Source organism: Amphiura filiformis, chromosome 2, assembly GCF_039555335.1.
Source record: "Amphiura filiformis chromosome 2, Afil_fr2py, whole genome shotgun sequence".
Taxonomy (NCBI): Eukaryota; Metazoa; Echinodermata; class Ophiuroidea; order Amphilepidida; family Amphiuridae; genus Amphiura; species Amphiura filiformis.
Genome location: NC_092629.1, coordinates 67,955,667 through 68,027,755, shown reverse-complemented (window position 1 = coordinate 68,027,755; position 72,089 = coordinate 67,955,667). Strand labels below are relative to the sequence as shown.

Below are 72,089 nucleotides of genomic sequence, written 5' to 3'. Positions count from 1 at the left end.
CCTACAACAGGGGGTCACGTGTGTGGGGGTCCATTTAGTAATTTTTGCTCAAAGTATATTGTATTTGGTGTCAAATGAAAGGAAATTTAATTTCAAACACTGGAAGTGGTGTTGGTTTTGTCAATTTATCATCCTGCAAAGAGTTACACTTAATTTAAGGTGTACGTGTAGGCCTATACTATATATTGACGAATGATAGAAACGTTAATGATTCTATATTGTGTACCGTATATTATTACTGTCCCTATCTAGAATACTAGACAATGCTAAAGGTGCCTTAAGACTTCTAGCTATTTCAGTGGAATGTTTCATTTCATTCTTATAGGAACTATTTTCTGCAATGGTACCTCTAATACCCCATTGGATATCTTCTTCAGATCCACTTTCTTTTTCATCACTTGACTCCATTTCACCTGCCAGTTCCCTTTCCGAGTCTTCTTGCAGCTTTGCTCGACTACAGGTATCAGGATGTCCTCTGTAGATACAGCCGATATTGCAGCGTCTGGATGCTTTTGAACACTTGCAGTTTCTTTGGTACCCTTTCCTGCAGGAGCAGTTGGTTCCTTTTGATACATTTGGTGGCCATGGTGGATTTCTCATTACTTGTGGAACTACGATGTCCCCCTCTAAAGTCCATCCGCATTCCTTGGGATCTGGGAGGAAGGGCTTAGCGATGTGTGCTGTTTTGTCTATGATGCATGCATATGCTGCTCTCTCCAGGTGAAGGCGAAATGCATCCTTGGTTGGCGGTAATCTCTTTAAGTTAGTAGTATCACTTATCAGAAATTCGTGAGCCCTGAGCTCTGTAAGACTATTACACTGGGCGATGCCATTGCTAGAATAAGACTGAAATGAACAACTGCCTGATCTATGTCGTCATATGTCAGGTTGTGGTCAGCCTCTGCAAAACTAGCAAGATGATCCAGTGGAACAATCTTGCTATTCTCTAACCATGTAGGTTTTCCGATGAAGAAAGGGTAGCTGGTAATGCCTCGTCCACTGATAAAGTCCAAGGATGTTTTATGAGTACCAGGAAAGGGGTCATGTGTACTAAAGACAGGGTAAAGGGTAACAAGGGTCACGGGGACAATAGTTTATGGGTCCAGGTGAAGGGTTAAGGGATTCAGGTATGGGATTATGGGATCAGCAATGGGGTTTGGGGTACCAAGGTTAGGGGTTCAGTGGACGGAGTTAGGGGTTCCAGGAATGGGGATAGTCCCATAGTTGATGTTAGGGGGGTTAGGGGACCCAGGGATAAGGTTAGTGGTACTAAGGATGGAGTTAGACGTCCCATGGTTGGGTAATGGGTACCGGGACAGAGTTAGGTGGACTGAGGATGGAGTTGGGAATACGAAAGGCATGTTTAGGGGTACCGGAGATGGGGCTTAGGGGACACTAGTGCAAAGGTACAACAGGGACATGGTTAGGGGACCCGGCAGTTATGGGTTCCAGGAATAAGGTTAGAAGTCGCAATCATGTTAAAGGTCCCGTGGATAGGGTAAGGGGTCCTGGGAACGTATTGCTCCCATGGTCGGGGTAAGGGGTACCGGGCATTTGGTAAGGGAAACCGGATTTGGGGTTACAGGTACCGAAGATGGGCTTAGGGTCCCAGGGACGTGCCATGGGTCTCGGGGACGTAGTTGGGGGTTTCAGGAATGGAGGTAAAGGTCCCATAGTTGGTGTTATAGGTCCCAGGAATATATAGGGTAAGGGGTACAGGGGATGGAGTTAGGGGTCCCAGGGTTGGTGTAATGGGTACCAGGAATGGGGTAAGGGGTATCGGGCATTGGGAAAGGGGAACCGGATATGTGCTTACATGTTCTGAAGATGGGGTTATGATACCAGGGACGGTTACTCAGCTACCAAAGATGGGCTTCGGGTCCCAGGGACATGTCATGGGTCTCGTGGAAGTAGTTAGGGGTTCAGGAATGGAGTTAAAGGTCCCATAGTTGGTGTTACAGGTGCCAGATATATATTGTAAAGGTTTAGAGGGGTACTAGGAATGGTGTAAGGGGTACCGACATTGGATAAGAGGAACTGGGTATGGGGTTACAGGTAATGAAGATGGGGTTAGGGTCCCAGGAATGGGTTGTGGGTATCAGGGACGGAATTAGGGATTCCTGAAATGGAGTTAAAGTTCCAGTAGTTGGTGTTAGAGGTCCCAGGGAATAGGTAAGGAGTTGGGGATGGAGTTACGGGTCCCAGGATTGGGTACCAGGAACAGGGTAAGGGGTACCGTGGGAATTGGGTAGGGGGGAACCGGATATGGGTTTACAGGTACTGAAGATGACCGCAGGGACGGTCATGGGTCTTGGGAATGGAGTTAGAGGTTCCAGGAATGCAGTTACAGGTCTTTCTGTTAGAGGTATGATATGATTAGGAGTCAGGGAGTCCCAGGGGGGCATTAGGGGTACCGTACTGAGGACTGAGTAAGGACTCAAACTCAGGGTCCATGTGCTTACTTGTGGTCAGAGAGAGAGAGAAGGTGAGCAATACTAAGAAACGCAGATATGATGCTGCATTGCTACATTAGGCTCTATAATGGCTATGGCTGGGTCATGGACTGGTTTTGATAAGTCGGGTCTCTGTTACTAGGCATAGGGTATTCAGGATAGAAAGGTGGTCAATTCTATAAGTAGGATTAAGAGGATCTAGCTACTTGTTATATCTATCCAGAAACATGGAAAGAATGTGAAACAGCACATCAGAGTAGTGCATTGACTGCAAAATTTAACGAAATATGATACCACACATGCCATATATGCGCAGCTCTACTTAATCTGATCCCCCCCATTGTCCAGCCCCCCCCCCCACACACACACACCAACATGGTGGCCCAGTCCATTCAAATGTATGGCATAATTTTAATAACCTTTGTGTAAAATAAAGGTGATTTTGTCACATTTAGTGTATTACATTAAGTATTACGCTGCAAAAATGGGTTTTCGGGGGGCAAACTTTGCCCCCCCCCCCCCATAACACCCCCTGTGCAGCTGATTTCAAAACGTGTCCACCCTAGGGATGTGGCCTATAGTCCATAGAATCCATCTATATAGGACACATCCCTAGGGTGGACACGTTTTTATATCTTGCCAAGTCAGTTTGCATCAAAATATGGGGGTTTGCTCCCTGGGTATAAAGAGAATGAGACGGGAATAATGGAAAAGGAGGGTTCTGTGCATGATGAAATGGAGGTTAGAGGCGCAGAGTCGGGTGCAGTGGATAGTAAGGCCTCTGAGACCGTTGCGCACAATGACTCTGAAGGAGTGAGTTCTAAAGAGAGTGATTCGGAGAGAAAGAGATCAAAGGAGAGATTTAGTCGTTATAACCTGAGGTCAACTAGAAGTAGAGAAGAGACATATACGGTGGCTGATATGTGACATATTTAATTTTTTTTAGATTCATCAAAAAAATAAAATAATAATATTAACAAAGTAACGAATTTAATGTTTTATTCACGAATTAAACTATTTTATTCGCGAATTAAATGTTTTTTTCGCGAATTAAATGTTTTATTCGCGAATTAAACTATTTTATTCGCGAATTAAATGTTTTATTCGCGAATTAAATGTTTTATTCGCGAATTAAATGTTTTATTCGCGAATTAAATGTTTTATTCGCGAATTAAACTATTTAATTCGCGAATTAAACTATTTTATTCGCGAATTAAACTATTTAATTCGCGAATTAAATGTTTTATTCGCGAATTAAATGTTTTATTCGCGAATTAAATGTTTTATTCGCGAATTAAACTATTTAATTCGCGAATTAAATGTTTTATTCGCGAATTAAACTATTTAATTCGCGAATTAAATGTTTTATTCGCGAATTAAATGTTTTATTCGCGAATTAAATGTTTTATTCGCGAATTAAATGTTTTATTCGCGAATTAAACTATTTAATTCGCGAATTAAATGTTTTATTCGCGAATTAAATGTTTTATTCGCGAATTAAATGTTTTATTCGCGAATTAAATGTTTTATTCGCGAATTAAATGTTTTGTTCGCGAATTAAATGTTTTATTCGCGAATTAAACTATTTTATTCGCGAATTAAATGTTTTATTCGCGAATTAAATGTTTTATTCGCGAATTAAATGTTTTATTCGCGAATTAAATGTTTTATTCGCGAATTAAACTATTTAATTCGCGAATTAAACTATTTTATTCGCGAATTAAACTATTTAATTCGCGAATTAAATGTTTTATTCGCGAATTAAATGTTTTATTCGCGAATTAAATGTTTTATTCGCGAATTAAACTATTTAATTCGCGAATTAAATGTTTTATTCGCGAATTAAACTATTTAATTCGCGAATTAAATGTTTTATTCGCGAATTAAATGTTTTATTCGCGAATTAAATGTTTTATTCGCGAATTAAATGTTTTATTCGCGAATTAAATGTTTTATTCGCGAATTAAACTATTTAATTCGCGAATTAAATGTTTTATTCGCGAATTAAATGTTTTATTCGCGAATTAAACTATTTAATTCGCGAATTAAATGTTTTATTCGCGAATTAAATGTTTTATTCGCGAATTAAATGTTTTATTCGCGAATTAAATGTTTTATTCGCGAATTAAATGTTTTATTCGCGAATTAAATGTTTTATTCGCGAATTAAATTATTTTATTCGCGAATTAAATGTTTTATTTTCTAATCTACTTAAATTCTTTAAGTACTAAAATGATCTTGCTCGGCGATTTCAACGTCCATGTTAACACTCCTGATGATTATGATGCCAAGCACTTCATAACATCCTTTGAAAGTGCTGGTTTTTGCCAACATGTGACTGGTCCCACCCACAAGTATGGTAATACATTGGATTTGATTTTTCGCATCCTGAAGATGGCTTGTTTAGGGATACGTGTACTGGCACTCGCCTATCAGACCATCATGTTATTTTTTGTACACTTAACCTGGACAAGCCAACTGATGTGAAAGAAGTCAGGAACTGTCGTAATTTTCGGAACATGGACCAGACATCGCTGAACAATGATCTTGTATGCAAATTTAAAATGCTTGTTTCTGAATCTAATAATAGTGACCTAGTCACTAGCAAATACAATGAGATCATTACAGATGCTCTTGATACACATGCTCCCAATACTAGGAAAGTTTGTAGAGCCAGAGTCAGACAACCGTGGTATACCCAAGACATTCACAAAGCTCGTCGTGAAAGACGAAGGCTTGAAAGAAGATGGAGAAAAAGCAAGTCTGAGGCTCACCACGAGTTGTATATTGCTCAAAACAATGTTGTTAACTCAATGATTGAAAATGCCAAAATAACCTACTACAAATCTGAGTTTGAAAACGCAGATAGCAAATATGTTTTTAAGCTTGTAAAAGGTCTCCTAAATAGCAGTAAAAAGGTTCTGCCAGACCATAGCTCCGCAAAGGAGCTCTCTGACGAGTTTGCCAATTTTTTCTCTGAAAAAGTTGCTAATATCCATAGAGAATTGAAGATTGAACAGAGTAGAATTAAGAATGTTGTTGATGTATCATATGATAATAAGTCTGCTAACAAAAGTAGTCTTTTGGATCCAATACCCACTTGGTATATCAAGCAAAATATGTCTGTTTTTGTACCTGTAATCCACCGTATTATTAATGTTTCTCTTACCACAGGGGTATTTCCAGACGCACTCAAGCAAGCTATTATTAACCCATTGATAAAGAAGCAATCCCTGGATCCAAATGTTATGAAAAACTATCGTCCTGTCGCAAATATTCCGTTCATTTCAAAACTGATCGAGAAATATGTTTTCAGATGCATCAATGCTCATATTGATAAGTACAATCTTGGTGAAGAATACCAGTCGGCCTATCGCTCTCTGCATAGTACAGAGACAGCGCTTCTCCACGTCAAGACTAACATCATGCAGTACCTTTACAACCAGCAAGCTGTGTTTTTGGTTTTACACACTTAAAACTACGGGGTCAAAAAATGACCCAAACGGGGTCATTTTTGACCCCAGCATAGTTATCAACTAAACACCATACCACTAACGGGGTCATTTTGACCCCATTGGTCGGGGTCATTGCAATGACTACGTATTTGGGTCAAATAGTAACCCCATTGGGGTCAAAATATTACCACATTTCGGGGTCAAATGAAATGACCCCTTCAAAAGGGTTGCCTTATTGGGTTACTTAATGACCTCATTTCGGGGTCAAATGAAATGACCCATTTGAAAGGGTTGTTTTATAGGGTTACTCAATAACCACATTTAGGGGTTGTTTGGATTTTTTTAGTAGGACTATGGTCATGCTGGTCCCACCAGGACATAAGTGTGTTTCTGCACAGAGAAAGCATTACATAAACAGCAAACTGCAAAATGCATCTGTGTATCACACTCACACACAGTCAGTCATCGCCTATGACAGTTCACGTATTATAAGCTTACATGATATAAGCTTATAACAACTGCAGCCAAGACACCAGCCACGACAGCATGAAATTGAATGAATCTGCGTGCATAGACAAGGGTCTATGCATCCTTGCAGTCTCACTGTTCAACTAACTTTTCATATTCCATCATGCAGACAAGCATACACGACAATCCGCTGAGCTGCACAATCAGAACAAATATGGCGCTGATGTGACCACGTGAGCCGATGCACACCGTGTGTGCAAATAGTTCCGAAATGCAAGTCATTATAAAGTTGACAAATTGGGTAACTTCGGTCAAAAAATTAGTTTTATTTATTAATCAACAAACATTAATTGCAGCTTATGTTTAAACTCATTAATGAATTGAGATTTTCAAAGCGGAAGATTGAAACTGATATCAATGCGCGACGGTATCGGCAAAATGACCACTAAGTTTTTGACCACGTTCGTCGTGGCTAAAATGACCTCGTGAATGTGGTCAAATTAAAACAGTACAACCCCTTGCAGGGTCAAAACAACCCCAAACGTGGTCAATTCAAAATGACCACGGAAAATATAACCCCGTAGTTTTTAGTGTGTACTAGATCTGTCAGCTGCATTTGACATGGTAGAGCATAGTGTTTTGGTTCATCGTATGGCTAATGAAATCGGCCTAAGCGGAACTGCACTAGACTGGTACAAGTCATATTTTACCAACAGAACCACCAAAATTTGTATCAATGGTACTTTTTCTGATTCTCATCAGATGTACTATGGCCTTCCACAGGGTTCCATCGTTGGTCCAGCATCATTCAGAATTTACATCATCCCGGTTGGTCGTATTATCAGGAAGCATCAAATCCATTACCATATGTATACCGACGACATTCAGCTCTTTTTAAATTTCAATCCTTCTGATCCGATTTCCATTCAATGTGCTCTGTCAAGACTCTCAAACTGCATTAGCGAGATAAAACTGTGGATGACTAACAACATGTTGATGCTGAACGATAACAAAACGGAGTTTTTTATCGCTGCTTCACCACACAATAGGCGCAAGTTACCATCAAATATTCATCTTCAAATTGATAATAATGTTATCATTCCCTCTGACACTGTTCGTAATCTGGGTGTCCTCTTTGATGGTCAGCTTTCCATGTCAACCCACATTACAAGCTTGTGTAGTAATGTCACTTACCATCTTCGTAACATAACACGTATACGCCGGTTCTTAGACAGAGACACATGCCACCACATCGTTAGGTCGTTAATTCTTTCTCGTCTCGACTATGCAAATGCAGTTCTACTTGGAGCAAATGCAACTGACATCGCGAGACTTCAGAGACTGCAAAATTGGGCGGCAAAACTAATTTTCTGTGCAAAGAAGCGTGATCATGCAACACCGTTCATCAAAGAGCTCCACTGGCTTACTATCAAGAACAGAGTAACATTCAAAATCCTTGTCATTGTTTTCAAGTGCCTAAATGGCTTTGCTCCATCATACCTTGCCTGCAACTTGTCTCTGTACTCACCTGCACGAACTGGCTTACGATCTTCAACTGACACTACCAGACTCACTGAACAAACTTACACACCTCGCACTCTTCAATCTGCTGCCGACAGATCATTCGCATATGTTGCTCCTCGGTTGTGGAACACTTTACCAACTGCTCTGCGTTCTGTGCCATCACTTCAAATGTTTAAGAAAGGACTTAAAACACACCTTTTCACACAATAATTTTTCTTTTGTTCCATATTATTTGCTTGCTTTTATTTTTGTTTTGTTATTTATTATATAGTGTATCATCACACACGCTGTGATATCTATGAAACAGTGTGTCATAAATAATTTGTATGTATGTATACTTCTTGAATAATCAGGGTTGGCGATTTTTTTTTTAAATAAACGGGATTTATTTGATTTAAATCAGATTTTTTATTTAGATTTTTTTAAATCAACTGCTAAACCCCATGATAAAGCCCAAAGAGTTCAGTGGAATGATAGACATATGTACAATCCTATCAGGTATTTACAAAAAATCAAAACGTGTTTTAACATAATTATGAAAATTTCAAACAAAAAATTTGGTAAAATCATGGGAAAAAACCTGTTGAATTCTGCACCTTCAAGTTGAATTTTTTTGCAATAGATATGCTGACATTATAGAAGTATTTAATTGCATCCAAAAGTTCAAGAAGCATTAGGAATGAAGTAAAACAGTTAATTTAAGAATGAAATTAACTTACATTTATCAAAAATTGTAAAATATGAAATACTTGATTTAATCAGTGATTTAAAAAAACATCATTTAAGATTTAAATCGCGCCAACCCTGTTGAATATGAATGCTGTAAAATTTATGTTTTGGCATCGAAACATAATTCATTGGTGATTATGAAAAATAATTGGTGGTTATTTGTATTTTAATTTAAAGTCTAACCAAACGCAAAAAAAGTGCGTATGTAGGCCTACATCAGGGTGCATTAACACATGCAAGATCTTTGCAGTGCACATCTTATGAGCTACCGTACATGTAGCACTGAATGAGAGTTTAAATTTTAATATTCAAGATCACTTAGCTGGTAGTTGGTAACAAAAATGTTGATATTACTAACGTATTCTATTACTAAAATACTAGAAGTCTTTATGTAATAAGATTTAAGATAATGATTATCAGAGTTTGTGGTTATTGTTTCAAAACTCATGGTACTAGCTAGTGTAAGATCTGGTATGTTGTTTTCTTTGATAAAAATGGTTATTGATCATTCTTGAAGTTCTTTATTATGATTGAATGGTCTTATAAATTACTCCAATACCCTGTAAAAACAGTGTTTAGCGATTAAACGCTTTTCTAAACACAATTTTGCCACCACTTTGTAAACATGTTTAAAAGCTAAACATCATGTATCAAATTTCTTAACATTTGTCAGTGATGGTGTTTAATTTCTAAACATCTGACATCCATATTCTAAACATAACGTTTCTAAACACATTCTTGCCACCACTTTCTAAACACTGTTTTTACAGTGTAATCTACACAGTGATTCCCCTGTTGAAACTTTGATTTTTAGATTTGAATGAAAATTCCCGAAAATTCCTGAACATTTCCAAAATACCCGAAAATTCCCATTAATTCCCGTTCATTCCCAAAATTTCCGGTGGAAACTTTCCACTCTGAAAATTCCCGGGATTTCTAAAGACCCTTTTTCAGCGTCGCTGTCACCCAAGGACCCCATATTTTTTTTTGAACACATGTTTTATCACCCAAAGACCCCCTATTTTTTCATTTGATCTGTCACCCAAAGACCCTTACTTGTTCAATTTTAACAGCAACTTTCATTTATCACTGATTTTGTTACTTATTTTGAAAAAACAAAGAAATTTGAAGCCATTTAGAACTAGAAATTCTGGAAAAAAAAAAAATGTGTTAAAAACGTGGAATGGTTGAAGAAAGTAATGTGTTTTCTGAAATTTGGTTAATTAATTAAATGACAAAGAAAATGTAAGTTTTTTGTATGTTTGTATACAACAATTGTGGCACTAGGCAGTGCATCAATGACATGATCATATTTTACAAAAATGGTGTAGGAATGAGAAACTATCATGTTTTGGTTGAAATCACATTAAACATATCACAAAATTAGGTATGTGATTGAAAATCCTAAACACTTCTTGGCTAAACACATTGTCCTAAACATAGCATGTGTTGATTGTGTTCAGTTTGAACAGTCAACACCATGATTGTTTAGAAACTAAACACTATAATGTCCAGGTCCACTAAACATTATATTGTTTAGTTTCTAAACATGGTGTTGATTGATGTAAAAACTAAATGTGTCACATCAGTGTCTAATAAGTGTTACAGGTAATTAAACATGTCACATTGTTTAGTTTCTAAATGCTGTGACATGTTTAGTTTCTACAGCAGTCAACACCATGTTTAGAAACTAAACACTATAGTGTTTAGTTGAGCTGGACACTATAGTGTTTAGTTTCTAAACACGGTGTTGACTGTTCTAGAAACTAAACACTGTGACATGTTTAGAAAATAAATACTGTGACACTTTTCATAAGTGTTACAAAAAGGTGTTTAGAATCTAACACTTGAAATTTGCAGTGTGTACAGTGGGAAACGAGTGAGGAAGAATCTTGAGCTTGCTATGAAACAAATGAACTATGCAGTCACCAGGCATTGATAATGTACCGGTAGGGGAGAGGGGGAAGTGTTCGCCCTAGGGTAGGTTCGGCGCGGCGATGGCAAAATTAGGTGACATAGGTCATTATCAACTTCTCACTTAGCTACGCGACATTATAGGGACGTGTTCATCGAACTGCAGCCAAAAAATTACACCAAAACGTATTTTTTCTTGCATTAATAATGTTGTATTATCATTGATACATAAATACAGATGGTTTTAATGGAAATCTGTATTGGGAACATATGGAATTTTGTCAAAGATTTAATGCAGTTATAAACTCCTTATTGGATTTGTAGTTTGCATACCCTGAAGAAAATACAAAAATGTGCACAAGGGGCACGTTCGCCCTTTTGAGGATGGGGCATGTTCGCCCTATATATCTTCCCCGGGCGGACTTACCCTAAACTGGAGGGCGAACCTGCCCCATCAGCGTATTATGCAAAATATTGATAATCATACCATTAAACAAGGTAAAACTACTGAAAAGCATGTAAGTTATGTGGTATCAGTATTACTCATACCACCGTTTATGTCCTAATCCATAACCCCCCCCCCCAAGTTGTAAACACGTTTAAGCTCACTTTGGACCCCTACATTTTACCCTGACCCGACCCCTGCAACAAATTTAGTGACTCCCCAGAAGAGAATGAATGCCCTGTATACTTTTGCGAAATGTTTACATTGAATATGTTATTGTTATGCAATGTTTAAACCTTTTTTGTGATTAGGGTAACTTACCCCACCATATGGGCGAACCTGCCCCAATATGGGGCAAGTTCGCCACTTTGTAAAACTTTTTTGTTTGCTCTATCCTGTTGCTAAATTGTAAGGCATATAGTTCTGGGATTGTGGTCGTATATAACTAAGACAAAGGGCTTTCACATGGGTTAATCAGGTCATCCCTAACCTTAAAATTGACATCGCTAGGCTGGTCAGAAAAAATAGGGCGAACACTCCCCGCTCTCCCCTACTGGATATGAGTTGTGAAAGGCAACTGGGAAAGAAGGGATATACCTAATGTGGCGTCTATGTTGTACAGTGGCTCCGGAACCGTGGCCCCCTCAATAATTTTGGTGAGGGGCCCAAGTACCCTAGCCCCCCCCCCAATAATCTGAGGTACAAATTAAATTTTAGGGTAAAATTCAAAAATTTAGGATACAATTCATAATTTTAAGGTAAGGGCCTATTTAGGTGTAATTCAAAATATAAGGTAGAATTCATGTAAAAATGTATCCATTTCAGAGGCTTCCGCGAAACACCCCTCCCGCACCCACCCCCTTCGGCGTTTCGCGTTCCTCAGTAGGCCCAAAAATTCCCCCCCAATATTAAAAATCTTCTGGAGCCTCTCTTGTATCATCTGGAAAAAGAATAAATGGCCGAGAGACTGGTGTAATGCAGTATTTATTCCACTGCAGAAGAAGGGCAATTTGAAAGAGTGTGCCAATCACCGGACCATCAGCCTGATTTGTCATGCAAGTAAAGTGCTTCTAAAATCTGAAGATCATCATCAAGAGAATAAAGAACAAAATGGTGCAAGCAATATCTGATGAGCAGGCAGGATTTTATGAAGTATGGGGAACTATGGGACATTGTCAATATCAGGAATGTGATTGAGAAATGCAGAGATCAAAGATAGCTTTTATACATCTTCCTACTGAGGATAGCCTCATACGTAGGCCTACTTCGTGCTATCTACTATATATGGTTTGAAATTAATGACTTGCTATCTACTGAAAATAGCTTCTGTGTGTCTTGTTATCTACTAACATAACATAACAGAAAACTTTTGGTGCGCTGTTCCTTATGACAAGCTCGTAGCGCTTACAAAGTAAAAATAAAAACAAAGCAAAAACCCTTAAATAAATAATATTAACCTTAAATTTACATAATACAAGTCATAAAAAATCTACTGATGATTGCTTCATGGATATGTCTTGCTCTCTCCTGAAGACAGCTTCATGTGTGTCGTATACGTGCTATATATCATCGCAGATTGGTTTGGCAGCCCTGAGGATCTTCGAAAAATTTTATACGGGGATATGCCACTTTTGGATTTTTGGATGCTGACTTTCTCTATATCTACTTTTTTGCTGTTGTTGCTAACCATCAGTATACCAATATGTATAACAAAAAGCATCCAAAATTTGCCCTAATCGGAAAACCCACCAATCTATAAACCAATGTCGCTCACAGTGAAAACTACCGGTACCCCTTAAGCGAGGCACATCCCCGTATGCCTTCAACCAATGAGACCCCCCCGATCTGGAGCAGATATACGGTAGCCTATTTCTAGTTATACCTATTGAGGATAGATTAATGCTTCTCTTACTACCAACACTGAAGATAGCTTTTGTTTCTGTCTACTGAAGATAAGTCAGTGGACCATATTGGGGAGGTAAGGGGGAGGACCGATCATGATGGGGGGGGCATCGGGTATGAGGTGGGCACAAGCCGTTTTTGGAAATTTTCCTATGGAATTTTCTAAATTTTTCAATCGATTGGGGCAGGTACCCTCTCCCCGTGCCCCTATGACGCTACGCCAATGAGATAAGTTAAAATGTATGTCATTATATTTGTTCAAAATGACTTTGTATATATTATACTTCTTGCTATAGCCCCTACTATTTTAGTTTTTGAATTATCGTCTGGCTATCTGCCTTTTAGATACCCGGTATGTGTTGCTATCTACTCGAAATAGCTTCTGTATGCATTGCTATCTCCTGATAATTTCTTCTTGGGTATGTCTTGCTATCTGCTGAAGATAGTTCTTGTCGTACCACCTGATAGCTGTAAGTGTACGTTAGATAGACAGCTTTAAATGTACTGCTATCTACTGAAGATAACTCTTTATTATATTTCTTTCTGTCTGCTGAAGATAATTTTACATGTATGCTATTCTGTCTTTTGATGACAACTTTATATGTACTTCTTAATTGCTTTTTAATCGATGGCTTTATGTAAATCCTTAGGAACATTATTAGATACCAACGAAGATTTAAAAAGGAGAAAATGTTTAGCAATAGCATCATAATCAACTCAAACAATTCCTGCAAAGCAAAAGAGCAAAAAGAGCAAACATTACAACAAAAATGAGAATTGCTAATGGCCACTAAGGGTTAACATTTTGTCTTGCTACTTTTTGAAGAAATCTTTAAATTGATGTATTGCTATTTACTGAAGATATACAATTTATGTATAATAGTCATGATGTCTACTGATGACGATAGCTTTACGTGTACTTCTTGCTATTTAGTGTAGTTAGTTTTAGATTAATGTCTTGCTATCTACTGACGATAGCCTTTTAGGCATGTGTTGCTTTATACTGAAAATAGTTTCTGTATGGTTTGACATCTATTGATGATTGCTTTCTACTGAAGACATACTGTTTGGTATTGTTTGTCTGCTATGTGCACAGTGATTTCTGTTTGGTTTTGTTTGTCTGCTATGTGCACAGTGATTTTCATCACTCCGTGTACTTTTGTACTGTTTTCCTGACACTTCTATGGGCTCTGGAATTGGCCATTTTTGGCCATAGAACTTTGCCTGTTTTTGAGCCTACATTGGTTGTTTGGTTCATTGTGTCTGTTTATGTGCAGTGATTTTCATCACTTGTTCTTTGCTGTTTTTGCCCCCCCATCTGCATACTGTCTATAGTCTGTATTTTACATGCTTCTTCATGTCAAGTTGGTGCACCTTGCTCTTTTTCTTTCCAGTGATAAGGTTCTACAAATAACCTTAAAGATTTAAATATACCTAGGGACGTTCTAATTAATTAATTCAGGGATTCATCACAAAGTTAAGAAAAGTGAAAAGTAGTGTTAACCCTTTTTGGTACTAAAAATCATTTTCTTGGATAAAGAAGCTTTTTTCTGTTCTACTTAAAACCCTTTGAGGGTTCTTTCTTAATGGTTCCTTAAATGTTCTTCAAGCTTAACGTTCTATAAGGAACCATTTTCTTGGCTAGAGAATTTTTTGGTTCTACAAAGAACCCCATTGGTTTTCATTCCTAGGCATCCAACACTTTTCCAATGATTGTTTTAAAATAAAACTCTACCATTTATGGGTTTACAAGACACATCATACCAGCAAAAATAAATAAATAAATAAATAAAAATAAAAGTAAATTATTCGACCTTGACATTGGGGTAAATAATTGTTTTCAAAAGCCAACTGTCGGTCCCTACCCCAAATGTAGGCCTACTTTAGACATCGACAACAGACCGTTTTTGCTATGTGCACAGCGATTTCTGTTTGATTTTGTTTGTCGGCTATATATGCACAGTGATTTTCATCACTCCGGTGTACTTTTGTACTGTTTTCCTTTCAGGGGTGGTGCAATAATTATGTGTACCCCCGGGGTGGTGAATTCTCAAAATGGTCTGCCAAAATCGCTTGCCCCCCCCTTTCGACGTGCCAAAAACCTTTGCCCCCCTTTGACGTGCCAAAAAGCTTTGCCCCCCCCTTACACATGCAAGATTTTGGGGAACCCGAATTTAAAACCTTAAATTGTCTTATCATTTAATGCGAGCGCAGCGAGCAGGAAATTTTGCATATTTGAACGTGTTCCTAACGTTTTCTTACGCCTTTTAGGGCGTAATATAAAATGGTACCCAAAATATCTGTGCCAAAATCGCTTGACCCCCCTTTGACCTGCCAAAAATGCTTCCCCCCCTTTTTTGGTCTGCCAAAAATCTTTGCCCCCCTATAATTCACCACCCCGGGGGTACACATAATTATTGCACCACCCCTTATGGGCCATAGAACTTTGCCTGTTTTGTGCCTGCATTGGTTGTTTGGTTCATCGTGTCTATTTATGTGCAGTGATTTTCATTGCTTGTTCTAGTGTACATTTGTACTCCAATTGATGCTGGTTGTTTTTGCAGGTTTTCATGGTTTAGCACTTCTGTCTGTCATCTCTCTGTGGGTCTTGGAACTGGTACATTTTGGCTAACGAACTTTACCTACTTTTAATGCCCATACATTTGCTGTTTTGCCCCCCCCCATCTGCATACTGTCTTGTCTGTACTGTACATGCTTCTTCACGTCAAGTTGGTCTTTTTTCTTTCCAGTGATAAGGTTCTATAAAGATGGGCCTAGGGACGTTCTAATTAATTCATTAGGGTGAGGCGCCGCCGCAGTGTTAGCTTTGGATATTTAATGATTTTTGGTGAAAATAAAGATAATAATTAAATATCCAAAGCTAACGCTAAATAGCCTACGGCGCCTCCGCCTAATGAATTCAGGGACTCTTCACAAAGTTAAGAAAAGTGAAAAGTAGGCCTATAGTGTTAACCCTTTTTGGTACTAAAAAAATTTATTTTCTTGGATATAAAACTTTTTACTTTGAACGCTTCGAGGGTTCTTCAAAGGTTCTTCAAGCTTAAGGTTCTTTAAGGGGACACACCACTAAATAATCGTCCCATTGAAATACACGTGAAAATGCAAGAAAGTAAATTCCTTTTTCCGAGTCTACCCTTACTTAGTTCCGAAAATGAGAAAATGTCTTATACATTTTTAAAGTATAAAGTCTGACATATAATAAAAATTTATTTTTTGTGACCAAACTTGTCAAACTTTTGAGCTACGGGCACCTGTGAACAGCGCCCTCACGAATTTCAGCCGACAATAATCGCCTCCTTACCAGATCCGGCCTTGATATTATTCCGACAGCCTGTCACTAATTCACAATAATGTTGAGGTCCAAGGGTGAAAATAAGAGAGCTTGAACCAGGAGCCACTTTGGCCAAAAAGTGGCCCCTGGTTTACCAAAATTTGGATTCCCAATTACCAAGGGGCCAATAAAAATAAAATAAAGATGTGTTGGATAAGTTAAATAAGCACTATTTGCTTGTAATTTGATACTTTAGGTTCACTATCCAGGGGGCCAGTTTTGTGAGAAAAATGTCCCCTGGTCAACTAAAATTGAGATGGAACCAGGGGCCATTTCAGAGTTTCTGGGGGCCAAACGGCTCCTGCCTATTTGTATAAAATGATGCTCTAAAAAGGGGTCACAGGGTATAACAAAATGAAAAATGAGTAATTTGGTATAACATTTTGAAAAAAAATGGGTCATTTGGTAGAACATTTCCAAAAAATGGAGAAAAATTTGAGATTTTGCTGAAATAAAGAGAATTTGAAAATTTCCTCTTTATATTTTATGGCATTTTTATGAAAAAATTATGGAAAGATAGCCGACCTAAAAGTAAAGGGGTCATCCAGGGTATGACTTTGAAAAAGGGGGTCATCAAGTGTATTTGTTTTGTTTTTAAATGGAGCCTATTGACAGACTCATAGCACCTGTCACTTGTAAAGTTGAGTGCCCTGCCAAATCCATATGTTATAATTTCATAGCAAAGATTCCAATAGAGAATTTTGAACCAATTCCATAAACATGTATAGTCATTTTTGTAAACAATAGAGAATTCAGATTAATCAAGCTGCTGCACAGTAATGCTGTGATCAGACTCTCCTCCGTTCTTTTACAATGAGACAACTACATGTACACTACCCCACACCAATTCCCCTATTCACACCCACTGTCAAACCCCACCCCACACAGGTGTCATTTTCATACCCTAGGTAACTCCGAAGGTAAAAACTACATGTATCACATGTCAACAGTCCGCTGCGGGGTATTTGTGTGTGGGGGGGTGTGTGTGACACACTACACATGTATCTGAGTTGTGGCCGATGACTAGAGAAGTGTTACTAGGTTGCATGTGCCAGCATTAGGGTGGGGCGAAAAACACCTTTTTTCTCGGATCAACTTGGAACTCTCAGAGAATTTTACTAGGGTACATACTACTATCGATCCGAGAAAAAAAGTGTTTTTTGGCCCACCCTAGCCAGCATACATCATTTGTCATCATCATCATCATCATCATCATCATCTTCATAATAATATTAATACTAATAGAAATTCACCCTTTCAGATTATGATTGTGTGATATTAATACATTATTCTAAACATCTTTTTTTAAAATTGGATAAATGTCCCGGACAAATGTTCAGTGACTGCCAGTAAGTAGTGAACACAACACATACAAACCACAGACACCCTAGCCCTATGGATGGGGGTGTACATGTCTGTGTGCATGTTTTCTCTCTTTCAAGAGTTTAGAAAGCTTCATGAAACAAGTTTTATACAGTCAAAATATTTATTAAATTATGAATATTTATCAATTATTTCATTAAAGATAACAGTATTGATTCTGGGAAGTGACAGATAAATCTAAATAATTTGGTGGATATAGGATATTATGACAGATCACAGATTTGCAGCTCCCCAATTAATAAGTAAATGGGCAAAAGTGAAGTCAACAATTTTGAATCAAATTTGAGATCTATTTTGACATTTTTTTCACATTTTACATGGGACCTTTTGTGTCCAAGTCTGAGCTGAGCCGAGTCTGTTTGTGTCCGAGTCCAACAAAAAGTGAACTTGAGTCCGGACTTGAGTCCGAGTCCGGACTCCAACAATACATCACTGATTTATGGTAAGATGTCACAACCTACTTTTTATTCCTTTTAATATTGATGAAGTAGATTTCGCAACTCATTCATTTTACACCAAAGGGCTATCCAACATGCAAGCTACATTATGTTGAGAACTGGCATTAACTTCACTGTGTACCCGGGCTATGTGTTTCACCCAGTATCAACAGGTACATTGAGAAGTTGATGGATATTTACATTTAAGAGACTGAAAATTAATAAATCAGCCACTTGATAGCTTGATAAATGAAGAAATTAAACTTATTTGACTTTTTACATTCTGTATATATGATTCAAGTTGTTTAAATTACAACCTCTTTACAAAAGAAATTTTGAAGTCAATGATTTAAATTCATTGAAAGTAGCATTTCATCCAACCCTAAATTGTCAATCAATTTACAGCCGTTTTAGCCTAATTATATACAAAAAAATATTGAATTTTAATAATTTTGACCCCAAGTTTCCAAACCTGACACTTGAAAGATTTTTCTTGGTGCAAAAAATTTTAACTTCAATCAATATCATGTGTGGTTTGTTTTAGGACCTGTGGTATTGAAGTACACATACAAATGTACTAGCTGGAGCATCAGAGCTGGAGCACAGGGTGGCAGTTTGAACCAAAATTTGTGTACATGCATGTGAAACAAATAATATTGTAAAACAAATTTAAAATACCCCGCGTGGGGTTCTACATGGGGACGTGCCATGATTTTGGGGTCCTTTTGGAGACCATTATTTGGGGAAAAGTGCCAAACTAGGGTAAATTTGGGTGCTTTTTGTGAAAAATTGGTATACAGCAAGAAGTAGGCATAATTTTTCAGCCTGATGTGGCAGTGACGTAGGCAGCTGATCCATGCGCGCATCTATTGCACGTTTTTAATCACGGCTATCACGCATGCACGGTTGTTTGATGTGTATAGAATTGGCTTCATTATTAACTAAATGCAACCTAAAGATGGCGCTATTTATCCTAAATCAAGTTTCTTAATTTGCAAGGTGTAGGTGATCAATACTGCATTTAAAACAGATGGAATAGGGGAAACAAGCAGCAAAGAAATTTTAAACATATTTCATCAAAAAATAAAAGAAATTGTTTGTATTAAAGCTTAAAAGAGTAATTTTAGTAACTAAATAGCGCCACCAATTTTGTCATAAATAATACCTTTTATATCCACAAAGCTTTAAAATGTGCTGTAAAAGTGAATAATTTTGTAAAAGAGGGGAAATTTAAAGTTGATAATGACTCAAATACATCTGTATACATTAGCATGATATCGCTTTTAGCTGTTTAAGCCTAAAATTGGGTTGTACATGATGTTTTGTTTGAAAAACTAATAAATGATCACATCAAACAGCCGTGCATGTGTATGCCAGCGCTTTAAACATCCACCAGCTACTTGAAGCTCTGTAAATGAAATGCACACTGCTACATCAGGGTGAAAAAATGGTATATCGAAAGAGCTTTTAAAGGTCTGTGTGGCACATCCCTAGCCCTGTAATCAAAATTACACCCCCTCCTCCGCGGGAATATCTTTTCTTGTTTGGTTGGCGTTTGTGTGTGTGTGTGTGGGGGGGTCATATGATTTTCATGTAGCTCGGAGGGGGGGGTCATATGGTTTTTATTATCGGAGAAGGGGGGTCATATAGTTTTCGGCAGCGACTTTCTTTCTGCTCCCCCCCCCCTCCGGTAGAAATAATGAACAGTCCCTTAGCCTGGTCCAGGGCCCTGAAAAAGATAAATCCAGCTGGCTACACAAAATGAACATGATGAATGCTTCACACATGTATCTACAATAATGTAACAACCTGTACTGTGCACACTACCAGTCTGCCACCCATGACAATTGACATGTAGCCTATGCTACATGTCTCATTCACACAATGACTGATCAATATAGAAAAAGACCCAGAAAACTGGGAAAACATTTCAAGATTTTTTCTTTTGTGGTGAAAATATCATTATTTTAGCTTTTATTAATCATTTTGATATTCCCCATCCAAATACACTCCACTACTTGTATGCTGCACACATGTTGAATTAATGATAATGTGCTGGAGAGAGATTGTCTGCCAGCCACATGAGCTCACAGTGTACTTCTTGTGCCAGGCTTGGGCTAGTGCATCTGAGTCATATGAGTATAGAGGTCCTTACCATACAGACATTTTGAATTTTATAAGAGATTTAAAGGATTTTTAAAATATTAATAAACATGAATATAATTATGCAGATGTGCATGATTAATGATAATAATTATATGATTAAGCTAATCTGTTAGATGTGTATTGTGTATATGTGCATGAATGTACTTGGAAAATTGACAATTAATTTAATTCCAACTGATATTTTAAGATAAATAATTTTTCCACATAATTTTGTACATGGATTGATTGGACTGGAATCGGACTGGGGTCGACTTTGAGCCCGCATTTTTTTGACCAAGCTGGGCTGAGCCTTTTAATGTTCAATTCCGAGTCAAGTCCAGCAAAAAGTGGACTTGAGTCCGAGTCCAGACTCGAAAGCTACATCACTGCTAAATATACTAAAGTATGTTGAAATTAGAATTGCACAGTCTGGGTGTCTAGACATAGACATAGTTTTTTCACTTGCATCCCAAAATATGCCACCTTTAGCCTAGATTCACCATGACCACCAATATTTAATCTCTTTTTGTACTTGTTTAATTAATTTGTTTATACTCGTACCCATAATTGGACCCATACAAGTCCCACTTTCCATACCCGTACTCTCTAAACAAAAGAGTGAAAAACTCACTCCCCAAAAGAGTGATTCACTTATAAGACCACTCAAAAAAGAGTGAAATGTGTTTTTTAACTTTAAAACCACTCAAAATAGAGTGAAAACCACTCTAAAAGAGTGAATTTCAACTTGTTCAAGGAGTTAAATGAAGGACAACACATTTTTCAAGTTGTCCTTCATTTAACTCCTTGAAAGAGTTAAAATTCACTCTTTTAGAGTGGGTTTCACTCTATTTTGAGTGGTTTTAAAGTTAAAAAACACATTTTACTCTTTTTTGAGTGGTCTCATAGGTGAATCACTCTTTTGCGAAGTGAATTTTTCACTTTTTTACATTTAGAGAGTACCCATGGCCCGTACCCATACTGGGCCCCGTACCCGTACTCGAGTCCCAATTTCGGTGCCCGTACCCGTACTTGTAGGCCCTACCTGTGGCTTCGGACCGGACCCGTACTCATGCCCTATTGACTTTGGACCCGTACCTGTACTCATGGACTGGGACCCGTACCCGTACCCATGACCTGGCACTCGTACCCGTACAAATGGCTTGGGACCAGTACCCGTACCCGTACTCAAGGTCCGGGACCCGTACCCGTACACATGGCAGGTCCCAATACCCGATACTACAAGTCTGTAATAAAATGAGTACCCTCGAGAGGCTGATACAGTTCACTATTTTTAACCAGAACTATACAGGATTAAGTGGTGTGCCCCCATAAAGAACTTGACGAACGTAACCCGGCTGTAGCCAGAAGAAGAAGAACAGGGTTGCCAACAAACTTCTGCCCGAATAGCAGGTCAAATAATCGAATAGTCGCCCAATATTTCTTTTAACCATAACTATTGGTTTGGGGCAGGAAACAATCATAAGTCACGGGAGCTAATGTTGAAAAATCGCAATTTGTTTTTCTTAAAACCATTGCTTTCTATATGGGACAGTAAATTGTCAAAAGTCGAGGGAATGGGAACTTAAATCTTCACTTGAAAAGTCGCCGAATTGGGCTAATAATCACGGAATCAGTAACTCTAATCCGCGAATTAAATTATGTCACATTTTATGTCACAGCTCGTCGTATTTAATTCGCGTTTTACTGTTTTACACTTAATCGCTTTTACTCTAAGCGAATCGCTGGCATGTTCTTTGCGCAAAAACAAAGCATTAATTTTCAACAATAGGCATGCGCACGATTTGCTTCTCTTCAAAAGCGATCGAGTATGAACTCAGCTTAAATTGCAGCCCGTCGTATTTAATTCGCGTTTTGTGACTGATATTTAATTTTTTTTATCGTTGAAACGAAAAAAGAAATATTATGTTAACAAAACGACGAATTAAATGTTTAATTCGCGAATTAAATGTTTAATTCGAGATTTAAATATTAAATTCGCGAATTAAATATTAAATTCACGAATTAAATAATTTAATTCGCGAATAAAACATTTAATTCGCGAATAAAATAGTTTAATTCGCGAATAAAACATTTAATTCGCGAATTAAATTATTTAATTCGCGAATTAAATATTAAATTCGCGAATTAAATTATTTAATTCGCGAATTAAATATTAAATTCACGAAATAAATGTTTAATTCGCGAATTAAATGTTAAATTCGCGAATTAAATTATTTAATTCGCGAATTAAATTATTTAATTCGCGAATTAAATATTAAATTCACGAATTAAATGTTTAATTCGCGAATAAAATAGTTTAATTCGCGAATAAAACATTTAATTCGCGAATAAAACATTTAATTCGCGAATAAAACATTTAATTCGCGAATAAAACATTTAATTCGCGAATAAAACATTTAACTCGCGAATTAAATTATTTAATTCGCCAATAAAATAATTTAATTCGCGAATAAAACATTTAATTCGCGAATAAAGCATTAAATTCGCGAATAAAATAGTTTAATTCGCGAATAAAACATTTAATTCGCGAATAAAACATTAAATTCGCGAATAAAACATTAAATTCGCGAATAAAATAGTTTAATTCGCGAATAAAACATTTAATTCGCGAATAAAACATTTAATTCGCGAATAAAACATTTAATTCGCGAATAAAACATTAAATTCGCGAATAAAATAGTTTAATTCGCGAATAAAACATTTAATTCGCGAATAAAACATTAAATTCGCGAATAAAATAGTTTAATTCGCGAATAAAACATTTAATTCGCGAATAAAACATTAAATTCGCGAATAAAATAGTTTAATTCGCGAATAAAACATTTAATTCGCGAATAAAACATTTAATTCGCGAATAAAACATTAAATTCACGAATAAAGTAGTTTAATTCGCGAATAAAACATTTAATTCGCGAATAAAACATTAAATTTGCTAATAAAATAATTTAATTCGCGAATAAAACATTTAATTCGCGAATAAAACATTTAATTCGCGAATAAAACATTTAATTCGCGAATAAAACATTTAATTCGCGAATAAAACATTTAATTCATGAATAAAACATTTAATTCGCGAATAAAACATTTAATTCGCGAATAAAACATTTAATTCGCGAATAAAACATTTAATTCGCGAATAAAACATTTAATTCGCGAATAAAACATTTAATTCGCGAATAAAACATTTAATTCGCGAATTAAATAGTTTAATTCGCGAATAAATCATTTAATTCGCGAATTAAACATTAAATTCGCGAATAAAATAGTTTAATTCGCGAATAAAACATTTAATTCGCGAATTAAACATTTAATTCGCGAATAAAACATTTAATTCGCGAATAAAACATTAAATTTGCAAATAAAATAATTTAATTCGCGAATAAAACATTTAATTCGCGAATAAAATAATTTAATTCGCGAATAAAACATTTAATTCGCGAATAAAACATTTAATTCGCGAATAAAACATTTAATTCGCGAATAAAATAATTTAATTCGCGAATAAAACATTTAATTCGCGAATTAAATAGTTTAATTCGCGAATAAAACATTTAATTCGCGAATAAAACATTTAATTCGCGAATAAAACATTTAATTCGCGAATAAAACATTTAATTCGCGAATAAAACATTTAATTCGCGAATTAAATAGTTTAATTCGCGTTTAATTCGCGAATAAAACATTTAATTCGCGAATAAAATAATTTAATTCGCGAATAAAACATTTAATTCGCGAATAAAACATTTAATTCGCGAATAAAACATTTAATTCGCAAATAAAACATTTAATTCGCGAATTAAATAGTTTAATTTGCGAATAAAACATTTAATTCGCGAATAAAATAATTTAATTCGCGAATAAAACATTTAATTCACACAATGACTGATCAATATAGAAAAAGACCCAGAAAACTGGGAAAACATTTCAAGATTTTTTTCTTTTGTGGTGAAAATATCATTATTTTAGCTTTTATTAATCATTTTGATATTCCCCAACCAAATACACTCCACTACTTGTATGCTGCACACATGTTGAATTAATGATAATGTGCTGGAGAGAGATTGTCTGCCAGCCACATGAGCTCACAGTGTACTTCTTGTGCCAGGCTTGGGCTAGTGCATCTGAGTCATATGAGTATAGAGGTCCTTACCATACAGACATTTTGAATTTTATAAGAGATTTAAAGGATTTTTAAAATATTAATAAACATGAATATAATTATGCAGATGTGCATGATTAATGATAATAATTATATGATTAAGCTAATCTGTTAGATGTGTATTGTGTATATGTGCATGAATGTACTTGGAAAATTGACAATTAATTTAATTCCAACTGATATTTTAAGATAAATAATTTTTCCACATAATTTTGTACATGGATTGATTGGACTGGAATCGGACTGGGGTCGACTTTGAGCCCGCATTTTTTTGACCAAGCTGGGCTGAGCCTTTTAATGTTCAATTCCGAGTCAAGTCCAGCAAAAAGTGGACTTGAGTCCGAGTCCAGACTCGAAAGCTACATCACTGCTAAATATACTAAAGTATGTTGAAATTAGTATTGCACAGTCTGAGTGTCCATACATAGACATAGTTTTTTTCACTTGCATCCCAAAATATGCCACCTTTAGCCTAGATTCACCATGACCACCAATATTTAATCTCTTTTTGTACTTGTTTAATTAATTTGTTTATACTCGTACCCATAATTGGACCCATACAAGTCCCACTTTCCATACCCGTACTCTCTAAATGTAAAAGAGTGAAAACTCACTCCCCAAAAAGAGTGATTCACTTTATAAGACCACTCAAAAAAGAGTGAAATGTGTTTTTTAACTTTAAAACCACTCAAAAAAGAGTGAAAACCACTCTAAAAGAGTGAATTTCAACTTGTTCAAGGAGTTAAATGAAGGACAACACATTTTTCAAGTTGTCCTTCATTTAACTCCTTGAAAGAGTTAAAATTCACTCTTTTAGAGTGGGTTTCACTCTATTTTGAGTGGTTTTAAAGTTAAAAACACATTTTACTCTTTTTGAGTGGTCTCATAGGTGAATCACTCTTTATGAAGACAATTTTCACTTTTTTACATTTAGAGAGTACCCATGGCCCGTACCCATACTGGGCCCCGTACCCGTACTCGAGTCCCAATTTCGGTGCCCGTACCCGTACTTGTAGGCCCTACCTGTGGCTTCGGACCGGACCCGTACTCATGCCCTATTGACTTTGGACCCGTACCTGTACTCATGGAATGGGACCCGTACCCGTACCCATGACCTGGCACTCGTACCCGTACAAATGGCTTGGGACCAGTACCCGTACCCGTACTCAAGGTCCGGGACCCGTACCCGTACACATGGCAGGTCCCAATACCCGATACTACAAGTCTGTAATAAAATGAGTACCCTCGAGAGGCTGATACAGTTCACTATTTTTAACCAGAACTATACAGGATTAAGTGGTGTGCCCCCATAAAGAACTTGACGAACGTAACCCGGCTGTAGCCAGAAGAAGAAGAACAGGGTTGCCAACAAACTTCTGCCCGAATAGCAGGTCAAATAATCGAAAAGTCGCCCAATATTTCTTTTAACCATAACCATTGGTTTGGGGCAGGAAACAATCATAAGTCACGGGAGCTAATGTTGAAAAATCGCAATTTGTTTTTCTTAAAACCATTGCTTTCTATATGGGACAGTAAATTGTCAAAAGTCGAGGGAATGGGAACTTAAATCTTCACTTGAAAAGTCGCCGAATTGGGCTAATAATCACGGAATCAGTAACTCTAATCCGCGAATTAAATTATGTCACATTTTATGTCACAGCTCGTCGTATTTAATTCGCGTTTTACTGTTTTACACTTAATCGCTTTTACTCTAAGCGAATCGCTGGCATGTTCTTTGCGCAAAAACAAAGCATTAATTTTCAACAATAGGCATGCGCACGAATTCGCGAATAAAACATTTAATTCGCGAATAAAACATTTAATTCGCGAATAAAACATTTAATTCGCGAATAAAACATTTAATTCGCGAATAAAACATTTAATTCGCGAATAAAACATTTAATTCGCGAATTAAATAGTTTAATTCGCGAATAAATCATTTAATTCGCGAATTAAACATTTAATTCGCGAATAAAACATTTAATTGGCGAATAAAATATTTAATTCGCGAATAAAATAATTTAATTCGCGAATAAAACATTTAATTCGCGAATAAAACATTTAATTCGCGAATAAAACATTTAATTCGCGAATAAAACATTTAATTCGCGAATAAAACATTTAATTCGCGAATAAAACATTTAATTCGCGAATAAAACATTTAATTCGCGAATTAAATCGTTTAATTCGCGAATAAAACATTTAATTCGCGAATTAAATAGTTTAATTCGCGAATAAAACATTTAATTCTCGAATAAAATAATTTAATTCGCGAATAAAAGATTTAATTCGCGAATAAAATAATTTAATTCGCGAATAAAACATTTAATTTGCGAATAAAACATTTAATTCGCGAATAAAACATTTAATTTGCGAATAAAATAGTTTAATTCGCGAATAAAACATTTAATTCGCGAATTAAACATTAAATTCGCGAATAAAATAGTTTAATTCGCGAATAAAACATTAAATTCGTTACTTTGTTAATATTATTATTTTATTTTTTTGATGAATCTAAAAAAAATTAAATATGTCACATATCAGCCACCGTAGACATATGTAAGAAAGTCTAAATCAAATAGTGACAGTGATGGAGAAGAAAGCGTGATAGATAGAGAAAGGCATGAGTTGCGTGCAAGTAAACAATCAAGACAAAGACTTGTGAGTGAGAGAGATGTTGGAAAGACAAAGTGAAGAACTTGAAAAGGAGAAGAGAGACCTGAGAAGATTAAATGATGTGCTGGAAGAGGAAGCTATGAGACTTGCTAGGGAGGCTAGAGCTAAGACGTCAGAGATAGAAGAACAAAATGCATTGGTTAGACATATTCATAGTACTGTAGAAGAGTTGAGGTCTGTTGTTAGAGAAGTGGAACAGGAAAGAGTACAGTTGTTGGGAAGAGTGAAGGGAATGAAGGCGGAATTGAAAGATGTCCAAACAGAGAAGCAAACAGTTGAATGGGAGTTGGAAGAGTGCATCCATAGTATAAAAAAGACTCAACAAGAGCGAAGAGAATATGAAAGTAAGGAAGAGGGGGAGACAAAAAAATGGGAGAAGGCAATGCAAAGAAAGGCAAAGTTGAGGTTTAGAGAGTTTCGTCAGAGAGAGGAACTTGCAAGGAAAGAGAGAATGAGACAATTTGAGAAAGAAGACAGTGACTTTGACTCAAATCTTGCATTGCTTGAGAAGCGGTTACAAGAAAAACGGGGAAGTAGTACAATTAGTGAATATTGCAGTGGAGCAAGTGAAAAGACTTATAGTGGCCTGAAAAGATCAGAATCTCGATTGAGTGAGGGAAAACTGTGTGAGCGAGATGTTCAGACAAAGAAATCTGACAAGTATACTAGTACGAGTGAAAGTGAGGTAGACGGTAAAGGTAAAGGTGTCGGAAAGAAATCGAGTCCCCGAAAGAAACAAATGAAAGGGCGTAAGAAGCGGGAAGTTCAAATGAAACAATCTGACTGTACTAGTATGAGTGAAAGTGAAAGTGAGAAAGTGAGTAGGCCTACAAGTGCTCGAATGAGGCCTCAGAAATATGATGGCAAGGGTGTGTTGGCAGATTTTCTGTCCCAATTTGAAGCATGCCGCGAGTACAATAGATGGTCTGATAAAGAGGCTGCATTTCAGTTGTTTTCATGCTGTCAGGATGATGCACTGAACAGGTTAACAACTGATGATGTGACACCCCGTACTTGTACATATGTAGATCTTGTGGAGGTGCTAGAAAGAGAGTTTGGTCCGAGAGAGTGTAAGAGTAGTTACATAATGGAGTTGAATCAAGTGAAGCAAAAACCGGGGGAAAGTGCACGTGAGTTAGGCAATAGAATCAAGAAGTTGGCATCGTTAGCCTTTAGAGGCAAAGCTACAAATAGTAAGGCGACGAGAGAAGAAATGAGCTTGAATAGCTTTACGTTAGCCTTACATCATAAAGATATCAGAGATGTTGTGTTTGGTGCAGAGTTTGCCAGTCTAAAACAGGCTATTGATAAGGCATAGTTTTTAGAGTCATATCATAAGAGGGATGAAGAAAATGAACATGCGCCTGTGAGAAGACGTGAAAAACATGTGTCGTTTGTAAGGGAATCTGGAGTTGAACATGTAGACGAAAAGCTGTGTGAAACTGAATGTGAGGAGTTGGAAGAAAGAATTGTACAAAAAGTGCTTAGTGATATTAAGGTGCGCACGCTGATTGAGTCAGCCAGAGATGTGTATGAAATTCCAGCTGTAGCGAGTAGGCCTACAGGCTCTTATGTTAGCCCTCACAGTTTCATGTAAATGCAAATAGAATACCCTAGACTGGGTCAGTGACATGCTATCACTGTGGCGAACCTGCAGGGCATGTGAGGCCAAATTGTCCTTTTAGATCAGGAGGTGGAAATGAAAATAGAAAACCTCAGACTGGGCAAGTGGTGTGTTATCAGTGTGGTGAACCTGGGCATGTGAGACCGAATTGTCCGTATAAATCAGGAAAAGATAGTAGGCCTAAGATGCTATGTATGAACTGTAATAGCCCTGGTCACGGATGGCGAGAATGTGGGTATCCGCCATTGTGTTTCGTATGCCATCAAGAGGGGCACCGTTCACGAAACTGTCCCAAGTCGGGAAACGGGGGGAGGCTAAACCACTGGCCCAAGGGGAGGCCCCAGACAATGAGAGAGGGCCAGAGACAGCCAATCAATCAGTATCAGGCACCACTGACGCAGTAAATAGAGAAACAGAGAGTGTGAATAATGTAGAGGATGAGAGTGACGATTTTGTCAGATTAATTGGGTCTGAGTATTTTGATACAAAAGATGAGATTGAGGAGTATTCTGAAATTAATGAATTGTGGGTCTCGGCTAATGTGCAGGGTGAGAAAATAATGTTTTGTTTGGACAGTGGTGCGTCACGAGTGATTTTGAAATCCGAACAGTACTTGTGTATTCCGGAAAGTAGACGGCCCAAATTAATGTTAAAGAATGTTGTATTAAAGCAGGCTGATGGTACAAAGGTACAAATTGATGGCGTGGCTAATATGAATATACAGGTGGGAAGTTGTAGATTGCAAATTCCAGTATATATGTAGCACCTATGAGTGACAGATGAGTATGTTATTAAAGCATGCAGGTATGGTGTTGGCCAGAATGTATTATGTACATGATAATGGTGTTCAAGTTATGCATGCAGCAGAGGAACATGCTAATGATATAAAAAGTGACTTGCCAGAATATCTGTGTGATATGATAGAGCGGTGTACTAAAGACTTAAATGAGAAAGAGATTAGTGAAGTGGTGAAATTGGTCATTGAAAATCAAGATGTGTTCTCTAGTGGTGAGTTTGATATTGGTCGTACTAGTCTAATCATGACCAGGTAATCTAGACCTGGAGAATAAGGTACTTTTCAATACCCATTAGTCTGGCCTCCCAGTTGTGACGATGTGTGTGTGCCGAGGACGTCACACTCTGGGAGGGGGGCTGTGTAATAGGATATTGAAAGGTATCTCTTTAATGCATAAAATAAAAACCACTGTCTACAAATTATTAGAAACACCCCAATTATACTGCCCCCAATTATGCAAATTAGGCCCTGTTAAAAACCCAGTGCACAGTCCAAGAAGTCATTCTGTGTGAGCTCTGTGTGGGCAAAAAGTTATTTATACTGTGTGGACTCTATGTGAGCGGAAAGTTACTTATACTGTGTGGACTCTATGTGAGCGGAAAGTTACTTATACTGTGTGGACTCTGTGTGCGTAAAAAGTTATAATTTGGAACTGTGGGGGGGGGGGCTGTGTGCTGGAAAGGAGATATTATATATTTGTGCCCTTGGACAATACTGGGGAGTCTTTTAAATTCTGTATTATAATATTATAGATCTCCAAAATTAGGCCATGTTATGAAACTTTTGCCTAAAAGCATGAGTGCAGTAGTTTCAATGTATGGTCTTAGTGCACAATTTCATTGCCATTGAGATGATGATTTAAAACTTCCAAAATTGCTTCTTTTTCATTTTTTGTCATTAAAATTCATGGCTACCATGCCAATCTATGATAGTTTCAGAGAAGTTTGGTGCAATTCCAGCACTTACACGAATTAATTTGGCTGAAATCAAGCGTGTTTAAGTTATACTTTTTCTTGTATTTTGCTGTGTGATGAAAGTTTTGCTGTGACGCAACAGATCTGTGTGTGTTGACATAAGCCATGAGTCATGCATGTCAATTCCTTTGTTCTTCAGCCTAATTGCCAAAAGCATACATTGTATTGATTGCACAGCTGGAGTTCTGTTTATCTAAAATGTGTTTTTATAAAAACAACTTGTGGATTTTTGGTATTTGGTAACAAAATTCTTTTCGGCCTTTGTGATTTTACTTAGTTGATTTCATCTCATGTTTAGACTTTCAAATATTGTGCCTTAGTCAGATGAAACTTACATGTACCAGGCTTTGGTGTTTATTCAAAGTGGTTTATGAGCTTTTATTCTTCAGGTCTAGTATCTTAGTATGATTGGAGTTCAATTATAAATTTATTCGGTATATTTAGCATTGGTTATGCATGGGAGGGAATGAATGATTTTTTGCTGTTAAATTAATAGGGAGGTGATCGTGTCAAATTGGGCTGTCTTTCATTGGATTTGTTTCTTCATTAATATTTTTTGGGATGATTGGGAACTCTTCTCATGCTAAGATATTTTAACGTTTTATCATATTTAAATGTCTAAAAACACTTATGTGTTTTTACAACTTTTGTGATTCACAAATTAAACACACTTAGAGGCTTTGCATTTGTATTCAGGGACATTACAAACTTAGGTTTTGCAAGGTCTATCAGAGTTTTTAATAGTACAGAGTTTTTATATTTATTTCCATATTTGATATTTTTTTTGTATTCATACATGAGGCATTCCATTTGATAAGCAAAAGCAGTATTATTTTTGTCAATTTATTTGAACCAAAGTGAAATCTTGGTCAAGTTTGGATAGGATCTTTTGACATCATAAATTGTTTGATTTATGACAAAATTCAGTATTATTGATCTTGTTGACCAAGCAGATATTCGTGCAGCTCAGAAACGTGTGCTTTCACATGCCAAATTGTGCCTTTTTATAGAAACTATTTTTTTGTATTCTGGACATATCTTTTATACTTTTATATTACAACAAACTGCCTCAGTATTCATTCCTGCCAAAGATTAGTGTGTATATTCCAAACACTCAGTACTTGCCGCCTAGTATCTAGGATTTGTGTTTATTTATTATGGATGATTGGTATTGGTAAGTGTATGTTATTATGTGTTTTTATGTCTTTTTCTGCCGAAAGCAGTATGTATTCGAATTGGAACATGAAACACGACTATTGGGCGAAATAATGGCCGGATTGCCATGACAAATCATTCTGTCAAGTACATTTGGGCTACGTTTTCCATGTTGCCACGAAGTTCTTACAGTACAAAATGCTCAATGAGTCTGCATTTCGGGCTAATGAATTATGCATTAGAAAATAAAAAGAAAGGGACGGTCATAAATTCTTTATACGGGGTTGTAGTAAAATGTTTGCCTTGAAGAGTGATTATAAAAATGTTTGACTTGATTCTGGACTTTGAAAAGAATATAAAGCTTTGAATGTGTAAAGTTTTTATTGTTTTAAAGAGGTTAATCTGAAATAAGGTATCTGTGAAGGATTTTAGGGATATTTAAAGGGCCTGCACCCCCCGTCTTACAAAAATGTCGATTTTTTTGTGAACGGTAGCTAAATAGTTCAGCCTGAGACGAATATTTAGGGGAGATCGGGGCAAAGTGGAACACGGGGCAAAGCGGAATCATCAGTCGGCTGCGGAGCAGGTGACTACAAGCTCCTATCTTTGGCTGCATCCTTTTTTGTACTTTGTGTACTTAACCCTCTATCTTTTTAACCAAATATCCCACAGAGTCGTGCGATATGTCAAACTTTTCCTCTGGTCATAAAGAACAAAAAGTCAGTGGTCACATCTCTGTAGGATCATTGGTTGATGAGATATAGTCACTTTTTTCTACTTTGTGCATTTAACCCTCTATCTTGTTAACCAAATATACCACAGAGTCGTGCGATATGTCATACTTTTCCTCTGGTCATAAGGAACAAAAAAGTCAGTGGTCGCATATCTGTAGGATCATTGGTTAACGAGATATAGTCACTTTTTCTACTTTGTGCATTTAACCCTCTATCTTTTTAACCAAATATACCACAGAGTCGTGCGATATGTCAAACTTTTCCTCTGGTCATAAGGAACAAAAAAGTCAGTGGTCGCATTTCTGTAGGATCATTGGTTTATGAGATATAGGCACTTTTTTCTACTTTGTGCATTTAGCCCTCTATCTTTTTAACCAAATGTAAAACAGAGTTGTGCGATATGTCACACTTTTCCTCTGGTCATAAGGAACAAAAAGTCAGTGGTCACATCTCTGTAGGATCATTGGTTAATGAGATATAGTCACTTTTTGTACTTTGTGTACTTAACCCTTTATCTTTTTAACCAAATATCCCACAGAGTCGTGCGATATGTCAAACTTTTCCTCTGGTCATAAGGAACAAAAAAAGTCAGTGGTCACATCTCTGTAGGATCATTGGTTAATGAGATATAGTCACTTTTTTCTACTTTGTGTACTTAACCCTCTATCTTTTTAACCAAATATCCCACAGAGTCGTGCGATATGTCAAACTTTTCCTCTGGCCATAAGGAACAAATAAGTCAGCGGTGGCATATCTGTAGGATCATTGGTTAATGAGATAGAGCTGTTACACTTTTCCAATTTTGTGCATTTAACCCTCTATCTTTTTAACCAAATATTCTAGAGAGTCGTGCGATATGTCAAACTTTTCGTCTGGTCATAAGGAACAAAAATTCAGTGGTCGCGTATCTGTACGATCATTGGTTAATGAGATATAGTCACTTATTGTACTTTGTGCACTTAACTCTGTATCTTTTAATCAAATATCCTAAAGAGTCGTGCGATATGTCGAACTTTTCCTCCGGTCATAAGGAACAAAAAGGTTGATTGGCGCGAGGTTCATATTGGTGCGTATGCACCAAATATGTATCTTGTAAACCTTACGTTTTGCCTTGCTTGCTCGTAATCCTGTTTGGGCTGGACAAAAATATGTTCCACTTTCCCCGATCTCCCTAGGTAATATCAGGGTTGCACTTCCCTGGTAATATTCGTCTTAAGCTTACTGATTTTCTTTATTTTATTACTAGTATATTGTGAAAAACCATGTAGCTGTGGTGTTAGCTCAATATGCTAGGAAAATATTATAACCGATGACCCCATGTTGAATTTGGCTAAATCAGCTGTATTTTTGCTGATAAAATAGCACGTACTCGATCGACATCCGCCATCTTGTATTTAAAATGCCTAGCAACTGTCACTCAAACTTACGATGTGTCAACTGCCGTTCACTTTTATACAGGGATTGAATACGAGTGTCACGGCCCGGGGTTTAGTGTGCATTCAAATCCTTACTAGCCGTCGGAAATGACTGCAAATTACACATTTGTAATCATTTTGACCACAAAATATGATGTGAAACACAGGTAAGCAATGAGAACAAATCCTACATTTGAAATTTGTAGCTTACTACAACCTGAGACTAGCATTGACTAGTCTCAGCTGCATGTACTCATCTGAATTCCTACTGACTGAAGACAGCCTGAAGACATAATCATAATTCATATACATGTCAGATGTATAATTGTATTGGCAAATATCCACAAAAGCGTTCATTATCAATTTATTTTGATAAATTGTCACATTTTATGCCATGTATTATATTCTTAAAACTAACCGGTGGATTTGCGAACAATTTGTCGCAATAAATGACGTTCGCGGTGAAACGGTGGGCCAAAATGGGTTATAGTTGGTAATATGCACACGAATGGTCAAATTAATAGAAAATACCTGTGATAAATTTATCTGTACACATTGTCGCACTCCGAGTGACATATGGTATATTTGCAACCCTGTGGTGGATTTGCGAACAATTTGTCGACATAAATAACATTCGTGGAGAAACGGTCGCCCAAAATGCATTATTTTTGGTAATATGCAGACGAATGGCCAAATTAATAGAAAAATACCTGTGATAAATTTATCTGTACAAATTGTCGCACTCCGAGTGACATATGGTATATTTGCAACCCTGCTGTGGATTTGCGAACAATTTGTTGACATAAATGACGCTTGCGGAGAAATTATTAGAAAAAAAGCTTTTATTTTGCCTAGGCCTGTCCTCCATGCTAGGCAGGGTCTTAGGCAGGATCAGAAGGTTTGGGTGTGTAAATTTAAAAACTGGGGTGTAAATTTAAAATTTATGTACAAAGTGGGCAAAAACTGGGTGTGTATATTCCTGCATTAAATACATCAGAATTATTACCATTGCAAGATGGCTTAAATAAAGCTAGTTCACCACGTAAACTTGTATGGCTCAAAATTGGGACCGCTCGCCATTAAGTTTACTGTCATTGCGTATTTTGAAATTGTTGACGTTTTAATGATCCCCGATTTCCGGTTGATTATTTTAGCTGTGTCACGTCACGCGCATGACGCTGGTGGTAACCAGCCTAGCCTAACTTCACTATAAAAAAAATACGATCGCCGATATCGATGTGATGGATGTGATGTGGGACTTGCATAGGATTACACAGAGATATTTCTTGCCAAAATTTGACCATTTGTAGGCAAGTTGGCCTTACTTTGTCTGCGTTGTGTGAAAAGGACAGTCTTAAGTATACGCGCAACGCTTTTGATGTTTTGGGAGACAGTGAGGGATCCGAAACAGCGGGTGGCGGAGCTTATTCTTGACTGTTTAATATTCATTCAATACGCTGCCTTACGGTAATAGTCTTATACGATGGACAGATAGTATCAGTTTGTGAATATGAGGACATCGTATAAGTTCCTTGTACTAGGCTTAAAGCTAGCATTTCAAGTATCTCTTATGGCAAATAACAGATGGTGCCCGCTGGAATCTCTTGAGGCATTGTCTTTTTTAAAGACATTTCTTGTTCATTACATGCTTAAACATGATACTGAGACTTCTATTTTTTTTTAAGTGGCAATGCTCTTCTTCCATGGTCAGTGTTAATAATGATAAAAGCTGTGTGATTAGTAACGATTTTCGCTGTGTGATGCGTTACGTAACAATTGGAAGAAAACTTGTCAGGTGATCTGTGTGATGGGCCTGAACTTGATAATAATCGTAATAGAAAAACTGTGTGTGATGATTAATTGATGATGACGAGAGTATTGGAAGAAAACTTGTCAGGTGATCTAGCTGTGTGCCGGTCTGAGCTTGATAATATTATATGATTATCGAAAACTGTGTGATTATTAATTGATGATGACGAGTATATATCATGGGTTGTTATAAGCGACGGGATCTGTGTGTGTTGATTTATTATCCTATGTGGTTAATTTGAAGGAATGATGATCCCTGGATGTGAACATAGGCCTATTATGAATCCAATATCAAAACTGTGCAAGCTAGCGGAGTTTGTGTTTATCACAATAAATTCAAAACGATATTGAATTAGTATAGGCCTGCAAAATTGCCATGTATTGTTGTGCAGCTGGTACAGAAGTCTCAGTTTAGTCATGTTTATTTAAAATTTATCATGTTTTGTCATTTTTTACAAGGTACTATTTATATTTTTTCTCTGTGTTTTATTCCCGCAGAGGTTTCGGTATTCTGTAGGCACAGAGTCTAGTATTATATTGCGATATTATTGATTGTGAAGAGTTTGTTGTGAGAAAAGGGAGCAAATAAAGCTACCAATTGAAATAGAAAAAAAATACATGTGTGAAACGTGTTGTTATCTCTAAGGTTTGTGTTAAGTATACTAGTCCACACGGTATGTTCTGCCACACCAACGAACCCGTGGTGGTGATAAAACTAAACCAGTCGCCCGTACCAGTCTTCGGTCCCGCCACATTTGATTTTCTTTACTTTTAAAATTATACACCATGTCACCAACAACTCATTTTTTGTATAACCGAGGAGTCACGCAATTTGATTTAGAAATTAGAAAATTCCTACAGTAAACTTTAATAATTATAGTGAAATATAACACTTGGGAGATGTATTACATTTTACTCTCCATGGCAAATTACTTGTATGTAAATATCCCAACATGAAGTAACCTAATACGTTTCGTTCAAATATCTCCTGCAGATTCTCCTGTGCTCTTTTTGTTATGCGTTTGTGAAGATTATCATTCATCCAGGTAGTAAACAGTATTAATATTAAACTATAACCTAGTCAACTGGACTTACTATTTTTGAGTGGGAAATTTTCACGTCCAATCCTGAACGCATCATCAGCCCTACTGATGTTGTGGCGGCAAAAGTTCATTGACCTGTGAAACGGATGTTGTAGTATCTGTGATACAACATCCGTTTCACAGGTCAATGACCTTTGCCGCCACAACATCAGTAGGGCTGATGATGCGTTCAGGATTGGACGTGAAAATTTCCCACTCAAAAAATAGTAAGTCCAGTTGACTAGATTATAGTTTAATATTAATATTCTTTTGTTATGGTGTGGAAGAATGAGACTGAGTGTAAATGACAATTCCATGATAATAATTCAAGTCCGATTAAAACAGAATAATAATGGGAATATGAACACAAGACGTATGTGTCCAAGGACATGAATATATCATTTCGCATTGTTGGTCATTTGAGTCATTCGCGAGAAAATATGTTTTTAAGACATAGAGCTGTTGAAACTGTGGATATGTTGAAATTAGGAAATCATCATGATAATAAGATCGGGAATTTACTGAAAAATGATCCTAACATGGTACCAACAGATGGAAGTTGTTGCGATCCTTCAGGGTGCGAGGCCACGCTCCGTCTTTATAGTAGATTTGTGATTTTGGCAACCATAGCCAGCAGTGTGTTGAATTCAATGAAAATTATTTAGATTATGCTCCACTTCGTGGGGGAATCCATCGTCCTTATTTCCAGATTCGCATTGCACTTGTGGCTGTTAGAGACATGTGGACGAGCGGATATATGCAAAACAAATATACATTAATCACAAAATTATTATCAGCTTTTCGCCAGCCCATTCGGGGCTGGTACCTGTTCAGGTTTGGGGTCAGTTTACTCAAGAGATTATATTTTAGTGGTATTGGAATGATTTTTTTTTTTTTACTTTTTGTGGTTAAATTTTTTTAAAATATTTTAATTCGATTTGTTAGGAAAAGTAAGTATGTTTTGCCGTTTCAACGAACGAAAACGAGTGAGTATTACCAAAGTTATGTTTGAACTAATTAATTATGACTTTAAAAGTTTAAAGGCCTAAATGTAACAATAATAGTTAATATATATAGCATCATATGGTCAGCAGAAGAAAATCTGACATCACCTATGATGTCATATCAGTGTCCTTGACCGGGGTCCTTACTCCTTGACCACTGAACAGCGTGATATCATGTTGATAACAGATCTATAGAATCAAAATCTTCATCATATCCCCGGATCATATCACAGATTCTCAACAATCTGTGATCATATGGACCATATTGATGTGAAAGTAGTTATCTATCATATCCTGTGTCGTTTTATGGATAAAAATGACTCAAAATGTTATTGATGAAATGGTTGCTATCATAAACATCAGTTTTGTCTTTTCAACAGGAAAAATCCGATGCAAAATAAAGTTTTTAGGGCCTAGCTATAATATGGGCATAATTTATGCATATAGTATTGAACAATGTACCCCATTTGACATGCACTTATAGATAAATAAATTGTCTTACTTTATTAATTTAATAACTTCTTTATTATAAATAAAATGACACATAACTATTTGATTCATAAAATTACATTCAACAAAATGATTGAAGAGAAAACACACAAGGCACTAGGCAGACTGTTATAGAATGGAGTATGTAAGATGCCATGTCCATAGCTTCGCAGGAGTTTCCGACTAGCAATCAACATGATCAGCACATTCAGAAAAACACAGTTTAAGAGTGAAGATTGTAGTGAGTAACCAGTCCTTTATAAATGTGCTGGCCACTATCTATTATAATATAGTAGGCTTAAACTATAGGCCTACATTGCGAATTAATTAAGTTATTTTAAAATAAAATGTACATGTAAGTTAACTCAAACCGGCAGTGTATATATCGAAAGCAGTGAAATCGGACATTCCTAAGCGAAGATATTGAGTTCGTAAGTTCTGGTATTACAAAATTGGAAATTGAGATATCGTGGGTAAAAAGCTGAAAAGACAAAAAACCCAACGACAACAACAACAACAACAACAACAACAAAACAAACAGACCAGAACAATTTGGAGTACATGTAATGAATTAAAAGAGTTGACATGAGATTAGGAATTAATGTTTTCTGCTGTTTCAGTGTGCATGTTCTCATCGTTGATGGTTTGGTGGACTGTCATGTAGATGTAGGCCTAAGCGTGATCCTAAAAATGCCTTTCACATTGACCAAAACTAATTACAAGACCTCTTCTACATTGAGGCTGGCTTTCCCTTTTAAAGGGAATTTTTATTAAAATCTGATCTCGATCGGTTTACTGAGTGGTCTAATGTACACCACATTTCGCCATAATACATTCTAGAAACGCTTGCTGTTAGAATAAGAAAAATTTTAATTGTAATTATTGCACAGGTCACGGCGACCCTGTGACCTTTCCGGAAAAAGCCGAGTGGCAGGTTTTTCAAATAAATATTTTCTGTGTAAAAACGGTACCATCAGATAGGTAATGGAATATGTGACCGTCCACCACGAATGAGCCGTAAATGTCCTCAATTGTATTATGAGTTACAGTGTAAAATGGGCATGAAGGTCGTATTCATAGGTACCTCAATTTGGTGCTACGTGTACCTCATTTAATGAGATACACGTAGCACCAAATTGAAATACCTATGAATATGACCTTCATGCCCATTTTACTGTAACTCAGAATACAATTGAGGACATTTACGGCTCATTCGTGGTGTACGGTCACATATATGAATATTAACTGTACATCTATCACAACAATTTTTGATAACAACTTGCATCACAATTGATCTAGTATAGAAGGTAGAGAATTTATTTCAATCTTATATACGCCATTTTTTTTGGAATTAAGTGAAAATTAATTCTGTAAAAACTGTATTTTTTTAATGTAATTTTCACATTAGACCCGACAAAAGATTACCGTTTTGTTGTTATAATAATCTAATCTTTTGATTTCGTAAGTAAAATTAGGGGTCTAATGTGGATTTAGGATGCAAACTGGAACAATCCAATGCCTTATCAAAAGCATTTGCTTCAAAATGGAGTTCGGATGCACTTCGTAATACAACTTCCGCCACTACAGGAAACCACATGCACGGCAGAGCACGTGGCCGATATCAAAATCGATTTTATGTATTGTGTATGTAGGCCTATTCATAGGACCCTCGTATTAGTTGTTTCTATGCGCTTGAGGATTCAACAATATAAATAATGGTAGCTTTATTATAATACACATTAATGTTTTAAGCAGATAAACTTCCAAAATATGATGTAGTAATGAAGTTGCGATTTATTAATATTATATGTTTAAATTTTCAAGATGACAATATGAAGTCCTTCGTGGTCGAGCGGTCTAAGGCGCTGGGCGTGATAGCCAAAACGGCGCGCCGTGAGTTCGAACCCCGCCTCTGCCAAACTTTAAAAGAAATAAAATTAAAATTTTAGTTTTTAAAAATTTCATATTGGGGAAATGTGACTGGGAGAATTTATGTATGGCGTGGAGTGGTGTGGGTCTAATGATACTTTTATTAGGTTTGACCATTCCAAATGTCAGACCCTCCAGAAGTGCTTCATTAGTAACAAGCCACAGGTTCACTTGAGAACCAGTAAACGAGAGTTATCCAAACAAAGCCTGTAGAACAACCCAAGTAGGGGATTACAATTCATATTATGATGCCCTGAATACTGCGACACGATGTAAAAGTATGCTATGTTAATATCACATAATACATGTGTATATTACTTTTTCCAAACCATTCTGTAAGTTTTAAAAATTCATCTTTTGCTTTTGGAATTTAAACGAGTTGTGCAATTAGTACTTCAGTTATGTAACTTTTGATTTCACATAGCTATTTCTGCGTAATATTTTGTTAAATTTGAAGGTAATGTTAAAGTTTGCTATCTAATTTCTTGACTATAATTAGAGAGGGCGGCCGTGAGACATTTACGAGAGAATAAAATCATTACATGTTCAATTCGCCGGTAGATTCGCCATGAGCTGTTGTGGTGTGTGGTGGTGAGCTGATCGACATGTAATCGCCAGTGTACGCTGGTTCGAATCCGAACGGATCTGATTTTTTCTCTCCTTTATTATAATGCCAGTTTGTCTGAGCTCCATTTCCTTAATTTCTTGACTGTTAAAAATATACTTACATTTGAATAATATTTACGTACGCAATGTTGCACGCATTACCATGATTACACTTCACTTTTGTTGCAGTTATGTGTGTGAAATTGTAATTTCCCGATTATCGTGATCTTAGGGACTATCTCGATTTCGCAAACGGTGACGTGCACTTAAGACGCATCACATACTGATCTATCTCCAGATAGACCAGTATGAAATAAATTTTAAATACGAAATCGGGAAAATCAGGAAATTAACGAATTCACATACAGAACTATAACTTAAGCGTAGTTTTAATCAATATTATATACGTAAATATAATTAAAGATTCCACTTAAATAAATATGTTAAGTATATGCTTTAATTTAAAACCACTTTGGCCTTCCTTTTACCCTTGAGGCTTGTGCCCCCCAAAAAAAAAACAATACGCGCACGGGACCTGCTACGGATAGATGTTTAACAGAAGCGACAATAACACATTTTATTACAACATACATAAATGACAGCCAGTGAACAAAAATGCCACCGATCATGCAATATTTGAACTGGGATCTCAGTAGGATCTACCTACTGCAAGATTTGAACTGGGATCTCAGTAGGATCTACCTACTGAGCTAATGAGTCAGATGGAAAAGAGCAGTGATGTTATTATCTATAGACCTTCGGTTCAATACAACTGTTCAATTGCATCTTTTGAAACTGTACCTTCTTTTTCTAACTTGGCGATCTCCTCATCATTTGCCGTCATTTGATATCTAAGTAAAGAAAAGTTCCTTGCGCAAGTAATGGACACCTTAATTTTGTATTAAATATACCACCTATTTTTGCAATTGTACTGGTTGGCTGTATGGGAAGCATACTATCATTAATAAGTGCAATGCCACTATTTTAACTCTAGACCTACTGAGCCATCTTTTGTAACACGGACTTCGAAGGGAGAGGGTGGGATGTTGCATCCACTTGATATTGAATTATAAACGTCAAACCGTTATATTTAGTACTAAATTATAGCGATGGGTCGTCTCTATCCAGTGATACCAAAATAAGGTAAAACATTCCCCACATAATGTCGCTATGACATCGAAATGTTTCTATCATTCCATGCACATTTGGGAAATTCTTGCTATGTACACAAGTATAGGCAAACTTGATTTTCGGCTCAAATTCTTTTTAAAAAGTGCGATTTTAACCAAATTTTCTCCAAAATCTAAAAGGAAATGACTATTTTCACCTAAGAAGTAAAATGTCAGTAGCTCTTAAAACAATTTCACAAGACCGAAATGAATATCATTGGGCCTCACCCCCACGCCCCCCCCCCCCACCCCATCGTCATCTTTGATGGCCGATTCTGTATCCGAGTACGGTGCTGCATGTAAAAATGGAATCACTAAAATGAACGCAAAGGATGGATAAACTATTAGCTTTTGTACGTAAATGTGTGCGTTTTTAATGACGGATAAAACATATTATCCACCCCCACCATTCGTAGTTCTATGGTTAAAGAGACTGCGCACTCTCAGAAATGCATTAATTAATAGTGATGTTAGTTGATGTGTCGTAAGTATTCTGGTAAGATATATAGTAAAATATTACATTTCTAGAATGGAAATTAGTCAAAGAATCTAAATGTACATAAGAATCTATGCTAATACCTGTCTAGTTCCTGAAGCAATAATTTGATTACCACGTGGAGACACTATATTAAACAGCTTACATTTTGTCTAGAATTAGTAGCATCTGTAAGTGAAGACCAGAGCGCAAGCACAGAGGAAAAAGAAACAGAGCGCGTGCAACCAAAGTCCCCGTGTATTGTATGATGTAAGTTCTCGCATATTCACGAGGGCCGATTGTTCGATCGTGCCGTGTCTAACAATCACGCCAGCGTTATGTGCCTTCGCGTAAACACGATAGAGCGTTGCGTGGTTTTGCGATTACGCGATAGACCGTGAAAATACGCGGCAATTGCGTAGCAGTTTCGCCTATCGCATTTCATGGAACAATCGGCCCTCATTATCGGGTGATGCTGAGACTTTGACTGGTTGCACGCGCTCTGTTTCTTTCTCCTCTGTTAGCACAAGAAGACCGTAAGTCCACTTGGCCCCTCAATATGTATACACTAAAGTTACGTATAGTTTCTTAGGGTTTTATACTGTTTAATATACATGTTCCAGGGTGAAAACATCATGAAGGGTTGTGAAAGATTTGGTCTGGCCCCTGAATATGTATAAAACATTACCAAACGATACGAAACTATACGCAACTTTAATGCAATACATGTTGAGGGGCCAAGTAGACTTAAGGTCTTCTTGTGCTCAGGTCTTCAAATAAATTCGTCTCAAACACAGTTCCGCGTGATGCCAAGATCAGTCTATGTTTCAGAACAGTCAAATGTTAACCTATAAAAAAAATTGCATTCTACCATATGTAATATAATGCAAGAATTCTGAACTAAAATAGTCTGTCTATTTCCTGAAGCGACATTTGACTTGATCACCATGGAGACTCTCTAATGACAGTCCTTCACTTTTAAGCACCGTGGATACCATATTAAGCTAATAGCATATGTACAAAATCTAATTCGTCGTAAGTACTGTTTACCGTAATGCCAACGGCAGTCAATGTTTCAGAACATTCAGATGTTACTCAATAGAAAGAGGTGGTATGCAATCCACGGTTGTTTGATGTGATCATTTATTTTCTAACAAAACATTATATAATGTTCAATGTTATAGATCTGGAAACTATCAGCTACCAAACTAATATATACAGATATATTTACCTATTTTTTAATATATAATTTCGTTTATCAACTTTTTCATCTTTTTCTGTTTTTATGGTAATTTTATAAACTATTTGTGTAAAAATTGAGGGCGTTATTTACATATGTAATAGCTTTAATTTTTCAAGAATTGTTTTCAAACCTTTATTGCTGTTTGTTACTGTGTTCTCATGTTTGATGCCATTGTACCATTGTCTACAGACGACGGTGGACTACATTATTCAATGTGGCAACAGCCAAAAGCGTAAACAAAACAGACAATATGACGGCAACACTGCCTGCACGATGGACGCAATTATTTTTCCCGGAGCCAAGATCCGTTTTTAGCTCTATTGGCCGGGTGGCCCCATTACAGAAAAAAAAATGCACAAAATATTTTTCCCAGTGCAATATATACATTTTCACATGAAAATTTGTTTATGTGTAAAACAAATGACAACGTCAAAATTGAGCCAATCTTGGCCGGCCCCCCCCCTGATTGTCTATCCCTTGTACCATTGTCTAGCGCCATCATTGTTCACATTAACTTAAAACAAGTTTTACATGCCATCAAACAACCGCGAATCGCTACATTCGCTACATTCGCTCTGAGTCATTAACTGGGGTACCCTTGCATAAATACTTTACCAATAGAAACTATAACGAAAAGTTAGACGAATAGTGATTTAATAGGAAAGTCGGCCATGTCAGGTCTAAATATCGTGATTTAGCAGAAGAACATCATTAGTTCGGATTTCAGATATAATTATATTATTAACGGGATTAAGTTTCATTTTCATTAACAAAGGTTCATTCTGCTAGTATCCAATGGTATTACGATTATTATCTTCTAGTCACTCATTTACCTTGGATACGAAAAGTTTTCTTTTCATCATTAGCAACATCGAAAATAAAACCTTAAAATCTGGTCCATGGGGCCAAATGCGGCAAACTTAAAATTGAGATAAAGGCAAAAATATGGGATTAAAAAACAATAAAATACATAAGAAAATAGGCTCACAAAACTTCATAACTTTAAAACCAAATGTGCTAGACCTCTGGTGTTTTCAGTATAATATGATAGCTCAATGTTTGTATAAGGTAATAATTGTAATAACTCTATTTTCAAAAATGCCTCCTTTGGCCCCCATGGACCAGATCATGTCACAAATACCAAAGAAATACACTCGGGTTTCATTTCGATTCACATTGGCCCATTTGTGTCACCAAGTAGAGGAGTATGACGTATTGAAGCATACATTAGAGAGATTGCGAAATTTACGTGAAACGTGACACGGGAACGCGAACGGCAAGCTACATTAGTCGAAAATCGGTTATTATGCCCTCTAGAGGGTGAAATCTATTGTGAATTGGTCAATCGTGGAATTACCGTAAGGCGATTACGTTGCGGTTGGTAGCAAAAAATGACGTTCCAAAATGACAAAAAAACGCATTATAAAAATGCAGAAAAATGTTATGTTTATCATGTTATGAAACGAATCAAAGCATCATAATAGAACAAGTAGAGTCCGACATGTAATAAAATCCATTTTGGGGGTCAAAATTTGATCTCGTATAGACAAGAAGAAGTGAACAAATTTCGATTTTTTTCGACGCGAATTCGAACGGGCAGATTGGCTATTCATTTGTGTGTGGAAAATGCCGTCCAAAAATCAGCTTGCGAAGAGACGTTTTAGGCAAGATTGTGTCGTGTTACGGCATAAATGCGGTATAATTGTCTGTTTGGGACGGGGAACAGAAGTTCGTGCAACGCTATTTTCGCCTTGCTTTTTCGTTGTGCATTAAACAGCTGTCAAAGTGTTTTGCTTATGGATACTATTCAGCAAACACCAAAATGTTTTTAAAACATGATAATGCATGTGTTTTTGGTTTTAGTTAAAACATTTTGATAACATATCGATGTGTGTTTATATAAAAATCATGAAAACTCGTGTTATACTGAAAAAATAATACGACAACATTTTAAGCCAAAATTCGAAATGCTATAGTAAAATATCATTTGGCAAACATATTTAAGTGTCTATTGTGTTAGAACGTTTATCAGCATGTTTAGAACAAAGGGTTTTTTGAATGTTATAAAAACTTTTAATGCCCTTGACCCTCACATAACCTTTAACCCGACATTCAACGTTTTCTGTAATATATTTGTGTTTGCTGGGTAGTAATCGAACTAGGCATATTAGATTATTTATTTTCATTTTGCTTTAGAAAGTAAACAGGGTATTATTATGATAATGGAGTTTGTTTCTTGTTATTCGAATAATATACACCAAGACTTCCTAGGCATCCAACACCAAACTCTGTTTAGATTATTTAGACAAATAGCATACACGTGTGAACATAGGCCTATACTCATTTTCCAATAGCCCGCAAAACTCAAATATCGCTAATCTGGACTGAATGCTTAGAACATTATAGATACAGCCAGTCGTATTTGCATATCAATACCGAGGAAAGTAGTTCGATGAAAGAAGATAATCTTCTCTGGTTCGATGCACCCAAGGTGAATCAATGGGTGCTTCCTATTACCTTTAGATTATTTGTCTCAGTATAGCGCCATCATGATTGCAATTGCGTTTACACGTAGTCTTGGTTCAGACTCTATGCGGCTATCACGAACATACTAGGAACGACGAGCGTTACGACCGACACAAACTGGATGTGTAGGAGGCTAGTTTGGATGTGAACGGGACTATGACGTTCTACCGCAAAATGCAGAAATCCGTAACCCGTATGGCGTTTGCAGTGAACGCTTCTCCGCAATCTCTCTATAAGGTTTGCAACATCGCCCTCTTCGTGATAATCTTTCAGTGAACGAGGTCTTTAAAATATGCATTGCATGAAACGCTATTAATACTGATACAGATTATAACGAAATTGTATACATATGCGGATCAGGAAATGCGTTTAACTCGCACTATTCATCACATATCAAATTAAAACTATCTAGGTCAAGTCAAGTTAACGGAATTGGGTTTCATTTTGATTAATATTGTGTATTTATACCCATATCATTAGGTAGATAATTTAGTTTTTATAGATCAGTAACAAAACTTATATCATTATTGTTTTGATATAAAAGTTGCTTTTCAACGCAAACAACCAAAAACCTCAAAAAATACAATACAATAAACAACAAACAAACAAACAAACAAACAAACACATGCAGGTGCTTCATGACAGTTTCTTTTAATTACACCTATGGTATGAGCTTAATTGTTTTTTGCATTAACAATGTGTATATAATTAAACTTTAATATTGGAGTTCGTAAGAGGGTTTCGACTTCAATTTAATCACTTGTTAATGAAATGAATTTTTTTATATCTGTAAAGCGCATAAAGCATTGGAGCTACACAGCGAAACATAAAAGATACAAAAACAATAATGGATGAGATTGACTTAAGGCCACTAAAACCAGCATTGACCACCTTCTAACAGACCTAAATTAAGACAACAACAAATAAAAATCCCTTTAAAAAGGGATGTGCTGGGACATGGTTGTTCACATTGAGTAACTTTATATTTCTTTTTATAAAAAAATATTTTGAAGTGCAAAGATTCGGTTGGTTCAAACCTTAATAATCTATCACACAAGGTCAAAAACGGGATTCCAAGATTTGGTTATAAAATGATATTAGCTAAAATGTATATACATTTTTAAAGTCCCTATGAGTAAAACAAACCGAATTTCCAGATTCCCTACAATGTCCCAAAACACATTGTCGATGTTCCCAAAATAGCCAAGTGTTCCTGAGCTCGTAGGGGTCAATCAAAGGTCAAAGGTCAACACAAGGATCAAACTTTTCTTTTAAAAAATCATACCGAAGAAAACAAAATCATTCATCTGCGGCTGCTTTTAAGCGGCTTCTGAAGACGTACTTGTTTCCAAATGTGTAATTAGTGTTGTTGTTTTTATATTGTTTTTCTTATGTTTTTTGTTTTGGAGCAAAAGCGCTGTGTTATTTGTAGAGCGCTATAGAAATGTGCTTTAATAATAATAATAATAATAATAATAATCTCATCTCATGTAGTCAGACATTTTTTTTTTAATTATTGAGATAAGCAAAAACCTCAAAAGTACTCCGATTTTAATGGAGACGGTCTCATATTGTTCCTCGTGTAATATACAGTCAAATAAGGAGCAGTTTGCAATAACATTTGACTAATGTGTTTCCTATTATCGGTATTTTTTTTTTCACATATCGGGGCCAAACGGCCAAATTACATGTACAATTAGAATTTGAACATACATATAAACATTAAAAATATTAAACACTTTAAGAACTTTTAAAAGACATCAAAAATTGCACCAATAGGGAAAAAGTCTTAGATCAGAAAACACCATATTGCACACAAATATTAATTTAACCAAACTACTATTGCACTTTGAAAAACATCAAAATATACTTAAATTCAAAACATGTCAAAAATATTATAACAATTGCACCAGACTATAAAACTTAAAAAATCATATCTTTATTTCAATGTAAAGAATAAAATAAAAGCGCAACGGGATACATTTCAACAAGTAATATCTAGGCTAGCAGAGGGGCTTATACTGGTCCGATTTATGCCCCATTATCCAAAGTATCTAAAAAAACGAGTAGGGTCATTTTTCACCATAATCGAAGATATCAAGCGTCACAGTAACGTTGGTTAATATTATTATAATCAACGCTCTGCAGGGTCTATTGTTCTATTGTTTCCGATTAGAGCGCTGACATATTGGAAAATGTTGCCAATCAATATTCATGAGAGTGTACATTCAACGTCCAGTTTGCGAAATTGGGTGAGTTGTGTTTGGTAGGTGTGAAATACATCTGACTGGGCGTTTTAATTACGTAACGAATAAAGGCATTGACATCGTCGAATGGCTGCCCAGTGCTGTTATGTGTTTAGTTATTATATAGGCCTAATAATTAAATGTATTCATCATTCCTTTAACTTCTTTTCCTTCTCTGTACTTATTTTTTCCTAGGCCTACATTTTATCACTCCCTCGCTCTCATTGTCCCCTCTCGCCCTCCCTCTCTCATTCCCATCATTTTCCTTATATTTCTATTTATCTACTTGCCTTTATTATCCCTGCCTCCAGCTCTCTCTCATTCTCCATATCCCCTCCTCCCCTCTCCCCCCTCCCAAGACTTCTCACAGAGGTGAATCTGTCCCTCCCCAATCCCCTCCCTCTTTGGGTACGCCACTATTTCTATACCAATCTCCTTCTTAAAATAACATTAAATGGAAATTTCTTAAAAACAACCTTTATAGGCCTATACTTATACTTACATGTATACGTATAGCGATTACCATTATAGTGTAATATAGATATATGGACTGGAAATGGCAGCCTTCATACATTCTAATGTGTAATCGATCACCAAGAGCATTCAATTTATTTAAATGAAACACCTATCGTCAGGTGGGTGGTAAAGATGATTGCATCGACAGCTAAAGCCTCCTTATAGTCTTCAGACCCACACAAGCACACATTTGGGATACATTGAGTACAATGGTACCACTTTACACATGACTGCCCTTACACATGACTGTAGTGTGGTCACTTATTGATACTCGCCTGTTGTGTAGAGCGTTAATATGATGCCGGATCAGTGACCAATTTTATGGCTGAACCCCTTTATTCGAAACAATGGTACCACTTTTATGAATAGCCTGTCGCAACTTCGAATCGGCATCAAACGAACAAAAGATTATATAATCTATTGCGACTCTATTTCTATTTAAAAGCTCGTTGATTATAATTTAGATATAAATAAGCCCTTTCTTTGACAAAGCAAAGGGTACATGCATCCAGTAATAACCTGGCAATAAAACTAAAACTTGATAATTTACCTTTTCGTTAATCCTATAAGCCTTTGCAAGTACACCTGAGATGTCGTCATTTGACGTCACGCCGACTTCTCAGGTGTACTCGCAAAGGCTTATGGGGTTTACTGAAAAGGTAAATTCTTCTTTCATTAAAAATTTTAATGATTTGAAACGGACAACAAAATTATACACTCTTGCTGGTCCAGAAAATTCGGGGTATTTTTAGCAAGTGTTGTTTAATATGCAAACTTTTTCTGGGTTCTATCTTAATAGTAGTCCTTTTAAACCCAAGTTCTTTGATTTTACATTATGGCATTAAAAACTATGAACATTAGTATAATAAGACCAATACCAATAATTTGTTGTCTTATTGTAACATCTAGTGGCTCAAAAAAGAGGCGATTATTCGGTGGTTTAAGACGTATTTAGCTTACTGCTTTCTTTATGGAAACGTAGCGGCTTTAATAACCGCCGCTTACATTAGGAAATGAATTTGGAGAAAACCTTCTGTTAATAAAATACTATGCTGAGCCACCAGCCTGGGTGGCTCACGCTCCAGTAATTTTATATGATTGAGCTCAGTAATACATCAAAGAATGTCTTCCAATTCATGAAAACAAATAGATAATCAGCTTATCGGATTAAAAGCTTGGAGGAAGGTCTTGCTGCTCAGCGAGTGTTTGTAATTACCAGAAGGTTTTCTCCAGATTCATTCTCTAATGATTCTGTTTGATATCTATGGAACAATACATTTTACCTCATGAGAATATTCTTACCATCGTTATCATATTAAGACATTGCACAATATAATAATGATTAAATAGATGCTTCAATTGTGTCCAACTCAATGGTGTGTATAATCTGTAAAAGAAAAATTATTATTCCTGTCATAGAGACAAATCACAGTTTACTATAAACCACCGATGTGGTTCATGTTTTATGAAGGGTTTTCAAAAACATTCAGAAAGTAATGTTTTTTTAAGTGTATACAAAGTATTTGGCAAAATTGCTTGCCACATATTTTACAACAACACTTTAATTTTTAATTTGTAGGACCTTTATCTATAAAGGCAGCAAAAAAAGCGTTTATAACACGTTTACTGGGATGTAACCGTCAATAGAGGTATTTTAAAAACAAACAAATAAAAACATTATACGGTATGCCACGTCAGGTCATATTGTCAACAGAGTGTCAGTATTATTGTTATTATCAACAAAAAGTACATTTGCATCACTAAATTTTATATACCAACCTTTTTATCACTTTGTTGATTTAAAGGTACCCCGCATCGGCAAAATGTTTTGCAAGTCATTGGGCAACAGCAGTACATTGCGTCGGCTACTGACATAAATGTCTTTGGGTTCAAAGCTTGAGGATTGTTGGCACCTGTATGACAAAACATAATAATGAACATCGTATGCTCATTCTGACAAAGCATAGTTATTAAAGGGTTCACAACATCTCACCCCCTCTCCCCGTAAAAAAAAAACTAAATCAAAAGGTTTCTTTCCCACAAAATTAAATTTAAACATTGCTTCGGCATTTCTTCGCTTCTGTAGATAACAAAAGTCCATTTAAATGTATGGAATTCACTTTCACTGCTGCAAAAATTTTGTACTTCAATTCCTTTCTACAGACTTGTTTCCCTTGATTGAGTGATTTGTGCATTAAAAGACGACTGTGCACTTTTGACAATGCATCTTTCGCGGACTGGAACTGTTTTGATATGACTGTATGGACCATCCCCCTGACAAAGTATGGGGGATCTACGTCTATGTCAGTGGCACATGTATACGCAACTATATCTTCATCTATCTATCTGTGAAGAATTAAACTTAAACGACATCAAGTGTGTAATTTGAAAATGATTGATTGATTACCTGTGATGAAGCTTACTAGTAGACCAACAACGACAGTGGCTAAACAACCAATACATGTATACCAGGCGTAAGAAACGCCGAACACTTGACTCGCAACAGATCTTGAAGTATAAAGAAAATGAAAGTTCACATTTTGTTTCTTCCGTTATTTAAATTATATTTCTATAGGAACATATAGTAAACTCCTCAAACAAACTTTGGCAACTTTCCAAACCGGCTTTATGTCTTTATTACAAACCAGTATGATGTACCGGTCTTCTGCAGCCGTTGTTTTTCTTGGGCCACCTTTGGGTCCGTCTTTGACTTCTCCGGTCTGACGAAACGTGACGTTTAGCTTGGAGATCATACTGCGGGAAAATCCAAAAGTTGCCACAACGTTTACATATCACTTCCTTTCGGCGATCTTCCAGTGAGTTGTAATCATTCAATTTCAATATCTTCTCCTTCTTTTGAAGCTATCATAAGTTAAGATTAGGTAAAAGACGATTTGTCCATGTGTGGTGTTGTCCATGAGAAAACCTTTACAGAATCATGCATGCACTTCTTACCTTTTTGTATCTGTAGTACTAGTAGAGATATTCAGAGCTGCTGCTGCTGTAGTGACCACAGTGGAAGTGACATTTTGAGTGTGTTCCTGACACAACTCTGCAGACAGTGACAGCTTATTTGTAACTGTTGTATCTGGGTGTATGATGTTGCCAATGATAATTGTGCTTGTGAAGAGAATCGCAAAACAATATCCAAACACTGCTCCCTGAAGTGATAATGAAAATATAAATATTAATAGGCAGTCGTGCTGCACAATGGCAGTGGTATTTTGGTACTGTGCGTAAACTAAATATGGTTGATTTTATTTTTAAACAGGAACTCGTGGAAGCTCCTGGACAAGTTTTAACTTATGGTCCAGTGGGAATAGGGCTGACACAGCAGCGTTAAATCAACTTAGAATCGAAGTCGCAATTTCAAATAGGACCTCGGATTTCAAATTTTGCGTCAACGTCAAATTGACGTTGAAACAACGGTGTTTCAACGTCGGTGTGCGTCCACCTTTTCAACCTGATATCGAAAATATCAACTCTCATTTCTACAATAGTTCAACCCGATATCACGTCTAATCTGAAAAATTGATCACCAGGTTGATGATCGACGAATGGATAAGTCAACTAGAAACCGACGTTGAATCGACATTTATCATTAACCTCATTTCAACCATTGGTTGAAATCTCGTTGATAATAGACGAATTGATAATCGTAAACGTTTATCGACGTTGATTTTTAATTTTTGCCAACTGATGCGTTTTCTCGCTGCGACAGACGCAACAGTAAATTTTACGCAGTGTTTCCTCATCTTCCATGTGGCAACAATTTGCTGTGGCATTTGTTGAAAATTGCAGCAGAAAACCCGGAACTCCTTTGCAAAGAACCACTAAAGAAATGCAATGTACCGATAAAACGATAAAACGCAAAAAAAAAAAAAAAAAAAAAAAGCATCGGACTATTGGGCTATTCCAGTTGAAATCCATATACTTACAGTGATAGCTAGGACCTAAGTCTCCCACACTTGAGGTATAGATTTCAAAAGGAGTCACCCATTCAGGTAACCCTTGCAATTCACAGTCCTGTATGGAAGATTAAAACCAATTCTTCTATAAGGGGTATGTGCATTTTAACTGGAAGAACCCAATATGAAAGCGCTTTTTAATACATACCTTAGAATTACTCCAAGGGAGAAACATTCCAAGACAAAACAGGCCAAGGAGAGGTCCACCAAATAGAGCAAAAAAGTTGAAAACAAACTTGACAGAAAAAAAAGGTAATTATTTTTTTGGAAAGAACACGCATATCATATACAATACTTAATAAATGTTAGTATACTCCGATACAGGGCGATGTTGACGATGGTTTACAGTAACGTGGTATTCAATAGTTAGGGCCGTTGTTATATGGGTAAGGGGCAGACTTGTACCCGAGTCCAGCTTGTCCGAGTCCGAGCCGAGCCGAGTCCATTTGTATCCGAGTCCGAGCCAAGTCCGAGTCCTTTTGTGTCCGAGTCCGGACTCGAGTCCAAGTCCAGGGGTGCCGAGTCCGAGCCAAGTCCGAGTCCAACAAAAATATGATTCGAGTCCGGACTCGAGTCCGGCTCGAGTCCGGACTCGGTCAAAGTCCATGCCCGTGTGTGTGTAGGGGGGGGGGGTCATTCAACTTATGATGTGACAGGTGTCTGGCATTGCTTAGTAGGAGCCTATTTGTATAAAAATGGGTCATTTGGGTATAACAAAATGAAAAAGGGCTAATTGGGTATAAAATTTTGAAAGAAGGGGGTCATTTGGTATAACATTTTGAAAAAATGGGTCATTATTTCCCAAAAATGGAGCAAAATTTTAAATTTTGTTTCTAATTTGAAAATTTACAATACAAATTTGCTGAAAAAAGAAAATTGCAAAGTTTTTGATGCTAAAATTGTAGAAAAAGAAGGTCATTGGCCATAAGTCACTCACTACACTATACCACACACCGCTCTCCCTATACCAGACTTGTAGTACCCGTACCCGTACTCGGGTCCCAATTTCCGTACCCGTGGCTTTGGACCCGTACCCGTACTCATGCCCTATTTTTACCGTACCCACGGGTACGGGTACCATACAGTACATGGTTTATACACAAATGCAGGAAAGTGAGAATAGAATACTATCACTTTCCAGATGCATGTTAACTCCTCTGATCATAAATTCATAATTAAAACAAATAGGTTACATCATGAATGGGGTTGTGTGGGGAGTAAATGGAAAGCTTTAGCAAGTGCCCTTAAATTTATTTTAGCCTGGTCCAGGGCCCTGAAAAATATCAATCCAACCCTGGCTACACAAAAAGAACATGAATGCTGAGATCTACAACAGCCTGTGCACACTGCCACCCATGACATGTATGCTACATGTACATGTCTCATTCACACAATGACTGATCAATACAGAAAAAGACCTAGCAAACTGGAAAAACATTTCAAGATTTTTTTCTTTTGTGGTGAATTTTTATGTTTTATGTTAAAATATCATTATTTTAGCTTGTATTAATCATTTTGATATTCCCCATTCAAATACACTCCACTTCTTGTATGCTGCCCACATGTAGAACTAATGATATGTGACTGGTGCTGGGGACTGGAGTGAGATTTTCTGCCAGCCACATGAGCTCACAGTGTACATGTACTTCTTCTACCAGTGCATCTGAGACAAATGAATAGAGAGGTCCTTACCATACTGAAGTTTGGGATTTGATAAGAGATTTAAAGGAGTTTTAAAATATTGATAAAACATGAATATAATTATCCAGATGTGCATAATTAATGATAATAATTATAATGATTGAGCTAATGGATAATCTGATGGATGTGTATTGTGTAGATGTGCATGAATGTACTTGGAAAATTGACAATTAATTTAATTCCAATTGATGTTTTAAGATAAATAATTTTTCCACATTGTACATGGATTGATTGGACTGGAATCGGACTGGGGTCGACTTCGAGCCCGAGTCCTATTTTTTTACCGAGCTGAGCCTTTTAATGTTCAATTCCGAGCTGAGTCAGAGTCCGGCAAAACCAAAGAACAAAGACATAGTTTTTTCACTTGCATCCCAAAATATGCCACATTTAGGCTAGATTCACCATGACACCAATATTTAATCTCTTTTTGTACTTGTTTTATTAATTTGTTTATACTCATACCCATAATTATGGGTATGTCTAATTCCCCTCATAATACCCATAACTCATACCCTATAATTGGACCCATAAGTTCAAATTTCCATACCCGTACCCATGGCCCATACCCATACTGGGACCCGTACCCGTCCTCGAGTCCCAATTTCCGTACCCGTACTCGTACCCGTGGCTTTGTACCCGTACCCGTACTCATACCCTATTTTGACTTTGGACCCGTACCCATACTCATGGACTCGGACCCGTACCCGTGACATGGGACCCGTACCCGTACCCATGGCTTGGGACCCGTACCCGTACTCATGGTCCGGGACCTGTACCCGTACTCATGGCGGGTCCCAATACTACAAGTCTGCCCTATACACACCCACCCTACCAAACCCCTACTACACAGTTAACATTTAAAAGACTCAACACAACTCAACCAACCAACTGTACACACACCCCTTCAAAGTCCCATACCCATGCATGAACAGGTATCTCCTGATGGTAAAAACTTCTACATGTATCAGACCACCTGTACTAAACAGCACTCACAGTCACAGCAGTCATGTGGGGCTATCTGTGTGTGTGTGGCACACTACATGTAAACGCACAGTGAACTTGCACCCAGGGACTAGAGAAGTGTCACTAGGCTGCATGCAGCATACATGTAAATGAATTGCAATGTATTCAATCATAGAAAAATATCATCATCATCATCGTTATCATTCTCTTTATCATCATCATTATCATCATCGTCATAATAATAATAACAGAAATTCACCTTTAATTCTAAATATCTTTTCAAAATTGTCCCATACAAATGTGCACCCTACAGCCATTACAATTTACTGAGCTGAGATGTATGGTCCAGTGTGCATATTTCTCTCTTTCAAGATTGGATTGGAAAGTTCCATGAAAGAACTCTTAGATATTTTGATGTAGTCCAAATATTTAATAAAGTTTGCATTTATTTAATTATCAATTATTTCATTAATGATAACAATAATATGATTCTACAAAGTGACAAATAAATCTAAATAATTTGGTCGATATGTAGGATATATGACAGATCACAGATTTGACAGCCCCAATTAATTTGTAAAATTGCCAAATATTTAAAGTCAACAAATTTGAGATCTACTTTGACATTTTTAGATAATCATTTCACATTTTACATGGATTTAATTGGACTGGACTCGGACCGGACTCGGCTTCGAGTCCGAGTCCTTTTGTGTCCGAGTCCGAGCCGAGCCGAGTCTTTTGGTGTCCGAGTCCGAGCCAAGTCCGAGTCCAACAAAAAAGTGGACTCGAGTCCGGACTCGAGTCCGAGTCCGGACTCGAACGATACATCACTGGTAAGGGGCGCCATTCCCCCTGGTAGTCCCTGCAAAGAAGAGTGATAGAGAGAAGGAGGGGAAGCTGAGCAGTGGCCTACCGTGGCCGTTTCTCCCCCGGGAGCTGCAGAAAATGTAAATTTGGCTGCCCCTTCATAAACAGCGGAAAAGTGAAGAGGATTTTTTTCTAACTTTTCATACATTTTTCATAATTCTTCCGCCCTTTTTCTTTAAATGTTTTTTGCCGCCCTACTTCTGCCCCTTTCTTCTTTTTTGCCTTGCGCTCCCAAGTCCCCCTCTCACCCCCCAAAAACAACAACAACAACAACAACAACAACAACAACAACAACAACAACAACAACAAACAAACGCGCATGCTGATGCGAGGTGGTGAATTTTGAGGTACATTAATTTTGTACAAAACATAATGCCATTTTAAGAATGAGATTTTCAACAGTTAGCTATAATTTGAATAAGGTGTTATGGAGCAAGTTGAACGATTCAAACAGATAACTACACAATATTTTTATTTGATAGATAAGGGTGCAGCCGACGGCCTTATCACATTGACGTATTCGACATTTTATACATTTTTGAGAAAATTGGAATATTCGTGTGTTATGTTATACACTATATATGTGACGTGTCATGTCAAAAGCAGACACTTTTGGGCAGGTTATGAATTTTGAGGTTTTAACATATCTTAAATCAAGAGATATTTTGCTCCACAACGCTGTTTATCCAATGAAATCGGACATTCCTAAGCGAAGATATTGAGTTTGTATGTTATGGTATTATAAAATTCGAAATTGAGATATCGGCCTTTATATTATATTATTGACAATGTTGAGAGTAGGAATTACATTGAAAAATGTCTCAAAAATACAAGATGCCAGTTATATTCTGGTCTGAAACTATCAGACAATATTTTTAACATTAATAACATCACAAATTTGCAACAAACCCAAATTGTGAAAAAATCACCCGCGGGCAGATTTTTGGCTATTTCTACATTTACGATCCTGCAAAACGTGTCTGCTTTTGACATGACAAATCACATATTCACCAATAGCCATGCGTCAAAGTGGCTTAATTAGTAAGATATTAATTGCAAAACATTGATCACAATAAATTAAATCATATTCAAGCCAGATTGACTCTTGTGTGTAAAGTTAGGGATTTACATGTGAAGGATTTGTACAAACAACTCAATTGGATGAAGGTAAATCAGCGGGCTGATTATTTTAGAATTATTCTTATGTATGAATGTATTAATAGTGTGGCTCCTGAGTACCTGAGGGACAACATTCACTCACAAATAAACATTCACTCATACAACACTAGATTTGTTGCAAATAAAAATGTTTTCCATTCGTCTGTTCAAACTGAAACTGGTAAACGTTCCTTCAGGTACTCTGGAACAACAGCATGGAATAACCTCCCTGACAATTTAAAACAAATTAGCAATACTATTTATTTATTTATCTATTTATTTATTTATTTATTTATTTATTAATAGTGCTCAGAGGCTACTAAATTCAAGGGATGCCTCCAGATATGACGGGACAGGGATATGAGAAGAGGTCCGATTTTAGAAGCAGGAGGAAAACTGGAGCACCCGGAGAAAAACATGCGAGGACGAGCATGGATCGGCAACCAAACTCACATGTGGCACCGCGGGGATTTGAACCCGGGCCACAGTGGGTTTTATTAATTTTAAAAAGTCGCTTAAGGGGTGGGGTATGAACCTTTGGACAGTATTTATTGTGGGACATTAGATCACATCAGACATATCGAATTGCATTCTGAATACGAAGAATGTCCTTCTGATATCAAATAATTTTTATTTTTTGTGGGATGAAAAGCCGACGATCAATTGAAAATGTTGACCTTTAGTGTTGAAGATATGGATTTTATTCCCAAAACGCCAAAATAAAAAAGGCCTTTTGGGGAAAAAAATCCATATCTTCAATATGAAAGGTCAAAATTTTCCATTGATCGTCGGCTTTTCCTCCCATCTATATACACTTTAAGAATATATCATTAAATTTATAAAATTTTCTTCGAGGACTGTTATATCTCAAAAATGTGAAAAATATCAAATTTTATTAATTTGTCATAAAATGTGTATTTAATCGTAAATTTCAAAAAATGAAAATTATTTGATATCAGAAAGACATGCTTCGTATTCAGAATGCAATTCGACACGTCTGAGGTGCTCTCATGTCCCACAAAAATACTGTCGAAATGCCATAAACGTTCATTCCAGATCCCTTAAGGAGCACATTTTACAAACCTAACTAGTCTATCCTGTTTATAGTCTCATTTGTTTTAATCTTTTAAATATTTTATGGTATTACTCTGTATATATTATGCAGTTTGTAATTTTATAATATTTATTTGTTTTATATCTTGTATTTACAATAATTGGTGCAATGACTTTCTAAGTGTATTTTACATTTATTTCTTGTAAATCGTTTGTTTATATGTTTTATTGTATCGAGGGCCCCTGTGGAAAGCACTGCTTGCACTGATCAGGGTTTACCCTCGTTAAAGATGTTATTAAATAAATAAAAAAGTATGTCGTATCTGCAATATAATTTGCCGTTTCACATCGTAACGTATTTGCGTGACGTATTGCGCGACTTTGTCATTGCACGGTAAAATTGCTGTTTGGTACTTTTCACATAGTGACTTGACGTATTTGCTGTTTCATCTAGTGATGTATTGTTCGACGCAGTTTACTTAATATTGATTTTGTGCAGAATAAGGTATGCTCTGATAGTGATAAGTGAAATATATTGACAAAATGGTATATTTGCATTTGCAAAACCAGATTTTATTTAAGAAATAAAGGGTAATGCATGATCCTTTACACGAAAATAATGTGTCCGAGGCAGAAAAAACGTAAATAATTATTTAAACGGTTTTACTGCCGAGGACACATTATTTGCGTGTAAAGGATAATGCTGCACCCTTTATTGCTATTCTATTACCACAAAATAGTGTGATTTAATATACAATAACACACCCCTGACATTCCATTCTCCCCTACATAAGCAGGTGTGCTGTGCGCTCTGCTGTGCGCTGTGATGATAGAAGAACATAAATTTCGTTGCCCTTGACACTTTATCGCTAATTAATGGTCTGTCACGTGACGCGTTTCAACAAATCACAGTGCGCGATTTTGAATAATGGGTCGTGGGGGTAATATAATCGACAATATTGTGTTAATCAAGAGTATGCATTAAATGAAAATCACTAAACCACTCCAAATGCGTATTTTGCAAATAAGTCACTATGTGATACGGCGACGAAGTGTTTTTGTGCCCGCTTTTGTAAGTTACTTTATAGAGGAAACTTACCTTTAACAAGCTAGATCCAAGCAGTGATATAATGTAGGAAATTAAAACAGCAAGTAGTCCAAAACTAAATGCTGAAATATAAGTTCAATAGAACATAAAATTATTGAATACGTCACACACCACCATGTGTACGCAATGCTTACCATCAGCCATAGTTAACATAAAATCTACCAATTCTAAAATAGACGGTCGATATGCTAGACAACTTATTAATAGAGAAGTTGATGCGTCTAATGCACAAGCCCCGTAGGGAATGCAAAATGCATTAGCATATTAGTACAAGTAAGCAGTTTCCCGAGCAAACAAATACATATAAGATAATAAATTCCGTCCTTTTTTTTACTAAAATTGTTGGAAAATACAAGCAAATATAAATCCATCAACCCTCAAGACAATTGAACGCGTCCAAAAGCAATAACACACAATCAATACACTCCACGCATTTTAAACGTTTGCTCTGATTTGTTTTCAGTATCCAAGATTGCATGATCAGATTTTTCATAGTGTGTCATGTACCTCACATTGAGGCCTGTGGGCCTACCAAACTACTGTCTGTTCAATTAGCTTAGATTCTTGTATTTTTAAGATATTTGAAAACATACAAAATTGTGGTCAAACTCATCAAAGAAAAGTGTTAGCACAGCCTTAGACCCGACGTGATTTACACTTTTCAAATTCCAAAGTTCAATATAAAACCCCATTTCTATTCAATTTTGCCTCATTTTAGGCAGTTACTTGGGTCCACCAAAAGGGTTCGCAACCTTTTCACAAATCGAGTGGGACGGTCCATTCTCAACTTAGGGCATAGACCCTATCGAAAAATCTGTCCACCAGTGCAATCTGTCCTGCCATTTCAATTGTTATACCGTTGCGGTTATTGGATAGGGTCTATAGGTGATATGATGGTCCACCGGTTTTTGTTGCACGAAATTAGGTGAAGCTCAGTGAGGTGTGCGCGATTAGGTTTTATGCATAACATTATTCCGACAATGACATTAAAATTATGGATTTCAACTGCATTCATCGATAAAAATGTAATTGAGTTTTGTTTAATACCACCATTCTTTCCCAAGAACAGCATTTGCTTGACATTTTCAAATACAGTGACTTTGCAAGAATTGTTTTCTGTAACCTAAGTCATTGTTTTAAATAATATTTTCTTGTACAAAAGTTCTTTTGTTTCCAAATCTTCTTCTCATAGTTTGTATTCAACAAACAAAACGTAATCAAAACGTAAACAAATTGAAAATAAATGTGTAGTTTTATAATAGGCCTAGGCTCACACCTTCTTAGATCCATCCACACAATAAATAAATAAATAAATAAATAAATAAATAAATAAATAAATAAATAAATAAATAAATAAATAAATAAATAAATAAATAAATAAACAAACAAACAAACAAACAAATAAATACATAAATAAATAGCAAGGAATGTATTAATATAAGCTGGGCCTATTCTGAATATAGGTATTTTTATGGTAATGTTCCAACAGCGGGGTTTCAACACGAAAATAGGCCTATTGCTGGACAAGATACATTCCGATGCGGATGGTCGAATAAATACTATCTCAGCGCATCTAATTATTATGACAATCGTCCCCATTGCACAAAATGGATTGGTTCAAAAAAGTTTATGGTAACCGACATTCTACGGCTTGTTATCAAAATATCGCGGGAAAAGACCAAAATTGAAAAGAAATGGGGTTTCAAATTGAACTTTGGAATTTGAAAAGTATAACTCACGTTGGGTCTAAGGCTGTGCTAACACTTTTCTTTGATGACTTTGACCACAATTTTTATTTTTTCAAATATCTTAAAAATACAAGAATCTAAGCTAATTGAACAGACAGTAATGTTATATCCATGATGCAAGATACAATTCAGCACCGGTTTTGATATTGGACACATTAGAAGAAAAAACGAGTTACACAGAGCTCATAAAAGATGGCGATATTCCACCACACTATGAGAAATGGGGTATCCCACCACATCATAGGAAATGAGGTATCCCGCCACACTATGTGAAATGAGGTATCCCGCCACACCTTAGGGAATGAGGTTATGACATTTCTTTTACGGAACATGAACAATGCGAGCTTTCTTTCTCCAATTTTGATATGATGGACGATAAGACTGACGATATGATCGCACCCATTTAAATGACAAATGGGTAGTTTACGAAAAAAACATATGTTTTACTGTTCATTAACATAATTACCGATTACTTTTGCTAGTTTTGTCATGCGCAGATCAGGTATGCTTCTGAAGTGTGGGCGTATAATGTCCTGTACAGTAACTGCTGCAAGTGCATTCACACCGGAAGAAACCGTACTGAAATAGAGACAATGTTGTCAAATTAATTCTACTTCAAATCTGTAACATCATTCTACTATACATTTTGTTTGTTTGTTCGTTCGTTTGTCTGAGGGCCCGCCTAGGTCCGAATCACAAATATGTAAATTCATTCTAAATAAGCCCTAATATTTTACAATTAAGCGCTAAAGAAAGATAGGTCAGAGTTCTGCTGCGCCAAAACTTACAACTAAACAGTCCAGAATGTTGCTTTATATATTCTAATTATTTACCTCAGCGTAGCACTGAACACACTTGCGACGAAAAGACCTGGAATACCTGGTGTGTTACGAAACAAATCCAAGATGTAGTAAACTATCATCTGTACAGAGAGGAAAAACAAACTAAGAACAATGACTTTCGCCGTCGAGCAATGATTAAAGGACATGGGTTCAATTCCCGGGCGGGATCACTTTTCCTATTTCCTTCTTTAATCATTGCTCGACGGCGAGACTGATAATATTGCATTATAGTTTCCTATTTTATGATGTTCAAAAGTTACCTGGCGTCTCAATGAATGCATTAACGAATTACAATCGTCACTGTATAAATCGGGAATGATTACTCACCTGATCTGGCTTCTGAACGAGTCCCAGAGTTAACGGATCACAACCTTCATAGTAAGCGTACATAGTGACACCAGCAATACACACTAATAGGAATATCAGCATCACACCAACACAACCAATGGCAACAGCACTGCTAACGAGAACATTGCATACCCAATGGTTGAGACTGCATGTGAATGATCTTTTGCAGAAACTTTCTGGGGACATTAAATATGTCTGTAATCCCGTAATTTCGGATGTTTGCGTAGTCGTACGCACTGTGCATATGAGATTATAGGCAAGGTTGGTTAGGGAACAACATTGCAGGGGGGTTGAAGTGGTGGGTTATTCGTAAACATATTGGGACTTTTGTTACGAATTATTCATTTACCTCACGGATTCTGTTGATCCGTTTAATCGCATAGTTTGAAATTCTAAAACATATCGCTAACGACTCCCATGTAACTATCAGCCGGACGTTGTGTTTTATGCTACGTTTTTGCCTTTATCGCTGCCCGCACCTGGCGAATCCCGCAAGGGTTATGTAGGGTCACTTTATAGTTATATAGTATTTTGTCCGTACACGGAAATCAGGATATATCATTTAAGTACTCACATTTTAGCTTCTCTTGCTGTCGCCAATGTGAGGTATCGCTGAACCATGGTTTGGTTAACAGCATAGATGTGACCCCAGAAGAATATTCCACCCACGAAAACAGACCAAAATGTATGACGTATGCTAGGATCAGGACTAAAACTTTAATAATATTTAGAAAAAACGAAACATGACTGTTGATTCAAACTATATTTCTGAAAATGGACACACTAACATAAAAAATGTATTGTGCAGTTTAATTGACTAAGAATTAGAAGACACGATAGGATGTTTTCTGCTTTTACTATCCTCTTTCGCGTATTGATTGTAGTTGATATCGGCGGCAATGACGGCCACATTATTGGACCTGAGTATCCACTAACACATGATAGGCCCAAAGGATAGTAAAACAAAAGTCCTATCGCTTATTCTCCAATTCAATCATAGCGTGTGCATATATTGGTACCAACCATGGCCAAGCGGAACGGGCTCCAGAGCTTAAAAGCTTAAAACTTTGATTTAATGAATGTGTGCACAATAGATTTTCACATCTGATCTTTTCAGTCACTGTACCTCCTCTGTTTGTTGTCTTCCCTAGTGGACTACTTACGTTTGATTGCGGAAAACATGCTTAACACGGTTGTCTATGGATGGGATTGTCGGATAATGTATCTTTAAATGGAATTGGCTTGTAATTGGTCGCACAGATCTCGATATTGTATAAATCCTCCGGGCACCTGCCATTACCAATAATAACCTCATGGTACACGTCTATGTGTTGGCACGAACAATAAACTCTCACTAGGTGCATGAGCGCGTTTTTTATTTCCAGGCTTTGTGCTTGCGGTTAAATTGGATTGATAAACAAGTATGATTGACGTGGTTTGTTAGGGACAGAGTCCCCAATGAACATAGTCGAAACTCGGGCTTTCGCTATTAATAAACTGGTAGATTTTATTTTGTGTTTGGTGTAATTAGGCCACCCTTTAATTTAGTGCATAGGCACTATTGGGTTCTCGCCTGGTCTCTGACCGAATTGTTATAAATATAAATAAATAGATTCTAAAATCAAAATTGTTCAGTATTGAAGTGCCATTATAATTATGTCATTATGATATGTTGCATTCAATTTTATAAGCCTACGTATACATTACTTTTACTGTCACTAATATATTTATATAACCTTTTTCATCAACATTTTATACTAGTATTTTGATGTAATAATTGTCAGTATAATTTCAAGTTCAACTCAATGCGTTCATCATGATTAATAACATATTTGTATTTATCAAAAATCGACTATGGCATAGTGATACTCATAATAGTAAGGTTGCCGGTTCGAGCCCCCATCTCCACCCAGGTGTAAAAATGGGTACTGGCGCGGCATTCTTAAGTGCTGGGAAGGTAACAACCTCACTTCGACCCCCCCTTCTCCAGCAACATTTGATGGTGGAGTATGGCCTTATCGCTAACGGAATTTTGAGATGTGCACTTCGTCCTGTAAAATACAGGTTTCAATCCGTTACCTTTCTTACACGGACAAATTACGCTATTAAACATTGACCAAAATGTGAGCTTTTACCAGTAAATTATTACCGCTTTTCACACCTATGCTCATTTAAAATCTGATTTTGTAAATTATACATTAAAACGCCCTTAGTTGCCCTTACTTGAAGTCGAGCCTTTTAGTGATGACTGCTGCTTCCCATATCTGGCTAACATCTCCTATTCTTCTACATCCCTCAATAACGGCAGCAAGGATACCAGCGATAATAACGAGTATCTGAAAAGCATCTGTCCACAACACAGCTTTCATACCACCCTGTATAAAAACATGTGGAAGTATTGTCATTATGATTGTTACCAAATGAAAAAAAACCAGTTTTGCATATATTAATTAGCCAGACGTGTAATAAAACACATGGTACATACATACAAATGTGCCGATTTCGTCATATAGCCATTTACGGTTTTCATCCGATTTACGGCCATCTAAATTTTTTTTAATCTTTCATGAAAAATATTCATGTATAATCAATAAATATTGTGTTTATGCCATTTTTTAATGTTATTATATCTGGCTCTATGGTGGAGTTCGTGGCCATATCTGTTGTACTCAATCAACCATTATTTTATTGTTGTATATGTCAAGGGCTTTCAGAAAAACTTGGGTGATCAATCTGAATATGCCTAACTTTTTCTGTAGAGAGCGCTTTTCAAAATGGCCGACAAATTAACTACATTTTACTATAATCTTAGCTCCAGATACTCATAGAGATATGATTTTGGTGTCTATACATATGTTTTCAGGGTCAAGGAACCCGGAAAAAATAATAGTATAGACTTAGAATATGAATAACCTTTCTATTGACGGCGCTTTTCAAAATGGCCACAAAATTGACTATTTTTGACTTTATCGCAGCTCTAGAGGTTCATAGAGCCCGGACGTTTGTGTCTAAACAAACGGTTTTAGGGTCAAGGTACCCCAAAAAACTACTAGTATAGAGCGGAAAGAAGAATTACGCATCGCACACTAGCACAATTAAACATGAATTTACAAATGGAAACATTACATGCATAGGCAGATATACCAGAGTAAAAACTCAGGACATACCTGCCTGTGCGGGGACTCGAACCCCAGACCTCTCGCTTGTCGGGCGAACGCTCTTACCACTGAGCTACACAGACTGTCCCTGATAAACAGGACTCAAGTCTGGTACTTATGGATATGAGCAGTCATGCGGGGTAAACAGTACAAACAACACATTACATACCAGTGTACGAGATCAATTAATGATGCTAACCCGCCGGCCTAATATAATCATGCAAACAAGGGAAGAGGCCTACGCATCATACACTGGAACAAGAAACATTCAAACATACAAACTAGCGCACGAGATCAAATTTGATGCTTGAATCGTATTCTTAATAAAAATGTAAGAATACGATTAAGCATCTTCCCTTGTTTACTAGTATAGGCTAATATAATATGATTAACTTTTCTATTGAGGGCGCTTTTCAAAATGACCGCAAAATTGACTACTTTTGACTTTATCTTAGCGTTATGGGTTCATAGATCTGACCTTGGTGTTTAAACATATGTTTTTAGGGTCAATGAACCCCAAAATACTACTATATTAGACTTGGACGCAGTAGGAGGGGACAGCCATCCTGAATTTCAAAATGGCCATCACGAAATTGTCCTTTTTATATTTAACTTAAAACTCGAATCAAAGACAAACCCAAGAGAACAGTCAAGAAAGTCATCGCCATGAATATGACTGACAAAGCCATCGAAGTGGCTAGAGATAGAGGTCTTGGCACTGATGATATTCTGACATATGATGTCTACCTTCACCATTGCTGTTTGGTGACGGTTTAATGACCAAAGCAGAAAAGAGCCAACTTATTCGGGATTTAGAGGAAACCCTCAAGCCTGGTGACTTTTGCTACCGGCATAAAGATGATTCAGCCTTCCTAATTGATGTCATGGCAGCAATCCTCAGAGTGCCTCTATCAGGACTTACAAGTTTCTCTGATCTGCTCTCACAGTTTGCAGAAACAACCTCTATGTATAATCACCATGGCAGATGTGATTATATCTTTGTCATTTATCCATGACGACCCATCGGTGAAAGATACAGAAAGGTTGAAGAGATGCAGCACAACTCCAGTGGTACTGAGCGCAATTGAGTTATCTACACCAATTCCAAAGGACATGTCAACGTTCTGGCCGTCAAGCCAAAATAAACTGCTGCTGGGAACACTAGTGTATGCATTCTTGCGTGATAGGTCCATGGAAATGCATAAAGAGCCAACTGTTCTTAGCCAGCTATGCAATGACAGTGACAAATGGAAGTGCATAACGATCCATAATGGAACTGAATATAACATGCGGCACCTGCAGTCTCGAGTTAAGAGGCAGATCTCCGTATACCCATGCATGTCCTAGATTGTGTCCGAGCTGGTCACAAAACATGCATTGTTATATCCAACGATACGGATGTAACAGTTGCCGTGCTGTTTTATATGGCTACCTTTCTTCACGAGGGTCTTCAGGAACTGTGTGTAAGAACAGGGAGTGGCAACATATACCCGTTTTGTCCCTCTCCACATTCTGTATGCAAGGTTGGACCCTCATATGTGCACAGTGCTTCCTGCGCTACATAGCCTCACAGGCTGTGACATCACCAGTAAAATAGGCACAAAGAAAGCAGCCCTGTGGTTTACTTGCAAGGATTTGGAGCAAAAACTCCACTAGGTTCTTCTTCTATCCAGCAGGCAGAACAGTACTTGGTGCAAGTCATAGATGCTGGAAACAAGTCCAGTATTTTTCTGCAACTCAGAACACATCAGTTTCACTTCTCAAAGTCAGCTTTACACCAGAGTCTGCCATCAACATCTAAAGGTTTGGAGCCTCACATCTACCGTGCATTCTTCAATGCATATGCCACCATGCATGTTCTGGATAGGAAACTCAACGTCCAAACAGCGGATCTAGATCCACTAAACTATGGTTTTCTACATGAGAACGGACACCTTATTCCTTCAACATCATGGAGATCATTGAAGTCATGTTGGAGTGTGGTGTGTCATTGCGGCAAATGTGCTCGTGTAATTTGTCCTTGCCGTGCAGCAATGAATGCAGCAATGAATAGCTGTAGAAATCTCCACAACTGACCTGATAGACAATATTTATGAACTATTATTCCGGGCTATTGAAGATAATCACGTTCCTTACAAATCAAATGGTAAATTGGTACGGTTTTCTTTCAATCACAACATAAGTTTAACTGCCTGCCTATAGCCTAATAATGACAGGCTCCTGGGAAACTCTGTCGACCAGACGAAACTGTCAGGTTAATAGTCACGTGAGCTTAGGTCTGATTTATTATACCATATAAAATGCATTTTAAGCATGGACAAAATCATGTAGATGTTAAACTCAATGAATAATATATACTTAATGCTCCCATTGGACACTATTAGACATTACAAAAACAAGTATAGCTACCAAAACTATGACTCTTTGCTTATAAATAACTAAATTATAATTACAATGTTAATTTTTGGCGGCCATTTTGAAATTCAAGATGGCTGCCTCAAAGGAGGTGCCAGTGAATAAACACTGGTCTTATTGAATTCTTTGGTAGTAAAAACATAGGTATAAACACCAAAATCATGTCTCCAGAAACTGAGATATTGTCAAAAGTAATAATTTGGCGGCCATTTTGAACAACGCCCTCTATAGAAAAAGTTAGGCAAATTCAGATCAATCACCCAAGTTTTTCTGAAAGCCCTTGACTTGTACAACAATAACATCATGGTTGACTGAGTACAACAGACTGAGATGGCCACGAACTCCCCCATAGAGTCTAGAGTAATAAACTATTAAAAGAAGTCTGCATCAAAATCATCCTAACACAAAAACAACATAGAAACACATACCACTGCGTATTTAAAAGTCAATAAAATGATGTTTCGTCTATTGATCAGACGGAAGCTGCATGTTTTCAACATTATTAACACGGTAATACTTACGACACTGGTGTAAAGCGTACATACGAATCCGGTGATTACCACGGAACCCCATAAGCTTATTCCAGTAACTAAATAATAATAATAATAATAATAATAATAATAGTAATAATAATAATAAATACTTTACAACTCATTATCCACAGGACCGACAAAAATATACCTGTGATCTGTGATATTTGCATTCTTCTACACACTCGCTACGACACGATCAATCCGATTTTTCCCAAAGCTCACTATGATTCACAAGGAGCTGTGAACTACCAACTCGCAACAGTTTAAAGAGTTGCTAACCTTAAACAATTTGTCACCTTAAAATCATTGCGCCCTAATCCCCATCTTCTTTTAAACCCGTGTCATTGTTAATTTTACTGATACATTCGTTTGCCTGTTACCCTGTATATTTTTCTTTACGATATTAAGGAAGTCTGTCATAACTGCTCCAAATTGTTGTCCAATTGTTGTCCATGCAATCATAGGCTAAAATAGCGCTTCAAAGAGATTGTATTTTTTTGTTCTCCGAATATAAGACTGGTTGAAATAAACATACAGTTATACGGTTTAAGATCCACTTCTTTCATATAATATCGTGACATAATTATTGTCAAAATTATCGATATTAATGCTGAATTTTACTGTCCAAAGGTGACATGATTTATAATGATTTACAATCAGACTTGGCCGTTACTGGTGTCCCAAGGTGGGGGTTCCATCAATTACTTGTTAGTGTGCTATACAGAAGTGTACACAACAGTGATTTCCGATACACACTCATGAATTAATTGAACAAATTAAATATCCCGCACTGGTATATCTGTGGTTCCATCAATAGAGTACCAAATACAGTAAACGTTTCTCGGACTGGTGTATACAAAATAATTATTGACCTGGTGTAGACGATGTGCCGTGTATTTTAAATGGCGTATTTGTGTTTTGCTGCTGTGAAATGAAGCAGTTCTTAAGACATTTGCGCCTTTACGTACACGAAGTTTTATTTAGCCAAAGGATCACTGTTTCATCCGATGTCCATTATATTTTATTTCTTTTTTTTTTGTTACAGAGCTACAAACTTTTGAAATTTGTCACTTTTTGAATACATAACTCGCCATTATGAAATATTAACGCAGTGGTCCTTAATCAACCGAAATATAAGGGTTTTTTTTATATAACCTATTTGATATTTCGGCAAAGGATATAATGCAATGGCGCTATTAGAATGTCGTATAGGCTATTAGTATACTATACTTACATAAATTAAAATTACTAAACTAAAGCTACATAATGGAGGATACTTTTATCTTACCGACATTCAAAGCTAACGCAGGTCCATACATAACCAAACCCATGAATAATGGCTGCAAAAGAGAAACATATTAAAATTTATTTGTTTATTTTATATTCACACCTATGCCGGTTCGTTGTATATTGCGCTCAGAAAGTATTCTTACACTTACACAAATCCGAATTTTTAAAAACAGACCATATTTGGGTAAATTTTTTTTTAATAGACGCAGTGTCGAATCCTGCATATTATGACATCCCATTAAATCTAATGTGACCTCCAGAAATCAGTTTGATAATTTTACGATTTTCCAAATGAGCAAATTGCTGAATAGGTCTTGAACTTATTAAAAGCTATATAGGTAGATTTGTGTTCCTTACAATATTACGAAGATTGGTAAGTTGCCCATTCTGTCTGGGGTTGCCGCCCACTATTAAGAAAACTCGTCACCCAGAAGGTCCGTTATTAAAAATTCTGAACAGCGGGCTTGTTTTCATTTGAAATTATCAGGTAACCAGAAGACCCGCTAATTAGAAAAACCGCTAATCAGAAGGCTCGCTACTCAGAAAATATTTTCCGACTTATTCGAGACTTTTACATAAAATACAAGAAAAAGCCCGTTATTCAGAAAGTCTGTTATTCAGAAGGTCAGCTACTCAGAAAATTTTGACTAGAGGGCCTTCTGAATAATGGTTTTTTTTAATAGAGAGTCTTCTGACTACTGGGTCATATAATGCATTTTATTAAATGTTTAAGTATTTTTGTTCTATATTAATCTGAATACTTACTGTGAGGCCCATGAAGGAAAACACACCACATATTCGGACTGCTTTATTGAATCGAAGCTCTAAATACTTTTGGATAAAAGTAAACGGAAAACAAACGATAATCATCAATTCAGACAATGTTATAACATCAGTGGCTATCGAGACTTTTTTAAATGTTTTAATATTTTGATAATTATCATCATAATTATCAGTAAACCAGCTTCATTTTAGGCTATGTTTCTTCTTCTTCTTTTTCTTCTTCGTCTTGGGCTATGGTCGTTATGGCCGTTATTATTGTTGCATATTTTTGTTATTGCATGTGTGTTTCAGAAATAAGGTAAAATACAAACAAAATACAATAAAAACATCTAATATATTAACACCATAAATTACCTCATAAGCGCTAACAATTTCAAGGCGAAAATATACCGGTATGAAGAACCGACACACTATTATACCTGCGAACAGTATGGAGAGTATATTCAAACCCCAGTGTATTCCAGAGACATAGACTTCTCCAGCGACGCCAAGAATAGCCGGTGCAGAGACAAAACTAGCCATGAAAGACATCGCAACTGGCAGAAGATTCACATTGCGATTTGCGAGAAGAAACTCGACATTGGTTCTCTGTTTGTCGCCTGTAAACGCTTGGTATATCCCCAACGCCATTGAGATTAGCAGCATTGCCGAGAGGACGATGTAGTCCACATTACTAAATAAACCAACAGAATGTTCCATGTTTAATTTATAGGAGGTTGTCTTGCATGTGTTGAAGTGGCGATTATTCGCTGATGGTTGAAACGTATCCACTCCCAAGCGTCTAATAAATTGTATTGTTATGTATATAACTAATGCTCGAATTCGAACAAATTTTCTAACAACAAAACATCCTGATGCGTTGCCTAACTTGAACTTGCTTTATCTTTGAAGTGCCAAGTTGTAGTTCGTTTTTCTGTAGCCAACTGAAAAAATTAATCGAGTAAATTCAACTATCTTTAGTAGCAGATGTCCTTTCCATGTATGCAATTAACACGTGTCACGCTTTATTGAACAGCGGTTTTACACACGATACCGATGTAGGTTATTCGGTAGTTTGTATCACAAATGCGTAACATATGATTCCATACGTACCATGAAGTTCGTACTTACTAAAATGGCAACAAGTAAAGATAACGCAACCTCTTGGGTCGTTTTAGGTGTAGTTACATTCTCAGTCTTTCTGGAAGTAGGTCTTGTCAAGAGTTTCAGTGTCTTACTACCAGATATCAAGGAACAATTTGAGACCCTAACATGGGTGGTTGGATCCTCTGTGTCGATTATGATCGGATGGGGCAGTGT

At 36.7% G+C, this 72,089-nt stretch overlaps 1 protein-coding gene and 2 long non-coding RNA genes across 3 annotated transcripts; all 3 read right to left on the bottom strand.

Moving 5' to 3' along the window:
* Nucleotides 1-50,109: 50,109 nt before the first annotated feature.
* Nucleotides 50,110-51,366, bottom strand: LOC140136644 (uncharacterized). The gene is made up of 3 exons (XR_011856720.1): nucleotides 51,263-51,366; nucleotides 50,635-50,768; nucleotides 50,110-50,242 (listed from the first exon to the last, which is right to left on the bottom strand). It is a non-coding gene; the product is annotated as an uncharacterized lncRNA (long non-coding RNA).
* Nucleotides 51,367-51,806: 440 nt separating this feature from the next.
* Nucleotides 51,807-62,797, bottom strand: LOC140171811 (sodium-coupled monocarboxylate transporter 1-like). Its single transcript, XM_072195144.1, has 6 exons — nucleotides 62,591-62,797; nucleotides 62,255-62,343; nucleotides 61,888-62,000; nucleotides 59,665-59,735; nucleotides 52,972-53,058; nucleotides 51,807-52,016 (listed from the first exon to the last, which is right to left on the bottom strand). Exons 1-6 carry the CDS (start codon nucleotides 62,795-62,797, stop codon nucleotides 51,807-51,809), a joined length of 777 nt encoding a protein of 258 aa, XP_072051245.1.
* Nucleotides 62,798-63,180: 383 nt separating this feature from the next.
* LOC140146548 (uncharacterized) lies at nucleotides 63,181-68,768 on the bottom strand. Its single transcript, XR_011858261.1, has 3 exons — nucleotides 68,706-68,768; nucleotides 64,835-64,986; nucleotides 63,181-63,326 (listed from the first exon to the last, which is right to left on the bottom strand). It is a non-coding gene; the product is annotated as an uncharacterized lncRNA (long non-coding RNA).
* Between the last annotated feature and the right edge of the window lie 3,321 nt (nucleotides 68,769-72,089).

What these genes read in the sequence shown, in the direction of transcription:
- LOC140171811 (XM_072195144.1), bottom strand. Translation starts at nt 62,797, where the DNA reads ATGTCCCCAGAAAGTTTCTGCAAAAGATCATTCACATGCAGTCTCAAC. An exon ending in GTGTTCAGTGCTACGCTGAG is followed by an intron (nt 62,001 to 62,254) that starts GTAAATAATTAG and finishes TCTCTATTTCAG; the next exon opens with TACGGTTTCTTCCGGTGTGA. An exon ending in AAAACTAGCAAAAGTAATCG is followed by an intron (nt 59,736 to 61,887) that starts GTAATTATGTTA and finishes CTTATATTTCAG; the next exon opens with CATTTAGTTTTGGACTACTT.